This window comes from Micromys minutus, assembly GCF_963924665.1.
Source record: "Micromys minutus genome assembly, contig: SUPER_22_unloc_4, whole genome shotgun sequence".
Classification (NCBI taxonomy): domain Eukaryota; kingdom Metazoa; phylum Chordata; class Mammalia; order Rodentia; family Muridae; genus Micromys; species Micromys minutus.
Genome location: NW_027667987.1, coordinates 290 through 72,378, shown reverse-complemented (window position 1 = coordinate 72,378; position 72,089 = coordinate 290). Strand labels below are relative to the sequence as shown.

General features: G+C 43.1%; 1 protein-coding gene and 1 pseudogene across 2 annotated transcripts; one reads left to right on the top strand and one right to left on the bottom strand.

The window, feature by feature from the left end:
* Positions 1-42,157: 42,157 nt before the first annotated feature.
* Positions 42,158-42,937, top strand: LOC308435415 (cyclin-dependent kinase 4-like; annotated as a pseudogene). Its single transcript has one exon. The product of its transcript is annotated as a cyclin-dependent kinase 4-like (transcript).
* Positions 42,938-45,250: 2,313 nt separating this feature from the next.
* Positions 45,251-46,594, bottom strand: LOC308435414 (putative sperm motility kinase W; the record flags this gene model as incomplete). Its single annotated transcript, XM_080942652.1, has 1 exon — positions 45,251-46,594. A coding segment is annotated over one exon (1,344 nt), but the record flags the coding sequence as incomplete, so codon positions are not given.
* Between the last annotated feature and the right edge of the window lie 25,495 nt (positions 46,595-72,089).

Below are 72,089 nucleotides of genomic sequence, written 5' to 3'. Positions count from 1 at the left end.
ACACAATGACGGACCCTCTGTCCCTGTGTCTGTTGTCTGGGAAATATTCAGAAGTGTTGGGAACTATGGTGAGCTGTAGAAGCTTTCCCAGGATGAAGAAACATTCCTGTGTCACACATTGGGCTAGGCTAGTGAAGGTTTTGTGCTCCAATTTCATCTCTGTAAAACTGGAGTGATCATTTTATTTCTCTCACAGGGTTGTTAAGATAGTAGGCATGTAAATAGAACCTGCTACCAGTAAAGGGTGACCCGCATCCCAATCTTCCAAAACACCTACCTATCTATATTAAGAACTGAGCATACCAAGAACCAAGGGTGGCTTTTTGTTTGTTTCGATTTTAGATGTTAGGAAGTGCATCTAGGGTCTTGGGTGCACTCAACGGTATTCCACCATTAAACTATGCTGCCAGGGTTATTTCTACCTTTTATTTTGAAATATGGGCTTTCTAATTTTCCCCAGCTGGCCTTGAACATTGAGTGGTCTTGTTGCAGCTTCCTGAGAAGCTGGGTTTCCAGGGCTCAGGTTAGCAATCAACTTCCGGCAATGTTTCTGAGGCTCTTCCTTCTCCTTGAGAGTGATACTGCATCTTGGGCTATGGATGGCTTCGAGAAGACTGGAAACCTGCAGGAACAAGCCGCAGGCCCGTGCAGCAGTGCAGTCTGCGTGACTGCCTGATGTAGCCCTCAGTCTGCTCCTAGTTACGATCGGCCTCTAGGCTGCAAAGAATGTGCCTTACAATGGGCAGCCTTCCAGTGACCCGAGAAGGGAGCCTCATCCTTTCAGGACATCTCAACTACACATAAAAATCCTTCCAGTGTCCCATCTCACAGCTGGCAGGGGCCATTGCCAGTGACTGATGACTCTTGACCCTAGCGGTCAGCTGTCTGATCCAAACGATTACTTTTGGCAAAAAAGGAGTCATTAATGCTGATGGAAATTTGTAGGTTTTTTTTCCCCTGAGGAGAGAGGGTTAGATATCTTAGCAAATGCAGATCACAAGAACTATCTAGCTGACACACCAGATCCATCTGACAAAGATTTCTCCAAGCTGCTACTTCTGACCTATAAGGTGCCTCTCTGTGAATCAAGGGAACGAAGGGCCAAGTCAGATGGTTTATATTCCTCCCCATCTGGATGGCGGTAAATGTCTTTGCACACACAATAAACAACCTTTCACAACCATCTGGTTCTTCTGCCATCTATGATATCTGCTGGGACGTATGAGGAGAGGATAGATTTGACTCGGGGAGAAAAAAAAAAGACAGTCTGGTTTCAAACAGGTACATTCTGGGATCTGGGTAAGGAAGGCAGAGGGAGCTGTGCAGACAGGAGGTAAATGTGATCCTACTGTTTGTTTGCTGGCTTTGTTTTTGTATCACACACACACAAACACACACATCGTCCTATGTAACCCATAATGACTTCAGAAAGACAGTGACTTTATCTTGCTAGCTCTCTGCCAGTAGCAATGAAAGCTAGCCTTGTGGCTTTCTTGCTTTAGCAAGCTGGAGCAGAGCCTATGGGGAACAAACAGTATGATTCTCAAACTGCACTGAAATCACCGTACAGTGCTACAATACTGACAAGCTCTTACTGACCTCCTGACCCAAGGACAGGGCAGTCAACAAACAGCTCATCTACCTGTAGGGCCACAGCCATCAGGAGGTAGAGGCAGGAGGATCAAGTTCAAACCCAGCCTGGCCTACATAGGGAGTCACAGGGCAGCCAAAGCTATACATTAAAATCTTCTCTTAAAAATTAAAAACCAAATTAAAAAAGCAATAAAGGAAAAAAAAAGGCTTTTGTTGGTGAGAGAACAGAGAAAGCATTTACTAGAGTGGGAGTCCCTAAGTTCAGTGTCTGAATGCTTTGGGGGAAATTTAGTCATGAGAGCAGCTAATGCTTCTTTGTAGAGAGCTCATTAGTTACCAGGCAGCATGCTGAGGGTTTAATCTGTGGAATCCATGTCATTCTTTCATCCATTCCTCAGACTAGATCCTGATGTAATTTTGAATTTGTATATTGGGAAGCTGAGGCTTGGAATGATTCACCAGTTTGCCCAGTGTCAGTGCGAACATAGCTCAGATGAGAATCAGGAAGTGGAGACCATGAGTTAACTGAGGAACTGAACTGAGCATGTGTGAATGAACCATGTAAGACTGGATTAAGCAAATAGATGTGGGACAAGGCAGACCTGGTACAAGTCCTGGCTCACATGCTCTTTCTGGAACCTCTGTAGTCTGAGAAGAGTGACAGGAGAGACATTTATCATCTGAAATCCCCAAAAGGGGTTTGCAGATTCAGTGGGAAGATGAATGTAGATCTCTGGCACACTGGGTTACAGAGCAAACAGTAAGAACTCAACTTTAAGACTGGAATAAGACTCAGTTGGCAGAGAGCAAAGCTTAGCATGCAGAGTCCTGAGATCAATACCCTAATACCTTATAAAACAGCATGGTGGCACACAGCTGTAATTCCAACAGTCACGTGTCTTTGGCAGGAGAATCAGGAGTTCAAGGTTGGCCTTAGCTACATAGCAAGCTTGAAATCATTCTGAATTACATAGGACCCTATATCAAAAACAAATAAAGAAATGAACAGACCTCTATATTGGGATAAAGAAGGCTATTAGGGATTTTTTAAGAGTAAACTTAGGACTTAGGTGTGATACTTCAGTTAGCAAGAGCTGTCTAATAAGCATGAGGATCTGAGTTTAATCCCAACAACCCACATTAAACATCAACAAAACAGCGATGATGTGCATGCCTGTAACCCCAGTGCTAGGAGGTGTAGACAGGGAGATCTCTGGGGTCAGCAAGTCTAGCTGGTCTCTGAGAGATCTTGTCTCAACAAGTTGACCAGCACACATGGAACCAGAGCTGAGGCTGTCCTCTGATATTGTACTGGTTAGTTTTTTTATTGTCAATTTGACACAACATCAAGTTCCCACACCCATAGTGACACAGCTGCTCCAAATCGTGCCACTCCATGGCCCAAGCATGTACAAACCATCACCCTATTAATACATTACCATTGATAAAATTAACCCGGCTCCATTTGCTCTCTGGTTTTAGATGCAATGTGGCTGGTTATCGTATGCTCTCAAATCCACAGTTTATTCACTGTGATGGACTGAATCTCCCTCCTTTCCATTGTTCTGGCCAGGTATTTTGAAATAGTCATGGAAAAATTAACAGACTACAACACTAAGAATGTGTGTGGATGTGGCAGTCTCTTGGCAGAATCACTAGGAGAGTGTGTGGGTGTGTCAGGCTCTGGGCAGATTCACTAGGAGAGTGTGTGGGTGTGGCAGGCTCTGGGCAGAATCACTAGGAAAGTGTGTGGATGTGGCAGGCTCTGGGAAGAATCACTAGGAAAGTGTGGGTGTGGCAAGCTCTGGGCAGAATCACTAGGAAAGTGATTGGGTGTGGCAGGCTCTGGGCAGAATCACTAGGAAAGTGTGTGGGTGTGGCAGGCTCTCGGAAGTATCACTAGGAAAGTGTGGGTGTGGCATGCTCTAGGCAGAATCACTAGAAAAGTGTGTGGATGTGGCAGGCTCTGGGAAGAATCACTAGGAAAGTGTGGGTGTGGCAGGCTCTGGGCAGAATCACTAGGAAAGTGAGTGGCTGTGGCAGGCTCTGGGCAGAATCACTAGGAAAGTGTGGGTGTGGCAGGCTCTGGGCAGAATCACTAGGAAAGTGAGTGGGTGTGACAGGCTCTGGGCAGAAGATCTCCTGTTCTTTCCCTTCAGTTCTGTGATGTTGGAATCAGAAGCCACACTGTACTGCCTCGTGGGGCTGGCTGCTGTTTTCCTCTGTCAGGAGGGCTGGTAGACTTTGTAGCTGCTATCTGGAAACGTGGGGTGCAGGCCTGCCTGCCATTTCTTTCTAATTTCACATTGTCTTTTCCTTGCACCACTTCCCCCAGAACTGTCAAGGCTGTGAGTGAAGGGGCCTTCTTCCCCCTGAGACTTATACACTGAACCTTATAAGGAGTAGGTTTGCCACCCTCTGAACCATAAGTCCTCCCAAGGTCAGAGGTCAAGTGTGGTGTCTTATCATGCCCCCCTCACACACATACACCTGGTGCCAACTTCACTCATGTTTTCTCAGTAGTGACCCATTTGCTTTACAGAATTTTGAGACTGTCATTGATGGGAATTTCCAGCTGGTTGTAGGTTGACATCAGCTAAGGTAGGCAACTGTGCCTGGTATTGGGTCTACAGTTCAGAGAAAGTGTCTCTAACTGGGTAGTCAGGAACAACTCAACCCCATGGAGATGTAGAAAGCAGGTGGCAACTGTGCCCAGGAGTCTGTCACAGACAAGACAAGCAGTAGGCAGAACACCTGGCTGTGGGGGGGGGGTGCTGGTACATTAGTCAGGTGATAGATGGGGAAAAATGAGGACGTGATCTGTCTACCTGATCTCATGCTCTAGAAAATGGTGCAAGAAACTAAATTCCACTCCAGTATTTCTTATGCGTATCTACAGCACATCTTATAATCAGCTTATGTCTGCATATTTTGTGTTATCTTAACCCAGGAATGTCTATCCATTAGTCATCTCAGGCACAGAGATGCAGCCCTGAAGAAATCAAAGTGTCATTGAGCCTAGAGAACAGTTGGCCAGTTTTCACAAAGAAGGGAATGGGAGACAGGGAGGAGAACAAGGGTGTGAGGGGACTCAGGTTAAGAAGTGTTTAGAGAAGCATGCTAGCATGCGGAGGGACTGTGCCCTAGACAGTTGGTTATACTTCGGTTGATAGAGTGCAGGTGTTGAATGCATGGTGCCCTGGACTCTGTCTACATATTGGAAAAAAAAAGGGTGGGGGCATTTGGAATCTACACAAAGTCATAAGAGAGGCTGAGGCTCTTCTTCTGGAGCCACGGGGATCACTCTGGTCTCTCTGTTTTGCTTCATTCAGCTCTCAGGAGAAGCCTCTGTGCCTGTCGGCCTCAGACTCCAGATGGTCTCCTAGAACCTGCTGTTAGGATACACATCGATACACATCCACAACTTATACATCAGCATGAGGGCTGTTTGCTTCACGGCTATATCCTATGTTTCTAGTAGCGAATGGATGGGAGACAGAGGAGCTTATGGGCTGTAGATATATGTAGAGGAGTCACTAAGAATTCTTTCCCGCACACGTACAGGTGCCTTTACAGGGATTAGGTTTTGTGCCATACTTGCCCAGTATTCAGTGTTCCCTCAGTGAATGAATATCTAGAGTTTAAAATTCAACACTTAGGGTAAGTGTGTGTGACATAAGCAGGAGAGAGATACTGTCCATACAGTGTGTGTGCATGTGTGTGAGTGTGTGTGCCATGCAAGTTCACTCAACAATAGGCATAATCTCCATGCATCCACATGGTGGTATAGCTAAGCAAGCAGGTGCTCTGGGATGAAATGTGTCCTTTACTTTTGAGATCTCATAGCCCAGGCAAGTGAGAGACAGACAGAAAGAAAGAGATTCAGGGGAAAATTTATCCATATTCCCTTCTGTTCAAAGACATCTATCTGCCTTGTATCTTCTAGCTAGGTTCCAAGGGTGAAGCTCTCCCAAAGATTCTACAAGAGCAGGGTGGTGGTAACAATCTTTCTGTTTCCTCTCCCTCCACCTTCCTCCTTCTCTACTCACAGAGGCTGGGTAGGAAGTTGCAAAGACACCAGCCCTCGAAGACATCACGAAGAAGGGTCAGCATTTGAAAAATTCTTCAAGTCAAAGGGCTAGGGGCTTGGGTGTTACACAAGGCCTTCACTGTGTGTGCACGTTTTCTCCCTGTTAAAAGGGGCCGGGCCTGGGAAAACTGAGCTGTCTCCAGGCAACAGAACTGGTTGATGGGGAATGTCTAGGCCCCTCCCCTCTCCCTGGACACCAGGGCAGAGAGAAATGCAGGGAAGGAGGGCAGAGGTACAGGGCTAATGTCCAGCACTGAAGCCCTCCCCCAGGTGGGGTCAGGTGGGATGATTGAGTTAATAAATAAAGCAAATAGGAGGTGATACTTCTTTTATGAGACTCCCCCTCTGTTCATTTCACCAGAAGCACCTTACAGCTCTCCACATACAAGAGTTGCTTTATGCAATGGAGGGCCTTACGGTGGCAGTGGTCATGAGTTGTTCCCCAGAGCTGGGGGTCGACAGCAGAGTTATGCATCTAAGCTTTGAGCTTCTCCATTTACACTCAGGCCAGCTGATTGACTTGGAGCTCTCTCTGTAACTCAGAGTGACTGCCAGACTGCCAGGACCTAGACACCCCTCCTCCAGGGCTCCTGGAAGCTCGCCCTCCAGCACAGCCAGCTGAACTGAGAAGCATGCCAAGCAGCATCCTTCCCCCTGGCTTCCAGGGCTAGTATATTCATAATCAATTAGTAACTGCAATTAATTGATAATCACAATTACCATCCCAGGGTCTATTATGTCAGGCTGAGCCATGTACCAAGCTTGCCGAGGCCACTGTCATTGTCCTTCTGCAAAGTTAGTCTGTAGTCATGCCTTACAGAGGAAGGCTGTGAGGCTGGAAGGTTAGGCTTGACTAAGGTCTCATAATTGAAAGGGAAGTAGGGATCTACTGTCTGGCTGAGGACTGTGCTCTGGGCTTATTATATCCCTCCCTGCTGGTGAAATCAGAGAAAGCTGGGCTCTGAGGATGGGACCAATCAGGAGACCTGATCTGACTCCCCCAACATAAAGCAAGGCATCTCAGAGGCTGGTCTCTTGCTGTTTCACATATTACCTTCTTCCCTGAGGATGGGGATGGGGGAAGGAATACTAGACACTCAATGAAATTCAGATCTCAAGTGAATAGTAAACGAATGTGTAGTATATGTCCATCTCATGCCTCACTGTATATCCTTAGGCTCCTTCACTAGGTACTCACTTGATAACCCATGTTTTTATTTGGTCACTGCGACAAACCCACTTTGATGGTAATCTTTATGATCAGTTTGATGGCCTATAGAATCACCATAGGAACAAACCTCTGGGTGGCACCATCCCATGGGCTGGATTCTCAGATGGTCTACAATGGAGAAAGCCAGTGTGCACCAGCACCCATCTCATCCTGCTTCTAGATGCTGACACAATGCACCTGCCTTCCACAACTCCTGCCATACTTTCTCCACCAAGAAAGGAACTTTAAAGTCTGAGTCTGTAACTTGCTTCTGATCAGGTATCTTGTCATACAAATGAGACGAGTCACTAGCATGCCTTCCAATGGGTCACTGCCGGTGATGCCAACTCTGAGATCACACCCTTTCCCCACCCCTACCTGCTGGTGATGGAAGCAGAATATACTGGTTACCATGGGACCAATTAGGCCCACTGCAAGTCCTCAGGGAGACACTCTGAAGTGTCTTCCCGTTCAAACAGTCAGAAGCAGTCTGACCCCTCAGTAGAAGACTTAGGGAAGTCTTCTACTTTCTGTTACCACCTAGGAGGCAGCAAGGAGCCTTGGGAATACCAAGAAAGTCTCAGGGAATATTCCTAAACTCCAGAGCACCCAAGTGTCTTCTGAGAGAGCCTCCCAAAGGCACCTTCAAGTCTGACCCTTCCTACAGAAGAAACAGAGACTCTTTGGTGTCTGACTCTTCACTAATGAAATAGCCATCTCGTTCATTGGTCTTAGGGTGTGCTAGGCACCGTCCTCAAAACACTAGTTGTTAAACTGGAGAAACAGCCACAAGGTGGAGCTAATGTTGGGCACACAAGACTCAGATGTGCTAAAGAATTCATGTGAAAGAGACGAGAAAGGAACTTCTCATAATTAAACCCAAGTTTAATGAGGAGGGACAGAGATAGTACATTCACCCGCTTTACAAGCTCACAAGCAAGCTGACCAAGACACAGAGATGGTGAAAGTAAAATGTGGGCCTTAATTCTGGGCTGCCACCTACCACACTGGAATTCTCTAGAACTTAATCTTCTCTATTTCATTCTCATAGAAGTCCACATCTGACATATGTTCGTGGAAGTGACAACTGTAATATCAAATCAGCTAGAAAGAATGGAAAAGTCTCTGTCTCAGCTTCCTTGGTGCTTTAAAAAGAGGAAAAATATTCTCTGTGTGTCCAAGAACAACTCTTACCAAACGCTCACTTTGCCAGTCTGAGGTCACGAGTGTCTGGATGCCTTCGAGGACTCCCTTTCTTTACAGTCTGGTGGGGTGAGGATGCCTGGGTGGGGTAGGGCATTTCCCTCCAGGGTGAGGTCACTGGTCTTCTGTGCTTGGCCAATAGGGTGTAAATGGAGTTTTGCAACCATTCTCTCAGGTGTCAGATGCTGGATATGTGTGTATGTGTGTATGTGTGTGTGTGGTGGCTATGCCAGAGCCTACTCACATGAATCACAGGAGGTCCTGAGCTTCAGTTGCAGAGGAGGGAGTAGCAAGAACATAGTGCCACCCAGGCTTGTCCTCGAATGCCCTTGTTGAATCCCAGGATGCCAGGAACATCTGCTTTGGTTTAGGTCACAAAGCTTTCTTCTTTATAAAGTAAGAATAATATTGGTACCCACACAGTAATTAAGAGCCCTAAATTATAGAATGTGTTGGAACCACTTGGCACACTGCCTGGCAATGGGAACTGCTTGAGATTGTTAGAGTTCATTGTCACCTGGGATGTGTGCCTCTAGTCATGCCTGTGGGGGTTACCTTAATTATATGAATTGATATGAGAAGACCAGTCTTCACTGTGGGAGAGACTGGTCCCTGGGTAGGAACCCTGGTCTGTTTTAAATGGAGAATAAGCTGGGTGGCAATACACATGCTCTTTCTATGGGTTCCGGGTATGTAACCACATACCCTAAGTTCCAGCCCCCATCAGTCCCCCAGAGTAACAGGTGACAAAGTGGAGCTGTTGGCCATGAAAAATCATCTCTCCTTAGGTTGCTCTTGTCAGAGTTCTTCATCCCAGCAACAGGAAAAGACATGAAGCCCATTTATAAATCTATTCATGTAATAATGCGGACATGGTCAGTCCTTGGAGTTTGCTGACTCTTGTATGTCTCTGCTTTACTGCTCCATCCAAACTGCCCAGCATCTCCTTCATGCCCAGCATGGGAGGCTTGGGTAGGAAGGTGGCTCTTGTTCCCCTGCCCCAGCTCAGCCACTGTGGCTTCCTTGAGCAGGTACGAGGATCTTCTGCTGCTTCCTTACCTGGAAAACAGCCCCTGCTCAGTCTGCTGGGAAGTGAGCAATGCTGAGCACTGATGTCTCCTGTGACTTCTGTGTGACTGTCACCAGAGCCGATGTGATTTTTCTGTTAGGGTGAATGTGAGGGTGAGAGGAAGTGGGATTTAAGCATGCCCCCTCATTGTCACACTCACGCCTTTGCCATTGCCCATAATTTTCCAGATCATCACACTGTCTCTGTTGTCTGTGCTGCTCTATTCCCAGAGGCTCAATGGAACTATTTAGGAGTGGGAGGACCACAGGTGTGTGGGGGAGGCACAGGTTCCCATCTCAGTCTTTGTCAGTCTAGATGTGCAACAGGCACTCAGCCAGGGTTACTATTAACTGTGCCTTGCCAGGCAAATGAGGTATGAATGCCTCTAGGCTTCATGCATGGTGGCTAGGGGACACTTCAGATGAAGCACACACTTGCTGCTTGTCAAATAAACAAGGTGGGGGTAAGCAGACATAAGATAGGCCATTGTTAGATGGAACTGCATTCAATTTGAGAACAAGTTAGCTGAGAGGAGAGAGGACCACCAGGACAAAGGCTTGTGTGAACCCTCATGCCCCAGTGACCCTCTCATGCCAGAGAACCTGCAAGCAGGGTGGGTCCCCTACTCCACCTGGTTATGGTCTTTGCAATTGCTAATGAACAGAATGTTTATTATTATTATTTTGAAATTCAAAACTGGAGCTCCAGTTGGTGTGTCCACACATCTCCCTGCTTACTTTTGCATGTGTACATGTGCAAGGGGTTATTCATGTGTATGTATGGGATGTGTGCATCTCTGGATGCAGAGGTAAACCTCTGTGACATTCCTCAGTTCCTGCTCATATTATTGTTGAGACAAGATCTCTCACCGAGCCTGGAACTTGCCAAGTCAGCTAGAATGGGGATAGTCATTAAGTCCCGGGATCTCATGGTCTACAACTCCACACTGCTAGACTACAAGTGTGTGCCACCACATACAGATTTTTATGTGGTTTCTGTGGATTGATCTTAGGACCTTCTCAGCCTTTCCTTTCTCTTTTAAAAACAATCCTAACCATTCACTTTTCAGGAACTCTAGTATATTGATAAGGAGCTAAGATCTCACAGTATGGGGATCAGGACTGTGACCCCTTCGACTGTGTGTATAGCAAACCGACTACTAAGGTCAGGCAACGTGTAAGTTCATAATGCTATTCTGATTACACAGGGATATGGACAATGACATACACAGACTGTGCACTGAGTGTGTCCTGAACTCTACACAATACAAGACATGAGTGAGCAACTTGAGGAAAAGTGAGTTACCATCTGCTCTGAGATGAGCCGCAAGGCTGTGGTGAACAACGTGCGACTGTACCAGGGAGGTAGCAACCAGCACCAGAAACAAGATGTCCTCAGAAGTGGTTCCCCAGAAGTGGCAACATCTTTAACTAGTCAAGTTTGTAAGAATGCACAGAGATTGGCCAGATAAACAGGGTAGGGAAGGGTCTTCGGGGGAACAGGGAACAGAAGTTGCTAAGATGAGGTTACAATTTGGAACCACTTGTTTGCAAAGCAGGATGTAGTGCTCACAACACAGACAGAGCCGGGGGACTCTAGGCTCATGACTTTTGGGCTGGTGATACATCATCAAAGGGTGGAAGCTGATTTGTTTCCAGAGAGGATAAGATGATGCTAGGGTGGAAGGTAGCCAGACACAAGGCAACAAACCCACTGGAAGCTGGAAGCCAGGGAAACTGCTATAGGCAAGGGAACCATTTCCTGCCGGGGCAGCAAGCTGAAGAAAACTGAGCTTGGAAACCTACTCACCTGTTTACCCCTTTCTCTGGTGGTTCCCAAGACTGACTGCTTCATCCCATCCCAGAGGACAGACCTGCTACCTCGCCAGACCTCCAGTAGGGTGGCAAGAGGCTCTCTAGAGACTGGTGGCATGGCTAAGTTTACCCGCACAAGCCATGTCTCAAAGTGTTCAGCCATGAACGCCTGCAGCAAAGGTGGCCTGGGATCTCAGTTCACTCTCAGAAAATGCAAACACCGCAAACCTGATCAAAATCAAAAGCATGTGGCTGAAAAAGGCACAAGAGGAGAACACCCCAGTATTGTTTCTCCCAAAAGACCGGCTGTCAAACTGCCTCCTAAATATTTATGTTTGCACTCATGGGCTGTTCTCAGCCTGGCACAGTTTTTATCCCCTCTCCTCAGAGGATGTTGGTTAACAGAAAGATTAATGTCTGGTCCAAGAGCTGAGAATAAATGATTGAGAAACATAAATCAGGAAATGGGACATCTTATTATTCCTCATGTCAAGGCACACAGGTTTTAAGAGTGTCAGGGCAGGGAAGGTTGTCATGAAGTGATATGGCATTGTCACTGTAACCATGAGCACATAGACCTGTCCACACTGTGTCAGAGAGAGAAGAGGTGTTGCCCACAAGATCCCACCCTTTCCTAAGGAGACTGGTTGCTGTGAGGGGGTGTGTCATTTTCTCCAAGGGTGGAGCCACTTGGGACTAGTTGAGATGAAAATTAAGGGAAAAAATAAGGTCCCTTTCCTAGAGGTCTGGCCAGTACTCAGGTAGACTTGGTTGGACCCACAGGTTTGAATGCCCACCAGCTGGACTCTGAGAAGAGACGTGTGTTACCAACACACTGTTTGCAAGAAAACCTTGTGGGATAGATTGGTCCTCGACCAATAAACAAAGACAGTAGTTCTCAGGGCTGAGTCTGAGATGGGTCAGGAAGCAGAGAGCATTGTGCCCCTGGGGCTGGGAGGTAGGGTCACTCTTAGCCCAGACACTATAAACCCATTCATTATCATCTCAAAGGGGGAAGGAAAAGGCTGTGGGAGCAGCCTTCTTCTCTTTTCACATCTTCCTCTCAAGAACTTCTCACAAGGGAGGAGGAGCTGGGAAGAAGCAGGACCTGGGGACAGCTGGCTCTGCCAGGATGCACTGGACCACGGGGCTCGCCTGCCATCTGCTGGCTAAGTTCAGTAGTTGTGGCCAGGCATATTTGGAGGCTTGGAGAGGTAGGACTGAGAATCTTCTGGTGTCTGCAAGCTGTTTGTTCTGGAAACAGTCTTCCTATGTAGCAAAGGCTGGCTTTGAACTTACAGTCCTCTCAAACTCAGCCTCCTAAATGCAAGGATTATAGCTGTACCCCACCACAACCAGCAAGATCAATTCTAAGGCACCCAGGGAACATTAATTTGGAGACAGCTGGAAATGTCACTGAGCTGAGAGGTTAGAGAGGTCATAAAGATTTAAGAACAGAGTTCAAAGGAGAAGTCAATGAACCTGTGGAAGGAAGTCTCTCAGTCACAAACATTCAGTGAATATGGAGCCAACTCTCAGGTAAGAACATGAGCCTCAGTTTCTTTTTCCACACCAAAGGGCAGAAAGAATACCAGAAACCAAACACTTGTTCTTAAAACCCAATTAAAGTGTGAGCAAGTGATAGATGTTTCAACACACTGAGAGCCTGACTGCTCAAGTCAAAATTATCTCCCCTCCCAAACCCTCACAAGGGAGCAGCACCTAAGATTTATACAGATTTAATTTAAATACTTATATAAGATTTATAGGGATTTAATTAAAGTACTTGTATGGACTATGAAGCTTGATGGCCAAAGTAAAAAATGTAGATGCTACTTCACTGGGGCCACTAGCTGGATCTCAGCCCTGTTCACTGTGCCTTGTCATGGTACCACAGGCACTGTGGGCAGACACAGAGCTGTAAGATCAGCTTAGCAGGGGCTAAGCAGAAGGAATGGCAACAGGAATCCGGAAACAATGGGACGAACCCCGCCCTTTCTGCACAGTCCTGGGGATGAAGACTCAAGTCAAGAATGCCTGGAAGGTTCTGCTGTCATTATGATTGTGTTGTGTCATCAGTGACACAGAGAAACGTCCACAGTTCTCTGCCACAGTATGCGTGCAGGCGTCAATGCCCCTTTGTAGCTTCTCCATGACTTTCATAGTGACTATGTAACTGAGATTGAATTCAAACTCATGGCATAAAGCAATGGACAATAAAGAGATCACTTCTCATAAGGCCTGCCACCAAAATCAGCTGAACACATGTTAACATTGTTAGGGGAAGGATGAAGAGAGTGGAAGGCATATGGCCCATGGAGGTGCGGCAAGGCCTGGGGAAAAAGGGGATGCCTCTGAGGGGCCCATGTTAGGAATCTCTTCTCCCTGAGGGACCAGCCACGTGAGGGTATGGTACAGAATAGAGTTTATTCAAGTCATAGAAGAGTTAAGAGGGTAGTAGAGGCAGAGAGAGAGGGAGAAGAGGAGTAGAGAAGTAGAAGAGTAGAGGCGGCCATGAGCACCTGGAGAGAGGAGGGGGAAGGAAAGGGGAAGAGGAGGGGTAGGGGTGGGAGAGCAAGAGGGGCAAGAGAGCCAAGAGCAAGAGAGAGAGGAGGGGTCAAGCAGCCCCTTTTATAGTGTCAGGTCACTGGGGCAGAGCATACCTGGCTACTGGCAGGTAATTGAGGGTTAGGGTTTACCTGGCTGTTGCTAGGTAACTGAGGGGTGGGGTTTACAGAATCCCAACAAGCAATGAGACCATTAGGAATGCAGTTTGAATAAATGAGCAGCTTTGACTTCAAAGCAAAGGCTTGCCCCCCCCCCCCCCCCCGCCAACCTGTCTAATTTCCCAGGGATAAAGTGGGTGCTGACATGTGCCAGTTATTGGAGTTCTGGAGATACTTACACACGAGTCTGCCTACCAACATAAAACAACTCTGTTTTGCACAGGTTCAGCTCCTCTCTGGTCATAGCGATTCAGTGTCTCCATATTTGCATCCAATGTCCTTAACTCAGTTATTTCTTTTGAGACTTATAGTATTTGTCACCTCTCAGGATCACAACCTTGGGGTATAGACTTATTCCCCAGAGGCAGACACACTTGAGCATCTCACCTGCTCTGGCCTAGCAGCTTGTCCTTGACCTGGTCCCCTGTGATTATTCACTTGCTGAATAACTACTGTTGCAGGCCTCTGGTTTCAGAACTTACTGTCTGGAGGAGGCCAGAAAACAGCTCAACCCCTCCCAATGGACTATCAGAGGTCAAGCTCAATGGAGAAGTGTGAGGTAATTGTGGGTAATCTGTTCTCATGAGTTAGGGTAAGAATGGGCAGTATCCGATGACTGGTGTATCTTGGGATACATAAGGGTACACACACACACACACACACACACACACACACACACACACACAGAGGGTAACTTGGGAAACACTGTGAAATGTATTTCATGCTGAAGAACTTTGCTTGTTCAGAAAGGTTGTATGATTTCTCTGCTGTCTCCAGAACACTCACAGAGAGCAAGTGCTTTCTGTATCAAAAACTTTAAGACATTTATAACATATTCATGGAACTTTCCAGACTTGGGACCTCTGTTTATTTCAAGAACTGCCAGACTTGGAATTTGCAGATGTCTCTGCCAATATAAGGCCCCTAGAATACAAGAGACACAGCTTGTCTTTGATGAACTCCTCCTGCTCCCAGCTAGCCTCAGAAAATACATAAGCCCCTTTTAACATTTGCTTCTTATTCTTTCCTCTCTGAGGGAAGACAACCCCACCCAGATTCTATCCCTGAAGCTGCTTACCAGTCTGTGTGCGCATCATCTATGACCAACAAGATCCTGGGTCTCTGAACCATGGGTGTGACAGGAGTTGGTGGTTCCATCAGCTCCGAAGGAGCCTGTGGGGTCTGTATCATGGCACTGGAGAAGGAGCTGAACAGGCTGGATCCTGGAGAAGAGAAGGAGGCAGCGAGGGGCTGGGGGTGTCGCCTCTCTGTGGCTGGGGATGCTGGGGAGCTACTGGAGCTCTCTGGGTGTTGCAGGTCCGGCATGTAGCCATTGGGCAAGTTGGCCACAAAGCTGCTGTCAGACAGTCGCCTCCTGAGGAAGTTCATGGTTGAGATGGAGGGGAAGCCTCCTTCCACACAAAATCAAGCAGATGAGGTTTGAAGTGCAGGTCTCCAGCTAAAGGGAGCTGGAAAGTTGGGGTCAGAGAATCCCAGGGCTTCTGCACTGTCAGAAGTGGGCTTCACAGCACTCTGTTTACCTGTCGAAAAGAAGCCAGCAAGCACATTAGTGGAACCAACTACCTCCCATTTAAAAGCAAATACATAAAGCACACTTCCAGCCCATTGCTCGTGGCTGTGCAAACTGGAGCACTTTTAGAGAGTAATTTGGCAATATGCTTTAACAGCATACAACTTCCATTTTCAGGAATTCTATACTAAAAAAAAAAAAATCCAAGCAACAGGTAAATACTTCATGTCTAAATAGATTTAACACAATCCAATATTCAGCCACAGGATGACGCAGTCACCTGGAGAATTGTTTCTGTCCATTCAAACAGAGTTCAGATGAAGCATGTTGAGTAGCGAAGCCTCATGCTGTAATATTAGGTAAATCAAGACTGGGCTTGCTGGCACATGCTAACAACCCCAGCTCCACTGAAGGCAGAAACCTGTAACAGTTGAAGGTCTAACAGGACTCTAGTGAACCCAAGGCCACCTTGAATAACTTAGCAGAAGGCTAGAGATGCTCTCCAAATTAGGTGGATAAATGCCTAAATTTAAATTTAAATGACTGGGGCAGAAAGCTCAGCATAGAGGGGCCTATTATGCAGAAAGCTCTGATCTGGATCCCTAGCACTGAATAAAGAAAAATAATCATAATATAAAATGATATGTATGACATAAGTACAGCCATATACAAGTTACACAAAAGGAATTATAAGTAAATCACAGTAGTGAATGCATTCTGGCAACACTTATTTATTTGTTTATTTGTAATTTCCAAATTTTCTTGAATGTATAATGCTGAAGTTTGTGAAATCCGACACCCCTCTTAAGTTCAGGTGTAATGTGACCCCAGTGAGAAGAAATTTAGAGACAAGGCCTATGGGAGGTAGCTGGAGATGGGTCAGTATTGATGGAACCCTGGGATGGAGTACAGCTCTTCTTAGGACAGACACTCTCTTTACCTCGTAAGGACACAAGCAAAAGGTGACCATCTGCAAGCTAGGAGGTGGGCTTAGCCAGACCCCCATGCAATACTCTGCTGCCAGCTTCTAGACTGCATCAAATTAAATTCCTGCTGTTTAAGCCAAACATGCTGTGTCATTTTGTTATGATAACTAAAACACACACACACACACAATTTATTTTCTAAGTAAAATAAACATTTTGTGCTTTTTAAATTGCATTTATTTATTGATAGACTGTGTTCCAGTTATCACAATACACACACACTCTCACACACACTCACGTACACAAACACTCACACACACACACACTCCCATACACACACACTTACACACAGTCACCTACACTCACACACACACAAACACACACACTCACAAACACACTCACATACACTCACACACACACATTCACACACACACACACACACACACACACACACACACACACACACACACACGTACCAGTTCCCTCATTCCACTCTGTGGGGTGGAGACTGAACTCACGTTTCCAGGCATGGTGTCAGATGCCTTTAGTGGCTGAGCCTAAGCCATCTTATCAACCCAAGAATAATTTTTAAAACCTTATTATCTATTTGAGATCCAGAACAATGTCTACTTAAGTCATGGAACTGAAGTATATGTTCCACTCTATGTTTATATTTTATCCTTGTAAATTTACCTAGAGTAAAATTAAGAAAACCTTTACAATTCTTCGATTTTGCTCAATGACAAGGTGAGGTAGGTTTTTGTTGTTCTTATCACCTCTGAAAATTCTCCCATACCGCTTTCTGGTCAACCCACACCTTCCTGATATACTAGTGCACACTGCGGTGCCTGGGATTTTACCTTGGTGCCAGAGACACCAACTAAGGTCTTCATGTTCATACAGCAAGAACTTCATTGGCAAAGCCACCTGTGTAGCCCTGAGGCCAACTTCATGGTTTAATATGATCCAAATTGATGATGGTGTATTACACTTGACAAGAATACAGATGCTTAAAATTACTTTCTGTTGTTTGGAGTCTGGTTCCTCACTGTGCTGTTTCTCCCCATAGTGTCTTATGACAAGCGCCACCCTGATCAACAACTGTCAGCAAGAAGGAAAAAGAGGAACTGGTCTGAGCAAAGCCTTGGCTAATCCTCTTGAGAGAAACTTAAACATGTCTTGATGACCCTCCCCCCCACACCAGTTTATAAGCTGACTGGTTACAAATTAGACCATTACAACCAAAGCCCTCTGCATTAGTGCTGGAGTCTCTTGCTTTCTGTTTCACCAGGGTAGATGTGAAGTGACTCCCCTCCCTAATGGTGTGCTCTCCTCTGCTTTGTGTTTCTCTCTAGCAACATCATGTATTTGGATTTAAATGTTTGTCCAATATTCATGATCAGCATCTGCGAAGGGGCCTAATCCCAACAAGCTACTGGTCACTACTGAAATTGAAGTGCTCTTCTTGTACAATTTCTGGATGATAAAGTTTGTGAGATATTTGAGCTGAAGAGATTATGCAGTTTATACAAGAATCTCCTTTTTTGAGAACTCTGGTCAACATCACACTGGTAAGAATTCAACTGTTATCATTAGACTTGTCTCCTAAAAATGTTTCTGTCTGTTGCAAAGCCCTTTTTACTTTTTATTTTGAGACAGAGCTTTACTAAGTAGCTCAGGGTGACCTTGAACTTGTGTTTCTAGAGGCATGCCTCCTAATAAACTTCTGGTCATCCCCAACAATGATCAGGGGTGTTCATGCAATCCCTACTACTATGGGCCCCAGTAAGACATAGGTCTGGCAAGTCAGAGTTGGTAACAGATGAACTGGTAGCTATGACTTGAGGTATGTGCTGGTAAAAATGTCTAGGTGGCTTGTCTCAGAGTAATGTGTCTTTAAATAGGACATCTGGGAAGTTCTTCCTGAGGATGAGACCTTTTTCATAACTGGATTTTTACCTGGAAGGTGATCTGAGACTTTTTAAACATATGTTTACACTGTGGGATGATTCAATTATGTAAATAAAACTGTGTTCTGTAGTTAGCATTTTCTACGTGGTACAAACATTTAAGATCTTCTTCAGCAATTTGATAATAGGAGATATGTTATTGTTTAATATTTAACACCTGAGGTCCTTACAGTGGACGACTGAAGCTCATTCTTCTCAGTTGCAACTTTGATCCGTGTCACCGGCCTTCGCTCCACACCTTCTCTGTACTTCTAGTAGCCAGAATTGGATGTTACACTTCTGTGCTTTCTACTCTTAGATGCCCCAACTGAGGTCATGTGTCCTTCTGTACCCTGCTTATCTGCCTTAACATAGCATTCTCCAGGTTTATTCCTATTACAAGCAACAGGATTTTCGTCTTTTTAACTGTCTAATATAATTTCATCATCACCAGTCCCACAGGATCTGACAATGAAGGCAGATTGATTTAACACCTTGGGTATTGTGAATCATGCCAAAATGATCATGGGAGAGCCACTCTCTCTAGCTCATTGTCCTGATGATTTCAATTTCTTTGGATGTGTGCACAGAAGTGAGACTGCTGGACCAAATGGTAATTCCATTTCCCCTTTTCCAAAGAATCCCATACTGTTTTCTGTAACAATTATATTAATTTATATTTATATATTTTATTTATACTCCCATCGAGCAGCCTTCAGATGAAGATGTAGAATTCTTAGATCCTCCTACACCATGTCTGCCTGGATGTTGCCATGCTTCTTTCTGCCTTGATGATGAAGGACTGAGCCTTTGAACCTGTTAGCGAGCCCCAATCAGATGTCATCTCGATAAGACTTGCCTTGGTCATGGTGTCTGTTCACAGCAGTAAAACCCTAATTAAGACAGATATTCATGTGCTTTAACTTTTTCAGTGCTTTACATGGTGTGGTAAAATCTCACACTGTACTGACCCACCACATACTAGGCAATGACCACCCATTTGTCCAGGGTATGCACATTGTATATGCTACCTGCCCATCAGTCACTTATACCCCATCTTGGTCACAAGAATTCTAGTATCATAAAATAACAGTTCTTGTGTTTAAGTGATGAGTATTTTCTTTAATGGCTGCCAAGTTAAAAAGCAGTGACACTGCCACATGCATGCCACCAGAGGGCAGGAATGGCCACAGCAGATTGGAAAATAAACCTTTTGGCTGGCAGCCTTGCCACTCTGAGGTGGGAAGGAGGAGTGCTGAGAGGATGAAAACATGTCAAGTTGGCAGTAGAGCCCGAAGAGGGACAATCATAGGGTCACAGATTTTGCATCAACTTGGGAAGAGCTCTGTGGAGTGAAAAGAACCATCTCATGGTGGCATCAGCCCAGAGAAGAAGAGAGATAATATCTGCTCAGATGTCTCATTTCCTTGCTTAAGATCAGGTAGACTCACAGAACTGGGTTCCCATTCTGGGATCCATCTATAAACCGCATAGTTCGATTTCTTTTCCACCAAAGAGGATTCAAATTCCTGCTCACTTTATCTTGTCAATCGTCTTGCTTACTCTTCAGGGTGCAGCAAACAGACTCCAATGGTGGTTGTTGTTTAGAACAGGCCTCTCTCAACACACTGATTAAAGACCACACAGTGCCAACCCTCTGGTTTTGACACAGCCTGACACAACCAGTTAGCCTGAAGGTTGGTCTGATGGGCTCTGCTACATTCTGCTCACGTCTGGGCAAAACAATCTCATCTCACAGTGCTTGGGTTTCTTTGCAGAATTCAGATGATAGACTAGCATCTACCTCATGGCATTCTTATGAGTAACAAGTGACGAATTATTGTGTTGGAAACAGTGCCTGGCATTAACGAGCAATCTGTGTCCCACAAGTATAACTCCCTTTTTGACAGCAACCACTAGAAGGTCCAGCAGTGGTTCTGAAGGCACTGTGGTGGGGGCTGCAGTATTTGCATCAGAACAGCTCATCTTTAGCAATATCTAGAAACACCCAGACCTGTGGAGCTAAAGTAGATCAAAAGTAAATGGTATAAAAGCGATTTTGAAAATATTTGTCTTTTAAGTTAACAGGGAATAAAATGGACTTTCTGGCTATCTAGTTCTATGAGTGTTAATACATTCTCATAAACACTAAAACCCAGAATAGATCCATCATTCCCTACAAGATCTCTTTACCACACCCTTCTGAGGTTACTGGCACAGTGCTCTGCAAGCTGAGACCTGGGCCTCCTGCAGGGGTCATTTAGATGAGGAATAAGTGAAGCCTACCTCATTTCTTAACCAATAAGGAAAGACTGAATCACAGATTGAATCTTCCTGCTAGTGCTTGATGCACACTTGCTGTTCCCTGAACAGGGATTTCCTCTAGATGCCTTCCCAGCTCAGTCTTTCTCTCCTTTAGTTATTATAAATGCCACCCTCTTCGGGGAATGGCTCCCTTTTGGTGGCCACTGTGTGGCATTTGGGATTCCTCTAACACAACAGCATGTCTCACCTATATTCTGCCTACAATTTACTCCATGCAGTCTCTGCTTGTACCGACAAGCAAAAGCTCAGGATTAAACCCTCGAAAGTGTGCTCTAAGGGACTATGCATCTGACCATTTACCCTCTACTGCTTCTTCTGAGGCTGTGTGAGGCCACATTAATGCTTGAATATTGTGGGAACTGAAGTGCTTTTCATGAGATTGAGGCTCACCGGCTCAATACTTAAACAGTTGTTTCCCAGTTGTTAGCAATGTTTGGGGAGGCTTAGGAGGTGTGGCCTTGCTAACCATAGTCTGTCAACACATGTGGTCTTTGTGAGTTCAAGGCCTCACATGATCTCCAGTTTTCTCTCTCTAATTCGTGCTTTCAATGGAACATTGAGCTTTTAGCTTCTTTCTCTGACCATCAGGCCTGCCTACTGCCAAGTCTCCCTTGCATGGACTTCTTGCATAACAGACTTTTATTCCTCTGTAACGATGAGTCAGAATGAACTGTTTCTTCTATGAGCCACTTTTGGTTGTGGTGTTTTTGCACAGCAGCATAAAAGTTATCAATATTGGGTCCTAAAAATATTTAAAAGAGAACAAGTTTTTAGTGAAGGAAAATATCATTTTGTAAAGATCTAAATGTATCACCCTAGAGCAATTTATCAGGAACTGTGACAAAGGGACCGACCCTCTCTCCAGATGGTAATAAGGGAAAGCAAGAACACTTATACCTCTTTTTTTAATTAATAACCTCATTATGTTGAGACAAGTTGAAAAGAAAAGGTTGTTGCTAATGAGGTCACACTGGTAAATTGTGGTAAAAATATAGTTATTATGACTGATGTCTTCCAAATTCAGCTCCATATTGGTCAGAATACTTAACTGACAACATCACAAAGAATTTTAAAAAGCTAGTGCATGTGTAGTGGAGAAAGACGATCAAAGGAAGTTGCAAAATAACAGAGCTGGTCACTAGATATGTAAAGGAAAGTTATAAAGTGAAAGAGGTTCAGACCCCAAGGTTGTCTTGCTGCTTAAAGAAAAAAAGAAATTTCTGGATAGAAGACATAATCAGGGTTTGATCAGGTAGAGATTATTCTTTTTCTTTCTTTTCAAAATCAATTACTTAGATATTCTATGTATTTACATTTCAAATGTTATCCCCTTCCTCTCTCCTATTCCCCTCCCCACTCTCCTTGCTTCCATGAAGATTCTCCCATTCCCTACCAGCTACCCCACCTCATTGCCTGTTAATGACTCCTTGACATACATTTTCCAGGGCCAAGCAGGGCTCCACTTGTCTCCATGATGCTCTCCTGCTGAGCAATGTTCTGAATGTTTACAGACTAGGACAGGAAAGTATATTCCATTACTCACTATTAATACACAGTAGCTCACAGGTAAGAAACAAACAAACAAAAAAACTGCAGTGACAAAAATGGAGAAGAGACTGAGGGAAAGGTGGCCCAACACTGACCCAAATTAAGATCCATCTCAAGGGGAGGTTTCAAGGCCTGACACTATGCTGACGCTATGGTGTGCTTACAGACGGGAGCTTAGCATGGCTGCCCTCTGAGAGGCACAACTAACAGCTGACTAGTACAGAAGCTGATACTTACACACAACCAGTAGCCTGAAGTTGGGACCTCTGTGGTTGAATTAGGGAAAGGATGGAAGAAGTTGAGGAGGGAGCGACTTCACAGGAATACCAGGATTCTCAACAAAACCTAATCACTGAGATCTCTCAGACACTGAGCCACCAACCAGGCAGCATAATCTAGGCCTGTAACATATACACAGCAGAGGACTGTCTTGTCTGATCTCAGTGAGAGACTTTAGGCCCCAGGGAGTGGAGAGGCTTGGTGAGTTGTATGTGTGGGAAGGGGTGAGAATATCACTTTGGAGATGGGAGAGGAAAATTAGGATGAGGAACTGACAGAGCGCAGAACAAGGGGGATAACGAATGAACTATAAAAATATTAAATATTATATTAAATATATTATTATTATTAACTGAAAAAGGCAAGGATGGACACTAGGGACCCCGGGAAGTTAGAGAGAGAGACAGCAAAAGCCATAGCTGGGGTGTGATTCTGGAGTCAAGTGTCAAGAGATTCTGGGGTGAAGGCACTGTGTAAGGAGCTGGCTGAAGACAAGAAGAGATGTATCAGAAAGGATGATAGAAACATCTCATTCATATATGCTTGAGAAGAAAAATGACCGTTCTTTTTATTTTTTCATTTTCAAGGTCCACCAGCATTGCCAAGCTTTTGAGAAGGAAATAAAGCCACCCTTTACTTTGTTCCCCTTAAAATCGAAGACAGACTGGACTCTGCTCAGAGCCACTGTCAACCCGTGCCTCATCTACCCTCCAATGCATCTGACCTGCACAGAGGACAGCCCTGCAATCCCAAGTGAAACATGACCACTTCCTACCACTGGGCCCTCTGGAAATGTGGCCAGGGTAGTGTGCCTTTAGTTCCTTCTCCAGCTGTGGTTGAGTATATGGAAAGCCAGCAGGGTGAGCACGCAGAGCGCTGAGTGGTGTGAAGGAAAGAAAGAATGTTCAGTAGGGTCAAGCATTTATAAGCAGTAACACTGGATCAGTTGCTTGTTCCTGGGCCTCTCATGAAGTCGCAGAATGTGGTGACCGACCCTCCCCAGCCTCCATCTGACCTCAGGCACATGGTCAGCCTGGGCCAGTGACTGCAGCTGCTCCTGTAGCTCCTCCACTCAAAGTGGTGATACCTGAGCGTGCAGGGAGGCCCAGGTATCTCCGTTGTCCTCAGCCTGGCACATGGACTGCCCCAGGATGTGTAGCCTCCACACCAGGTGCACAGTAGCACACAACCACAAATGCACTTCTCGCAGGCTGGGCCCCGTGAGTGTGTGCAGGGTCTTGGGGTGGCCTGGCCACAGGGTTCCAGAACACTGCCTACAGCCACTGCCTACAGCGCAGGCGCAGCAGGGCCCAATCCCAGCGTTCATAGGGCGGCGCAGGCGCCTGGGCCCTGCACAGGCTCCTGGCAGCACAGGGTCTGGAGGCTGTGGCCATGGATACTGGATGGCATCGGACACTGGGAAGGGCCAGCACTGAGGCGGAGGCTGTGGGTGGCACCAGGTAGAAGGCACTACAACCACCTTTGCGTCAGGAGGATTTTTTGGGGCGCTGGGCTGTAGAAGAAGGGGGCGGTTGCCTTCGGGAAGGGGCAGGGTCACTGGGGAAGAGGAGGCAGGAAAACCTGACAAGGCAGTGGTAAGGGCAGGGAGGCTAAATGGAGCAGAAGGAGGTGACTCCTGGGGCAGGGGTGTCCCTGATGCCTCTAGGCTAAGAAAGGTGGCTGGGCCACTTCTGTAGTGAGGCTGCTTCCATCAGTGATAGTAATCTGTGCACTTCTCGATCTCTCCATTTCTTAATGCAAAAATAATTTCATTATACTCTCTTTCCCTTGGAGACATGATTATATTATTTATTTCTAAGATTTTTTTTATACGCAGGTTCGTCTTTTTTATTGTTTTCAGGTTGGGGCTTATCAGTGCCACCACATCTCAGTGACAGTTTTCAATTTTTTTTTCTGTCTTTGCAGGCTTCCAGGGCCAGCACATGTCTATGGCATTTATCTTCCAACTTTGTGCTTCGTCTAGCAGGCTGTCCTTGCAGGTTTCTGGGCTAGAGCTTCTCTTTGCCCTGCATCTGCTGCTCAGTCTGGGAAGGTAGACCAGGCTCTCAGAATGCCACTGCGTTGTTTTTTCTAGGGGCCAAAGCAGGCTCTTGTCACAGGCAAGTGCTGGTTTCTGTCAGGCCCGGGCATCTCAGCTCCTCTGCTGCACCAGGGAAGTGCATTAAAGCTGTAGCCAGAGAGAGAGCTTTGGTCAGCTCTGCACCCTCCAGCTCTTTTGGCTCATGAGCCTCCAGTTAGAGGAGCAGCTCTTGGGAGGTACACTGAGGGTCCAGTAGAAGAACCCTTATTTTGTCCTCTTCAGTTTATTACTATGTTTGTTTGTTTGTTTTAGAGCAGCCTTTTCCAATGCCTGTTTCTGGTTCCCTGCGTCTTTTCTAGGAAACTGACTTCTATCCAAGAGTTCTCAAGCCCTAAGGCTGGATTCTTGCTTCACATTCAGTGCTATTGGTGATTACTGCTTTTACCCAGTCTCATTGTTCCAGAATAACAACTCTTAGACTTAATAACTTAAATGTTCATCCTATAAGCACTTGCTTATTCACAGATTAGTTAATAACTCATATAACTTCTTTATTCTAGTCAATATCTGACACAGTTTTGGTTACCTGTCCTCAGTCTGATGAGTCTGACTTGCCTAGATTTCAGAGTCAAAATAGTGTTCTTGCCTCTTTTCCAGGATTCATTCATTCATCTCACTTGCTAGTGTTTCTCCCTTCAATTTCCTGCCTCAGCCAATAGAACATAAGCTGTATATTGTCAGGTGATGTGTGTACAGAGTATGCGGAGGGTCTGTCTACAAATAAGCTTTGTCAAAGCTATATTCACAGGCTTCTGAATCTGTGATCTGGAGTAAGAAAATCCATGGAATGTGGAGACCTTGGCCCTCTCTAACCTGAACCAGTAACTATTTGTTCTGGTCCAGAGTCTTGCTTCTAATGTGCATTAAAGGACCTCATTGGATTTGAAAGCTAGAAATGAAATGAGTCTTCTAGATTATCTTTGGAATGAACATACTCATCTTCGGAGAAACACTGAGGTGTCCTTGGACTCCCCTCCAGTCTCCTGTGCTGCATCTTCACCACAGGGCGTTTTGCAAAACCACTGAGTTGACCCCTTTCAGATAGGAGAATGGAGTTTTAGAACTCCCGTGTAAACTTGTGAGATGATTGCCATTAAGTCAGTTTTTCAGGGAATATGAGGATACCACCTAGAGAACTGCTTGAGCCTCTGTCCTGCATTGGGGGTTCTCCAGTTATTTCTGTCTCTTACTTTCTGAGACACTCCTCCATTTGTGGGACAGATCTCATTCTGAACCAGATATCATTCTGTCTTTGAGACAAACATAAACCAGCTCATAAGCCCTGGTGGAGACTGAGGGACCAAAATAGAACAAACACTCTATCTTGTTCCCCAACCCTGGTTCTGGTCATATTCTTCTTCAGAGACAGGACCTATCAAGCAATGGACTAGGGTGTTTAGTTGTTTCTCTCTTGCAAATCTCTTGCTTATTCTCTTAGTGTAAATGTAGTCTCTCAGGCTTACTGCCTCCTTGTGGTAACATAAACCTTGTATGAGAAGGTTGTACCCTTCATATGATCTTATCAAGGCCTAGAATATTTTTCACCTCTGAGACTTACTTTGTCATAAACTCACCCCTTCATCGTTCTCTCTGATCTCTCTAAATCTCTCAGTAAACCTGATTCCTTTTCTTTTCTAGCTATTCACTGCTCTCTATTAAGTAGTCCTCCCTTTATTCTTATGAGAATGTGTCATATCCTATTCTGTCAAATGCTTCTCTGAATCATCACTTTTTCTGCTACTCAGCTATATATAACTTTCAAGCTTAGTGCTACCTTCTACAACATTACCTTTGTCTTTTGGGATTAAAGATATGTATTAGAGGTTAATCATATCAGTACTAGGAAAATGTTTTACCAGGAAATATTACAACCTCTGATTTCAGTGTCTAATCAAATATCCTGCAAGAATTCATGGACAGAGGGAGTGCCATTCAGCTGTTTGTTTTCCTTGTTTGTACACTATGCCTGTGATCAATGACATGGCCAAAACCATGTTAGGGGAGAAATGGTTGGTTGAGTTTTAAAAGCATCACAAAACCCTACACTGAGTAAAAAGTCAAGCAGAAAGGAAGGCAAGAAACATGTAAGAAATTTTCTCATCTGCATTTTCTCTCTGGTTTCATTTAGCTTGACTTCTTATATGACCAAGAACCACTGCTTAACGTTGCTGCTACCCACAATGTTCTATAAGGACCTACCTCATCAACGGTCAGGAAAAGAGCCCATAGATATGACCAAAGGACAAAGAGTAGAGGTAATTTATTTGTTGAGTTTTTTTTCTGTCCTTTCTTCTTTTGTGACAAGTTTACAAAAACCATCTACTAGTCTTGATTTCTCTCAATGTGAGTCATTTTCTTTTTCACTAAGCAGACTGAGAAGAGCCCTTGTTCTTTAAAACAGTGGATGGGCAACAATAGCCTTCTACTTGGTGTTTGCTTGTTTGTTTGTTTGTTTGTTTTGGCAGATTTATGGTTGGTTTTCCTCGTAAATATAGAAGTATGTCGGAAAATGGTACAATGATTTCTTATTCCTTTCCAAAATGAAGACGGTTTATGATTGTGTGTTGGACAGTTCAGAAGCCTCTCTCTGAGGAAGCAGGGAAGAGAAACTATCAAAAAGAAGGGAAGTCCTGTGGGAATTGACATCAGGAAGTGCCATGGAGTCCACTGTGGGAAGATTTCCCTTTTTCCTCTACCCACTGACCAAAGGGTTTACTAAAACTCAGCTTCTGGCCATTGTTTGGGGATTTGTTCTTTTCGTGCAACCACCTGGTGGCTGTTTCCTAAAGTTCTTACAGCCACCTCACTGTCCCTGACCCTGTTCCTGGAAGTTCCTGCTTCTAGCCTGCTCTCCCATGAAAGCACCATGGGTGCCATCCTGACCACTGCCACCTTGATCTCCTTCAGAGTGTCCTTCCAGCTCTGACTGCTGAGTCACAACAGTGAGCTGACAATATCTAGAATCATGCCAGGTCTCCAGTATTTCTGCACCTGCTTCAGTGCAGACATCCAATGGGACTCAGTTTATTTTCAGGCGCGTCACCCTTATCATCAATGCTCTCCCTAGCTTCTCCTTAATTTCTTTCCAAGCATCACTAACAGGGGGCATCTCAATGGAGCACTGCAGGAACAGGGTTACATAGCACCCTTATGAGTTGATTAGGAAGCATGGTTGATAGATGTGGTCCCTGATATGTAGGCCTGAGCAGCTCCCGGGCCTCACAGCTCCCTTCTCATCAATGAGCTTCTCATCTGACTGCATGAAATGGCTAGTGGCCATGATAGGCACAGAATCCAAAAGCTTGATGGCATCTTTGCTTAGAGACATTTATGATTTCTGTTGTGGAAGGAACACCTATGTGTCCAAATTTAATTCTAGCTTTCTGCTCCACTTGTGCTAAGTCTTCCTCTACTTTATGAGATAAAAGCAGATGTTACTGCAGCTTTCCTGAACTGCAATAGGGCTGCCAAGTCCCCAGAGATGAGTCTCTAGGATGCCACATTCCCACATCAACCATAAGCCCACAGCAGGCCTTCACAGGAGAAATTTGCTGTCTGTCCAATTCTTCTCATTAGGGCCCACATTTTTTTTATTGGATATTTTATATATTTACATTTCATATGTTATCCTCATTCCTCCTTTCTTTTTCTCCAGTCCTCCTGCCACTATAAGATGTTCCCATTCCCATCCACAAACTCACACCTCATCACCCTAGTATTCCCCTACACTGGGGTATCAGCATACACAGGACCAAAGGCTTCTACTACTATGGCTGCCAGACAGGGCATCGTCTGCTGCATAAGTGGCTGAAGTCTTAAGTCCCTGCATATGTGCTCATTGTTTGGTGTTTGAGTTTCTAAAAGATTATGAGGGCCTCTGTGGTTGATTTTGTTCTTCTATGTGGTTGCAAAACCCTTTGGCTGCTTCAGTCTTTTCTCTTATTCCTATATGTGTGTCTCCATGCTCACTCCAAAGTGTGTGTTCTCAAGGTGGTCTCAGGTCAATCTTAGTACCTCTCAGGGTATGAAATCAGGATGTAGACTTAGTATGACTTTGAGGTCCTTGCTTAGCTACCTGCTGCTCTCCAACACCAGAGGAAAAGTGACTAATCATGTAATAGCCAGGAAGAATGGTTGAGTAAGAGGCATGGCACTGTTGACTCCCAGAGTATCATCCTTAATAGGACTGCTGCACTGACAGGTTTGTCTTCCAAGAGCAGAAACTCCAAGGTTAAGATATTCCCCTGACACACTATGTCCAGCTCATAGGTAGGAGAATAGATTCTTGCATGCCCTGGCTTCAAAGGGAAGAACGTGATGCTGGCAGCCAATCACAGAGCTGCCTAATGCTTGTGAATTGCAAGTGAGAGATGCAGCTGGAACCATAGGTACCAATGGAGGCTCAGTCTGCCATGCCACATTTCTGTTTAGTCTGAGCAAAAGCCCATCTATTCAGCTGTGTGGCTACATAGCTCATGCTCCCTGGCACATGATCTCAATGTGTGCCCTACACTTCTCCTGTCCTGTCAGCTCTCCTGTACACTTAACCAGTCCTGCCCCTTCCAGAGATCCCCCTGTGCCAGCCCTGTGCCACTTCCTGTGCTGGCAAGCTATCTATTCTTTGTTCTGTTATAATTTAAGAAGACAGGTAAAGGTCCTTCATGGGGCAGCCATTGACTGTACTGTCCTTGGTAACACTGTGGAACTGAACCTCTATACAGGGGCAGAAGTGCTCTTCCAAACTTGGGATATGACACCTAGGCTGCATTTGGCACACAGATCTCACCCTCACACAATCCCTCCCATTTTCCTATTGATTTCATCCTAGATGTGGTGGATGGAGTGATGCAGTATCTCCTGGACCCACTGCAGTACCCTCAATGTACTGCTCTGCTGTCATGCACTGTCATTCTCTAGATGGAGACTTTATTTGGTTGACAGAGAGCATGACAATCACAGCACTATGGGTTAAAGAGGCATTAATGTGCCTATATAAGTCTGACATGGTTCATTTTTAATGGTATCCTCTAATTTATAAATTTGGAATCTCCCAACAATTCTCTGTAAGTTTAGTATTTCTAAATCCAGGGCCTATAATTAATTCTGTAAAATTCCCTTGTCAGACAACTTGTCCTTGGATTCACTCCAGTGTGGTATCTACCCTATTTTAGGTGTGAGATTATGAAATTCATTGTGGTGAATCTTGAAAATATCACACTCTGAGCCTTGTTCCCAGTCAAGCAAGTGTGAAAAGTGTCAACAAGCTCAAAGAACAAAATGCATTTTTAATATCAACTGTGTGTACAGCCCATTTCCAGCCCCTTAAAGGGGTAAAAGAATTTCTGTCTCATGTGTCAGGTTTGATACCATCAGCACAAGACACTTCCAATGTCAGAACAGGAAAAGTACTATCAAATGAGGTATAAGAGCAGGAGTGTGGATACCTGCACACAAGAGTCCTGAAAGTAGTATCCAAAAAACACAAGTTTCACAGTTGGAGGCCTGGTTTCTACAGAATCCTCAAGAGGCTTCTTCTGTGGAGAAGAGAATTCTCCCTCTTATAGGAATTGAAGGTGTCCTCAGACCTGAGACTGTCAGCCTTTTTATACTACATGCCTGATGAGATTTTTGTCCCTGCAATTTTATCCTGTGCATAAATGCTTTTAAAATATTTCCCAAAGATATGCTTTGTTCTTATGGTCACCAGGTTTCTTGGCTGTAGTTCATCTTCTAAGCTTGGCCACATCAGCTATTACTTTGGGTTCAGTATGAAGAGGCTGAATATGCTGAACAAAATGAAGAAGCTCCTGTAAATTGAGGAAAAAATGATTTTCTTGCAGAAGATATGTTCCAGCTCTTTCCCACAAGTTTGTGCACCACTAGACTTTCTAGAACTGTACCAGTGCATAAGAAAATCCTCACTCACATCTATACTTCTCCCTCTAAGCTAATGTCTGAGCTAGTTGTAATTTCAGAATAATTAGAATATCTCTGAAGTGTTAGACAAGGAGATGCACAAGTACTGAAGGAGACTGAGATGGGAGCTTGTGGGTCATGTCTGCCCTATGTCAGTCAGGATTTTTTTGGGAAAAGTTGACTTCTTCCATAAAGCTACTCAGGAGGCAACCCAGATGACCTGCGGAAAGTGACAGAAGTTCTGGTGTTGTCTACATGCTCTTGTTCTTCACAGCCTGTAATGGGAAAGAGCATGAAATCTCCAGGCCTTTGTTTTCCTCCATACCATGGGTCTAAGATTGGAAACATCCAGACAGGGGTGTGTTCTCATGGACACACCAAAAGTCTAATGTGGTCAGACAATGACTGGGAAGCAGGTGTGGGAGAGCTTCAAGAATGGGGTAAGGAACCATAGAGAATGTGAACATCCTGACTATTTCAAGGGAGAGAGACAAACACAAGCATAGCTTCAGGGATAATATGCCGAGTTACATAAAACATCACCTGTGTACCGAACACAAGCAAAGAGACTCACATGTAGATACTTCAGAAAACCCAGAAAAAGACTGTTTTTTTTTTTTTTTTTTTTTTTTTGGAGAATCAAAAGGTAACAGGCTGGAACCCAAATATAACACATCCTGGGGTGTAGTTGATGTCCAAAGATTCTTCCTGCATTGCTGCAAAAACATACAAATTTTACTTCTGATGAGTTCCCATTGTACTGAGCACAGACAAAACTTGATACAACAGATACTTACTTTTAATGTGACTGTGTTTTTTTCCATTTCCTAGTGTCAGGGAAGCATCATGTAGAAATGGTGAGACATTGCAGATATGCCATCCTCCAGACATGTCCTGCAGACAGCTATGTTGTTAAAGACACAAGGAGGGTCTAAATGCCCCAAAAGATTTCAAGTAGATTTCTTACCTCCTTTATGCAAATGGGATGTCTAAGAACCATTAAGAACACTTACTTAATAGTGCAAGTGTGGAGAACATTTCACTACAACTTGATGAAAGTTTTCTGGAATCTACTCATCATGGACATGCAGATACTCATTGCTCCAGAGACTTACAGACCTCTACCCTCCACCATAACTGGCTTACATGGGCCTACAGTTGTCACTGCAATCCCAGAATGGTCAGGGCTTGATGGAATGTTCATTTATGATGATAAATATTGGCATGAACTCTGGAGAGATCACATGACCTGGTTATACCAAAAGCAGGGCTTAAAATGGAGACACAGCAGGGTTGATAAAACAGTATATATTGAGCTTCCTAACTTATCTACCAAGAAGTAGAGAGAAACTTATTCACTAGATTGTGCCTTTGACCAGCAAAAAACAATATGGTGCTAGTTGAAAAGATGTGAGTGTTCAATGAGGAGCAAGCAAGCTAAGTGTCAAGTTCTTATTCTTTGCTGTCTTCCATAGTAGAGCAGTGTATGGATAAAGCATGACCACTTTTTACAGATCGTGTATACATGTTCTGCCTTACTCTTCTCAGGTACCTTAAACTAAGGAAAACCCCACAACTTACTCAGCTTCTATTTTGGGGATATGCCAGCAGACCACTCATCGCAACATCATACAATCGAAATGTCCCAGATTGTTGGGGAAGGCTGGTTCTGCAAAGAACAGAGCAAGGTATAGAGTAAGAGGCAGCAAACATGCATGACAGAAAAGGAAGCTAAATGCCTAAAAGATGATAAGTTAGCTAGAAGAAAATTGTTATTCATAACATATTGTAGTAGCATCTGCTTTATCATATTTGTGGAAATTGTAGATGCTATTAGAATTTTCTTTTAGTCATTTGTAAACTGAAATCCTGAAGTGAAATTCTTTGGACACTGGAAGTCTAGCCACAAGTATAGTCTTTTGCTAAGAAAAGTCTAGGCTTCCCAGTACCAAGTGAGTTCTTCAAACTTCAAGAAAAATCTTCAGCATCACACATTTGAAGCTGTCTCATGATGTTAACTGTATATCAGACAAGACAAGGGAAACGGTCTACACAACAAGCAACTGAGAAAAATTAGAAAGCCTGTCACATAAATGCACCAGTTAAATTGTTAGAAACCAAAAGGAAACATCTCTAGGAAAGATGAACAAGATGCAAGTGAGCAAGTACAAAAAAATCAGAGCAAGTTTTAGGGATAAGGTAATTTCTCAGCAGAGCAGGGCTTGGGGTCATAATACCTTGGGGAAACAAAAATGACACTTTCCTAAATTCATGTTTTCGGTAGGGTTTTAAGTTGATCTTCATGGCTGTTCACATGAATCAAACAAATAGTAAAAGCATACAATGACAATAATAAAAGCACATGGCTCTTCAGGTGACATCCTCCACAAGAACTGTTAATAACAAGCCAGATTTACTTCCCCCTAGAGACTATGAAATCTTAGAAACACTATAGCATTTTGTGAATCTAGAGAGCATTTTTGGTGTCTGGCAAGAATATGCACTAAGTGGATGCAGTTCTGCATCATAAACAGCATCTGCCTCTAAACCAATGATCTCTCTATCTTAAATTCAGAGTATTCTAGGATTTCAAGAGAGCAGAAAGAATCAGAGAGGTGATCTACGGCTCCATGTTGGGAAAGAAGAAGTAGAATATCTTATGATTGATCATGCTCATCTCCCAGTATGAGCAGTAGTGAACCAGCTCATATCTGTGGGAAAAAGAGACCATCTCTTCCCTAAGATTTAAAAAACACAACACTCTGCTATGAGAGTATGGGTCACTGAAACTTTAGAGGAATCCCAATGCCATTGCTTCATGTTTCTAGAGGATATGGTGCTCACAAGTCTTCCAGTCGTGGTTTCCCTGTATGTGGGTCTGAATAGCTAAAATTCTATAAAGATGAACAAGGCAAGATCTTCACCTCTGAAATTCTTGAAAATGTCAGCTCTTCACATAGACCATAGAGAATTGAGTGATGGTTTAAGTTCTCTGTGTAGTTTGGGGGTGAGACATGAGGTGATAAAGATGCCCACATGGCTCACATTAAAGCCTGCTGTGACAGGCCTCATTGTGATGTTGCCTCATTATAGAGCTGCAGAAACAGTGGACATGGCCAACATCTGCCCAGGTTACACAAGAGCAAAGCCTGCTCTGACAGGTCTAAATGTGCATTAAAACAGGATTACTCAAGAATTGTTATGACACTGGACATGACTAAGACCTTTCCATGTCACACAAAGGGAGAGATTTCAATTGAATGACATTCAGATGGTGTGCCAAGGTGATGTCTGTGAGAAATACTGAGCCAGGTTTGTTGGAGTGTGAGAGTTGTTTAACAAAGAAAGCAAGGGGGGGGGGGATAGATCTTGAGTCTGTCTCATGACAAACAGGTCTTCATATGTGTGTCTTTCCTGTGAGCCTTGATGAGATTCTGTGTTGTCAAGGCAGTTGTCCTCAGGAGAGACCTTACTCTACCCGGCTTTCTTTTTTCTCAAATGACATAGTTTTATGATCTCAGTCATGTACAGAGATGGGTACATATACAAAGACACAATAAATATCCTGTCCTTCCATATATTGCCAATTTTGTATCATTGGGATGTTATTCTAGCAAGAAATCATACCTGGATGGCATTTGATAGAGATGTATGAGAAACATCCCTTACAGCAGCTTTGGTGAGAGTGGTAGGACTTGTCATGTGCATCTATGTTTCCAACCTCACTTGCTTTAGGATATGGTATGAACAAAGCTTCTGCTCTAGGTTCAGAGACCTGAGAGTTTTACAAGAAATAGACATTTTCCAAAGATGCCCTCTGAGAACAGAACCCCGGAACATCAGCTATGTGTGGTATGAGATGCAGGACTCTGCTCTACTTTGTGCCCTTACCTCTCATAGTTGTTTGCAGTCTCAATGTCTGAGCATGGAAATCTAGGTTATCTATGGTAATCCTCTTACCTGCATCTACCAGATGAAGGCTGTAATAAGTTTCCCTTCTGTATTTATGGGTATCACATATGAAGGGTAATCTAAATTTGTATTTGAGATCTGTGGTGAGCTTCTGAGTACCTCATGTCATAAGCCACGCTAACTGCAACATCTTGACTCATCTTCAGGGAGGTAGCATGGTGCTTATGTTTTAGTGATCCATAGAAGATAGATTTGGAACTATTTATTGGTAGACTTCAGTCCTATTTTCTTCTGTAGACTCACTGTCTACATGGTTTTCATCATGGCAGAGGCACATTATTCCATTAAGAGGTTGTTCTTTATCAACAGCCAATGAAGATCCCATGGAGTACAGGGCCGTTTTTCAGAGCTTCCACAGTATAATGTAGATTCTGTGATAACAGCCAGACCTTGACCTTCACTCATTTGACGTTCACTCCATCTTCCTCACTTAGTTCAGGATACTTAGGCAGGCGTGGCCTTTGGGGAGATAAGGTATATTTAATGTTGAAGGTGGAGGTGGAAGGCATAACCATGACCCATGATGGGTCAACATCCTGCACAAACGCCCTCCCCTAGCTTTCTGGATCCCCAGCTTCTGCAGAAGTTTTGTTGACACTAACTAGAAAGGAATAGAAAAGTTTCAACTGTGAAGCTAGGAACTCTGACATCAGGAACTACAATATTGTAGGGCTGTTCAAGTTTTAAGTTCATTTTCACCACTGAGTCAAGATTAAGTTTACTGGCTTGGATTTCTAGTAGTTAAATATGAGCACCTTGTGTATGGGCTCTGTGTCCCTGATGTTGGATTTCCCATTTTTAAGTGTTACAGATGAACTGTTTTACCCATAGAAAATTCTGATAAAATAAATATAGGCAGAAAGGACAGGGAAAATAAAGTAGAATGCTAAGATCCAGTAAGACTTAATGTTAGAGAACTAAGCTGAGAGTGTGGGGATTCCAAAATAAACAACCAAGACAATTATGTGGGAAATAATAGACCCCATTGTCCTGACTGGATTCCAAGGAAGAACAGCACAGGTGTGGGTGAAGGCCGAGACTCCCACAATTATTTCCCCAGCATGTAATGGCACAGTCACAGATTCTTCATTTTCTTCCCTTAGAAAAACTTTTCCAAGAATTCACAATAAGGTTCAATCCCTGTGACCTATAAAGGGTTTGAGAAATACCGCAGTAGAGTTATTGTCTGTCTTCACAGGCCACCCTGGAAATAAATAAGCTATCCCCCAATTCACACAGACATAGAGAAACACAGAGTCACACACCAAACACAAACACACAGAGAGGAAAAGATTCAGAAAGAAATAGAAACAGATAGAAATGGAGATTTTTAGTGATACAGAAAAAAAGACACACACAGACAAAAGGAATAAAAAAAGCTAAGAGACAGAAGAGAAAAAGAGAGAGTTAGAAACAAATGTAGAGATAGAAACCAAACTGAAATAACAGATAGATGTAGAAACAGAGAAACAGACAGACAGATAGACACAGTATAAAGAATAGACAATGAAAACTAAGTGAGAAAAATAAGTAAACAATTAAAATTCTTAGCAAGGTTAGATGTTCTCAGTGCCCATATAATATGTTCAGATTAGGGTAAGTTCTGTAAGCATCATACATACCTAGCAATACTGAACTGGTTCTACTCAAAGAGGCACAGACTAATAAGAAATGGCATGAAAGGCTGACCACTTTGTTACCTTTTGTGGAAGGAGGGACTCCATAATTGGAAAAGGACCTAGCAGAAAAAAATAGCAAAAGGATCAACCTTGATGCAAAGAAGCTTGATATGAAATCTTAATCTATGTATAGAAAGAATTAGTCGAGGTCATTGTAGAGACATCCCAGTGATGAGCTTTTGGCTGAATGAAAACAGAGATATGTGTAATGTGGGGAGAAACTGAGCAGGCCAAGGAGTTCACAGTTTAAGATGTTGTCTTTGTGTCTAGATAAAATCAGAATCTGATGCCTTTAGTGTTGAGTCTGATAGTTCTCAGTGTTGGGAGCTGTACTTGCCACTGGGATCACATTTTGCTCATATAACTCTCAATAGAGCAGGAGAAGTGACCTGGAGGGGGGATCTTCACAGAGAAATCCTGTAGATGAAGTTCTCTTGTGAGCATATCTATAGAGGATCTGTTTGATTATCTTATTTGATATGGGAAGAAAACAACAACTTTGCCATTGCCTTCCATAGGCTTGGGTACAGAACACATAAATGCAAAGAGCTTTAGATGAGCACAAGCCTGCAATTTTACATGCATGCATTTATCTCTCTCCGAGGTTTACTGTGGATATGACATAGGTAGCCCCTTTGTATGTATGCCTCGGTTTCACTGAGTTAATGCAGTAAAATCTGGACATGTCAAGTCACCTGGAAATTGCACTAAAAGGTTTTGTTTCAGATAGTCTCCATGATTCTAAAGCAATCCACAGACAACAGTGGAAGGCATCTGGTGGTTCACTTTTCAGTCAAAGTTATTAAAATGTGGCTCCCTAGTCATGAGGAGTGGGACCAGGTGCATATTGCCTCACTCCAATTTTCTGATTCCCACTCATAATCTAAGACTCTCCCTCAAAGAGTTCTGTCAAGCATCAGAAAAACGTCTTTCTGTGTGTGCTGTATGTCGAATTACAGCAAAGAGTAGATTTCAGAGACACTTAAAACCCATCCACTAATGACCTGCCAGGAAATACCAATCATATTGAGAGGCAAACATTGTGCCACCATTTCACTGACATAAAATTAGTGAGCAACATAATTGGTGAAACACGGGTGAAGAACAAGGAAAGAAAGCACTCAGTAACTGGTGGATACCCAGATTTCTCACATTTAAGAAATAACCAATGACATGAACCACCATAACATCTGCACATAACCCTTTTCCAAACCCCAATCTGTAGAGGAGTTCAAGGTTTACACATTGAAATAAATGGCTACTTGATACTTGATGGTGGCAACCAGATAAGGGAGAGGGCCATACTGCATTTACCAGACTTTCATGCTACAGATGTTTGGGATGTTGCAGATGAGGTTGCTTGACTCATTGATGGTGGCTTCCGGTCTGGCAGATAGGGGTATTTGTTGGCCTGCCAGGTAGCCACATTCGGCAACTTCTTGTGGGAAAGCCCCATGATCTGCAAAAGAGAAGCGAGAGAATGGAATACAATGGGATGAGAAGGACAGAGTTCCCAGTACCTTAGTCATGATTCTGCCCATTGCTTCCTGACATCCTGACACTGTACTGAGTCTCTGGAGAGAAAAAGTATATGCAGAGCAAAGGAAGTTCTCTAGCAATAACCACAGAGGTTCAGTGCTCAGAAGGAGAGGACAGCAGTGAGTTTGTGAATATGGAAGAACATTATAGGATGTTCCCATGTTTCTAGACATGTAGGTCAATTCTAGGTTAATGCCATTCAGAAAAGATTTAGAAAACTGTGGATGGAAGCCCAGAATATTCTTTCTGTGCAGATGAGTGATAATAAAATCTGAGAGAAATAGAAATGACTCTATCCTGTGGCTCCATCATGCACTGCCTCTAGGCATTAGAGAAGTCTAGCTGGTCAATGCACTGCATTAGTCAGTTTCAAGTGTGACCACACTAAACACCATCTATGGAAAAGTAAGCTGGAATCTAGAAGACAATCATAGTGAGAAAACTTTTTGTAAGTGATCTGCAAACTGACAAGTGAGCATCAAGTGTTCAAGAGAAGCATTCATCCCACATGCTGTTTGAAGAATGAAGAGAAGTAGGCCTTCACAGAAGATCCTGAAGAGTCTCCTCATGGGGCATGACACCCAGTGATCCCTCAGGACCTATCAGCACTTCAGAGGTCTAGTCATCCTAGAAATACTACTTACTTGGGCCGGGAATGAAGAAATGTTGGGACGTAGGTTAAGATGAAGCCATGGTGAGAAAGCCACATGGCACCTGTCCTTCCTCACCAGGTCTCTCCTTTCACGTGTAAACACTGTCTTCCCTGAGACAGAATGTTCCAGGTTGGAAAATGGGAAACTCATATTTTCAGACATTGAACTAGATTTTGGGGTCAACAGTATTAGCTATAAAGCCAGTTCAAATTCAGATTTCAAGTGGTTGTGACTTCACTGAGAGAGTAGGTACATACTTTCAGTTCAGACTGTCCTTGGCAGTAACAAACAGGGAAGGACATTAGTGCAGAGTATCAGCAATTTGGCTCCAGCCTGTGTTGCTTTGGTCAGGGATCCCCTTGACCCTTGAATGCTGTACTGAATGTCAGGATCTTATCTGGAGATGTCTGAAAAGATAGCATTGATAGAAGGTCTAAGCATACGTGATTTAGGCAGCTCAACCTACCTGTACCACACAGTCGCTTATTTCCATAGTTAATAAAGTCAGGGAGAGTAAGTTGTTGTGCTCAAGGGGACTGAGAGTCTGCATGGGAAATAAATAAACCAAAGGCTGATGAACAGCCAAGGTCTAGGTTTACCTCTGGTGACAGTTTTTATCTACACCCTTACCTGCTTAGAAGCTCAACATGAATATGTGAAAAAGGCGGAACCACATGCAGGAACACAGCATCCTTACATTTTCCCTCTGTCAGGATGGCCTCCTCGTCTTCTGACTTTCCCATCACCAGCACAAGAGGAGTGCACAGTTCATGCTTTTGGCTTGTTGTGACAGTAAACTCTCCCAGGGCCTGTGATCTGTGTAGAGAACACAATTTCACCAAGAGATGAAATAGAGTAAATCCCTTTAGGGTGTGCACAGTATCACAAACACTCCTCAGTTCCACGTGTTCATGATGGCTGAGTGCCACATGGTTGCTCTCAATGTCCTCAGTTTCATGCCTTCTTTCTCTGCAGGCTCAGCCAATCAGAGCTGTCTTCTCAGGGACACTGTTTCCCAACCACCAGGACTAGGATGCTAACTCCATTTTCATTACTGTTCTTACCTCTTTTGATATGGACTTACCTCACCACCTTCATCTTCCTGGATGCAATGGGCTCTGTTAATCTGTCAGCCCCTCGGACAAGGCATGTGTATCACACTGATGATCCTGGGATCTAGCACGTAGTGAAATCCTTGCACCTCACTCTGGTTATTGAATGGCAACTGACAAAAGAAGAGATCACACCACTTCAAATAGTCTAGAAGCTGGGAACACATCTCAGAGCCAGTCTTCACCCTTGCTCCTTGTGGGTAAGAATGAAGTCAGACCTGTGAAATGAAAATGGCTTCCATGGTGCTAGAGGAAGATTGGAGTAGGCACAGTCCAGGAAGTGACTCAACAGGTTGCAAGGCAAGAACTGAGAGCCTAGCTCTGGCAGACATCCCACACTTAGGAAAGAAGTGCTAGGAAATGCAGGGACAGATGTCAGGGTTTCACCCACTGACTCATCTGTAGAGGTCCTTCTCTATTGTCCAAATTTTAAAGACTGAGAAGGAGGGCTGGGTGAGTGTCAGGGAGATAACAGTCCTGTCACTAGGAAAACACCAGCTTGCAATGAAAAACTGAAGAAAAGATCAGGGGATGCACCATGTAGCTTCCAGATTGGCCTCACATTAATTTTTGCATACAGCCTTCCACTGTCACAGGTATATCATCCTTTCTGCCTCCTCAGTGCCAGGAGCTAATTGTACGGCCAAGTCTCCTCTATGGATACAAAGCAATCATTACCTGAGTTTCAATGGCAGAAAAACCTTGTCAGCGGGTACTCCACTAAGACATGGACTTCTGCGTGAGATGGTGACATCACTGCAGCTTGAAGTGAAGGGGAACATGTCCATCCACACTTTCATCTCTAGGTTCACTCATACAAGCATTAGATTTCTCAGGAGCTTCTGTTGTCTGTGGGAACCATATCCTAATACCATGTCAGCACAGGAAGGAAATGTCTTCCTCTTGATGGAAAGAACAAATGGGGGAAGGAAGAGAAACAAGGGCCAGCTTATGTGTTCTATGAGAATGAGAGTTGCTTGTTCTTGGGGTACAGGAATTGAAGGACTGTGTATCAGATGGTTTGGGCAGCTATCAAAGAGGCCCTGTTCTTGTATGTCATTTCTTATATACCTGTTGTTTTACTGTTTTAGCATGCAGAACAAAAGTGTAGAAATCCAGTCCTTTGTTTATCTATAGATGCTGGTGTCAAGGCTTGGGAGATGTTCCTCACTGGTATCACAACCACAGAGATTGGGCCCTTGGTGTTCCTCTGAACTGCAGGGAGACTTTGAGGTGGCCCATTAGAGACTTGATCATTGTTCCTCTTCCAGGCACCAGATCAACACTATAGATTCCATTTGGACACTTGTCCCTGTGTAAAACATCCTTCCTTATTTTCTGCATAACTTGCTCAGGTAGCAGAATTTCAGTTTGTATTTCCAGTTCAGTGTTGTTATTTTGAGATGTGATCCTTAGCAACAATGAACCACAGCCCTCATAGTCAGGAATCCATGACCATCCTGGACTCACATGAACAAGCTTCTGTAGCACAGCACCATCATCTGCAGAGGAGACACTGAAGGAGAGAGAGGCATTGGATGTGAGGTGACTTAAACACAGGACACATTGGACAGTGGCAGGATAATCCCTATTGAGAATATACTACTGAATGTGACTTTCCTTGGAAGATTACAACTAGGATAACTGCCAAAGGGCTCAGGAGAACAGGGAACTGGGACAAGTTCAGAGATGAGAGAAGCAATGGACCCTTTACCTTTTTCAGAATGACTAAAAACTGCACATGAGACAGCCAGTGACTACTAAAAATTGTCAAGTCCATTGACTACTGGATGTCAGCATGTTGTGTGTCTGAAACCTAAAGGAACACCCGGGACTTTAGGATGGAGAGAGGAGAGTTTAGTTGTGCCAATGGTCTTTGTCTCATGCTGACTCTGGGATATAGAGAGTCCAGACCCTCTATTCCCTGTCTGAATTTGGTTCAGGATGACTCTAATGACCACCATGTTCAGATAAAGACAGCAGCAACAAGTCCTAGAACTGAAACAAATGGAGAATAGAATTGATTGGGGGAGGGAAAGTGGCTGAGCCTCCTAATAGATGCATGAGTTAAAAGGTGAAAGGAGACAAGTTCAAGTTCTTCATTGTTCCAAGAGTGAGGAGGAGCTCACACCCTGAAGTGCCTGGCATGCATGCCAGTAAGGGACTGCCTCTGTCCCTCTGGGTTGGATACTTTCCTGACAATTTGGTCAAATTTAAGTCATACATTGTTTATTTTAAATTATGCCCTATTTATTTTCTCGACTCCACCTGATGTACATTTTCCTCATTATTTACTGAATGTAAGTGTTTAGGAAAGTATGGATTGGAGCTTAGCTGGGAGTAGGAAACAGGACACAGAAATCATAAAGAAGCCAATAGAGAGCACCCTTCACGGCCTCTATTGTTGTTTCTGTTACTAAATTTCTACCTTCAGTTACTATACTTGACTTCCCTCAGGATGGTTGTATGCATGAGTTTTAAGTTAAAAACCTTTCCCCACAGCCAAACACACCCCACTGTTCTCTCTGTTTCTTTCAGCAATGTAGAGGGAAAGGCTTTGATAAACACCTTTTGAATTGTAGCTCCAGATGAGGGCAGTCTTATCACAGAAGTCTCATGGGAGCTTCCTACATTATTAAAAAAAAAATCTCAGCTGGGTACAAAGCCTCAGGTACTGGCTCCCAGGCCCAGATAAAAGCACACCTTCATTGCCCTTGGCCAAGCTTAAGATCCCCTTCTACATGAATGGCGACCATTTGATATGTACCCATGTCTGGTGTTGGTGCTTATGGGATGGTACACTAAGCCTGAGATCCCCACAGTGGCCACTGTGTGGCCTTCAAGTATTTGAGAGTTCCTAATGGAACAGCAGCTGGGAAAGTCCTTTCTCTCAGCACCGTTCATGAGGCAGCCTTGTTAAAGATGATGAAGATCTTTGAACATCCCAGTGTTGCATGGCTGACTGATATCTGTGCTACTTCCTGAACTGATGGGGACATCAAGTTCATCCTAGCATTTGAACATATATACCAGGACATGAGGACATACCTGCACAAAGCAACGCCACTATGCTTGCCATTTGAGACCTTTAGATCTGATGCACCAGTTTCTAAGTAGCCTCCATTATATTCATGCAAACTGCATTGTTCACTTGGACCCGAAGCCAGAGAACATTCTAGTGATAAGTAATGGGACAGTCAAGATGGCTGACTTTGGCCTAGCCAGAATGTTCAGCTTCCAGATGGCCCTCGTGTCTGTGGATGTTATCCTCTGGTGCTGGGCTCATGAAGTTCTGCCGTCTACTTATGCAACACCTGTAGGCATGTGGATCATTGGCTGTATCATCAGAGAGATGTTTCAAAAGAAGCCTCTCTTCTGTGGAAATTGAAGCTGACCAGTTGGGCAAAGTCTTTGAACTTATTTGATATCCTCAAGAAGAAGACTGGCCTCCAGAGGTATCTCTTCCTCAAGGATCCTTTGCCCTGAGAGAGCCTTGTCCAGAACAGTCAGGGGTGCCAGACATGGAGGAATCTGGAGGACAGCTGCTGCTGGAAAAGTTGACCTTTAACCCACAGAAGCAAGTCTGTGCCTTCCGAGGCATCCCTGCAGCACCAAGACCTGCACAAGGAGGAAAGCGACTGGAGTGAGAAGAGGGGCTGCCTGCCTCAGTTTCCAGACACTTCCGTGGGAGGACCTGGATGAAGTGGCAGGCTCTGCCTACTCCTGAGGCCGTGCAGAGTCCTCCAGCTTTTTACAGAGATCATTTTCAGCCTTAAATGACAATCCCTCACTTCTCCTTATAGGTTTACCCCCCGGTACCTCACTTTTTTCTACACTAAATGTCAAGTGTATTTGTTTTCTTCTCTTTCTGAATCATACTGGTATAGTTTTTATACAGAAAAATAAAAGCAGACAATGAAGTATGGTCTTCAAAAAACAAAACAAAACAAAACAAAACAAAGTCCCAGATGAATTGTTCTACAGAGATATGGGATAGCAGGTGAAGGAGAAAAAAATAGCCAGATCAGTATAATCATGCCCCTTTGTAGGTATGACTGGCCTCCAGAGGTATCTCAATCTCAAGGAGCCTATGTCCCCAGAAAGCCTCAGCTAGAGCAGTCAGGGGTGCCAGAGATGGAGGAACCTGGAGCACAGCTGCTGCTGGAAGAAGACTTAGTGTTAGAAAGATAGCAGTGGTTAGGATGCAAATCTTCAAGATTCTTAGGAATAGAAGCCTTTTTGGATCATTCAAAAGATTTACAGCTTCTCTGGGCAAAGTGCAAAAGATGTGCTGTGTAACTACTCCCATCAAACCCACAGGAAAGCAGGTCACAGAGGCTGAGTGATCTCCCTCATGGAACACTCTGTCTTTCTGTGTTTTCTAAACCTCAGTGTGTGGTTCTTGAGCCCAGCAACGAGACTCTTAACACTGTCAGGCAGACAGAAGCCTGGACTTTCTTTTTTTCACACCTGAAGCCCACTTTCTATGTCTGCCAATGGCACTGCTGTCAGCTACATACAATGTCCCAATCCTTCTGGGGTTGACTCTCAGGAGGATGGCTAGTTCAAATGTTGCTGCACCTTTAGAGTGATACCTAAGGCACCTGGTTATTGTGAGAAACCATGAAGGTGCATCCTAGGTGTGCACATGTGTAGGAATCTGAATAGATGCCACTTTGAGTGTGGTGTGGCCTGCAGAGTAGCTGCCTGAGACAGCACATTTACTGAATGCTTAGGTAAGCCAGCAACAATGCTGCTGTGTCGGGAGGCTTCACATTTCTGTGTTCTGGAGCAGGCATTTGTTGTGCTCATGGGGAGCACATTTCTTCTTGTTGGTATCAGGGCAAGTGATGGGAGGAAAGGACAGTGTAGAATGTGAGAGGTGAGTGTGCTGGGAGAGTCAGTTTGAAGTTCTGTTGCCTTCAGCCTGTTGGCTGTGAAGATCCTCTGGAAGCTCGTCAGCCCTGGTTTCAAGATGGTTTGAAAGACTAGAATGCTGCTGTATGCCTAGGCTATGAATGCCACAGCGGAGAATAAGGTGACATTGTAACCATTTCATCTCTGAGGAATGTAATACACATAAGAACTTGGAATCCACATCTGATACCCAATGTAAGAAACATAGCAGCAATGTGAGAATTCACAGGGCTTAGTACACTGTGCTTGTCCAATTGAATTATAGAAAGACATTGATATGGCCACCTTGTACCTCAACCATTGTCACTATTTCAAGCACTAGGACTCCGAGCATTATCTCTTCCTGTATATTTTCCCCACAGACAACAGGTATACATGCCCCCTTTCACCCTGGCTGTACCCACAGACACTTGATGGTTACTGCTAGTTCAGTTGCCTTAGATCCCACCTAGGCATTCTCCAAAAAGGTTTTTTCCTCAGATGTTAAGGATCAGGGTTTAATCCAGCTGGGATAGAAATAATTTCTGAAAATAAGCTTATAACACCCTCTAAGAGTGTGGTAAACCTCTAGACACTAAAGCATTAATAATTCAAGAGCTAAGAATGCAGCCTTGTGGCAATCCTTGGTATTTAAAAATCATTATGTTTAATCTTTACATATCAAGAAAACTTCGACATTTCCATATTACATTTATTTTATATGTATTTTATGCTCATCATAACTAGTAAATTTAGAGTACTATCAAACCTATAAAAATCAATTAAGTACTGAAAAAATATTTTCATATAGTTTTATGCACAAATGCTTTGAAAATCTGTATATTTATCTTTTTTTTAAAAAAAATAAGTTTGTTTATTTTTTAAAAGACCTGAAAATCAATTGCAAATAAAAAAGAGAAAGAAAGAAATCTTGTCATCCCGACAGACTCCAAAAAATACATCTTTTTGATTTTTTTCCAATAAGAAGACATGAATAAAACAGAGACAATAAAATTCAGAGCTGAGATGCATCCCCACCTGGCAAACATGCTTACCTTCTCATCGGGTTTTTCTCACTACCTCTTCCAGGGGAGCCATTTTTTTGGAGAATGGATGTTGTCATTTTTTCCTTCGTGCACAGGGAAAGCAGCAGATGTTGGAGAAGCGATTCCATATCCACCTACGAAATTTCTTCAGTCGCCCAATCTTCTGACAGGGAGATGTTATTTTAATTTCAGAGTCTTGTGAAGTAGTCGGGAGTGTTTCGATTTCTAATACGTTGTTACACACACATGGGCCAGCCACTGCTCTTGAATGTGGGACACTGCTAGAAGCTCTGCTCTGCTTACAGGGGTAATGCAGAGCAATGGGAGGCAGGGACACACTCCTGGCCAACTTGTGTCCCGATGGTTTCAGTGGAACAGGCCCCTGCTCTCCTGAGGGCCTGATGTGGAGGAGGCCAAAGTTTGGCTCACTGGCCCTTCTCTTTAGGGGAAGAGTATGTGTTGGGGATGCGGATGGTGTAGGACAGGGATCCACAGCCTTGGCTGAAGAGGGAGATCCATGCTTATGCCCTAGGTCTACATGTGCTTTTAATGTTAGATATGCACCCATTGGTGCATCGTATTTCTTTTTGTGCAGGGAATTCAAAATCTGGATGGCATTGTATCCCATGTCACACAGCATATCAATGATTTTGAAGTCTGGGTCTATCTTGGTCGAGATGGTTATTTCGCACTTCCTCACCCATGGATGGTTTTCAATTTCTTCGATGGAAGGCCTCATCTCTGGGGGAACCGTGAGGACTTGGTGGATCAGGTTCTCCAGTTGTCTAGAGAGTAAACGTGGAACAGCATAGGTCCCTGTTAAAATATTTTTACTGATCTCTTTGATGGTCTCTCCTCTAAACGGGAAGAACCCTGCTGTAATAAAAAAGAGCAGCACGCCCAAACTCCACACATCCGCCTTCTTTCCCTCGTAGGGCTCCCTTAATATAAGCTCTGGGGCAAAATATATTCTGGCTCCACGTGGCACTTTCATTAATCTCCCAGGTCTGCATCTCCTGGCTAGGCCAAAGTCTATTATTTTGATATTACCTTTGGCATCTCTTACTATGTTATCCGGCTTGATATCTCCGTGTACAATATCTCGTTGGTGGCAGAATTTTATTCCCGAAACTATCTGTCCAAATGTTTTTTTTGCCTCCTCCTCCGACAGTTGGCCTTGGTCTCTTACTATTTCAAATAAGTTTCCTCCTGGGACATATTCCAATATAAAATGTATGTTACTTGCTGTTTCTAAGACTTGGAAAAGGCGAATGATGTAAGGATGTTGTAGTGTCTCCAATATTGCTCTTTCTGTCTGGATCCACCTGATGTTCTTCTCGCTAATCTGTACCGTTTTGATGGCAACCAGAGCCTTGGTTTTCAGGTGCCAGGCCAATTTCACAGTGCCAAATGAACCCTGGCCAAGTAAGAAACCCACATTATACTGACTTCTCAAAGTCTCTGTTTTTAAATTGCTGTCCATGAGGCTGTTCCCTGTGCTCTGGTGCACAGAGGTTGTGAGATAATACAACCTGAAAATGAACAATCTAGTCAACTCTGAACGAGTCCCACAGGTCACCCAAATCAGCTTCCTGCTCTATCTGGACAAAACTCACAGGCTAGTCCACAGTCTTATACTGAGGACATTCATTCTTCTATCACAGTGGTTCTTTGTGAGGTCAGAGCATGAACTTCACCATGGAGATAGGGTTATCCTGCAGTGTGGCTGTTTCCACTCTGAGCCACAGGGTTATTTCCACTTTCATGAAAATGAGACTATCCTCTATCATCTTCTTCAGCAGATCAAAAGACAGATATTTACTTGTTTAGAAGTTACAGGCTGCAGAGGGCATCTGCTGCACCAGGGAAGTGTTTTAAAGCTGCAGCCAGAGAGAGAGCTTTGGTCAGCTCTGCACCCTCCAGCTTTTTAGGCTCTTGAGCCTCCAGTTAGAGGAGCAGCACCTGGGAGGTGCACTGAAGGTCCAATAAGAGAGCCCTTGTTTAGTCCTCTTCAGGATATTTATTGATTAATTTATTTATTCCTATCACTTTCCAAAATAAAGACAGTTTATGATGAGTGCTTGGACAGTTCAGAAGCCTCCCTCTGCAAATAAGGAGGCCCAATCAAAGTGCAATGATCAAACAGGAAGGAAGCACTGGGACTCAGAGCAGGAAGGGCCCTGGGCTCCCCAGTGGGAACCGTTTCTTCTTGCCTCTACTACTTTACTAAAACTCTTCTTCTTGCCTTTGTTCTGGGATCTGTTTCTTTTGTTGCAACCTCCCATTCTTCCTCTGAACTTTGTCTGAAGTTCCTCCTCCTCTTCACTGTTCCTGCCTGTGTTTCTGATAGTTCCTGCATCCACAATGCTGTCCCCTGAAAGCACCATGGCTGCCATCCTGCTTACCTCTGCCATCTAGATATTCTTCCAGAGTTCCTTCCCAATGATGGGTTCCTGGTCCCTGGATCAGGCAGGGCAGGGGCGCACTTTCTGTGTGCTCTCTGCAGAGATTTCTCTGCCCCCTGGCTAGTCAGAACCCCTTCTCCTCAGGCTTGTATCTCTGGGTCTCCACTGGTCCTCGTCAAGACTCCACATTCTTTGATGAACAGCTCTGAACCACCATGTCTACCTTAGGCAGTACCAGTGGTTGCCACCAAGACTCGAAAATTGCCATTAAAACACCCTTCAGTGTGATTTCCTTTGGCTTCTTTGTAATGTAGCCATGTACAGACTGGACATCGTGCTTTATGAATGTGTTAGGCAACAGCTCCTTGACCTCCTCCTTTTTATCAGAGAAGATGGGTGTGTGCCATAGATGACCACTGTGCACTCAGATCACATCCCCAATCCCCACTGCCCTCTCTGTCCTGTGACACTTAATCTCCAGGTGTCCACAGTTATGGCTGCTTCCTGAGTCTTCATCCCTATCAGGTCCAGCTGTTTGTGTGCACATTTTGTGTATTTCTTCAAAACATTAAAATCCCATGAGGTCAAGTTTCAGAGAAAAGGCAGTGTTTGGGGGTTGTCTTCAAAAGCTTTCTTATTTGCCACACATAAAATTTCGTCCACTTGATTAGCAAAACCCATATCCAAATAGTATTACCACAACCTGGGGTTCCGAACAGAAATCACCCCCACTATGCACTCCTTCAAAATGACCACCTTAGGTAGTTCCAACCGAAGAACAAATTACTGATAGCTTTTTGCTGATGTCACTGTAGTCACTGGTCATTTGATTTGCTAGTTCTCTTCTAGGTCCAGGAATAGAAGTTTTTTTTTTTTTTTTGTAAGTTGTTTTTCTATACTATCATATCATTGGCAAATAGTGATACCCTGACTACTTATTTGACAAGTTGTATCCCCTTGATTCCATTTTGTTGTCTTATTGCTCTAGGTAGAAGATTGAGGCCTTTTTGGATAGATACAGGAGAGTGGGTCTTGTTGACTTCTCATTCATCTTATTGGGATTGCTTCATGTATCTCTCCATGTTATTTGATCTTGCCTGTTGCTTTGCTCTATGTTGCTTTTATTATGTTTCAGTTTGTGCTTTCAATTCTCGGTCTTTCTAGTACTTTTAACATGAATGCCTGCAGTATTTTGTCAAATGCATTTTCAGCATCTAGGGAGAGAACCATGTAATTTTTTTCCTTTGGTTCATGTATGTAGTGGGATAATTTAATATATTTTCATATATTGAATGACTCTTACATCCCTAGGATTAGGGCTAATTGATCGATTATGGTAAATGGTGCTTGAGATGTTTTCTTGGATTGAGTTTGTAAGAATAGTAATGTGTATTATTGGAACAACATTCATAATCAGAATTGGTCTGAAGTTTTCTTCCTTTGTTGGGTCTTTGTGTGGTTTAGGTATCAGAGTAATCATGCTTTCATAGAATGAATTAGGTATTGTTCCTTCTAATTCTACTTTAAGGAATGATTCTATTTTCTGGAATTCTATTTTATGGAACACATGGAGTGTTGATGTTAGGTCTTTCTTGTAGGACTGGTAGAATTCTGCTCTAAAGCCATCTCTGTTGGGCTTTTTGAGTTGGGATGTTTTTAATACCTTCTTCTATTCCTTAGGGGATATGGGACTGTTTATATAGCTTATCTGCTCTTGATTTAACTTTGGAACTTGCAGTCGTAAAAATAATATATTTCATCTAGATTTTCCAATTTTGTTTAGTACAGACTTTTGTTGTAGGATCTGATGATGTATTTGAATTTTCTGGGTTTCTTGTGTTACTCTTTTCATTTCTGATTTTGTTAATTTGGATACCTTCTTTGGGTCCTTAAGTTAGGCTAGGGATTTATCTCTCTTGTTGTTCTCAAAGAAACAGATTTTGGTTTTGTTGATTCTTTGTTTCATTCTCTTTGTTGCTATTTGGTTGGTTCTGGCCCTGTGTTTGACTATTTCCTGGCATCTACTACTCTTGTGTGTGTTAGCTTCCTTTTGTTCAAGAGTTTTCAGATGTGCTGTTAAATTGCTAGCTTAAGATCTCTCTGATTTCTTTACCAAGGTACATAGTTCTATTAATTTTCCTCTTAGCCCTGTTTTCATTATGTCCCATAAGTGTAGGTATGCCGGGTCATCAGTTTCATTAAATTTCAGTAAGTCTATAATTTCTTTCATTATTTTTTCTCTGGCCAATTTACCACAGAGTAGAGAGTTGTTCCGTTTCCATAGATATGTGGGTTTTTCTGGTATTTTCATTATTGTTGATATCTAGTATTTGTCTGTGGTGATCTCATAGGATGCACTGGACTGTTTCAATAAACTTGTATTGTTTGAGGCTTGTTTTGTGACCAATCATATGGTCAATTTTTAAACAGAAACCATGGCCAGATAAGAGGGAGATATTTCTTTTGGTTTTAGGTTGAAATGTTCTGTAGACACTTGTTAAATCTATTCGGTTCATGACCTCTCTTAGTTTCATGGTATCTCTGTTTAATTTCTGTATCAAAGTCCTGGACATTAATGAGAGTGAGGTATTTAAGTCTCCCAGTATTATTGTGTGAGATTCAATGTGTGTTTTGACCTTCAGTAAAGTTTCTTTTATGAGTGTGGAATACTTTGTTTTGGGGCATCAATGTTCAGGGAGTGTTTTTTTCTTTCTTTTTTTCTCTTTTTTTTTTTAATGTCTCTCTCCAGCCTCCCATGCTAAAGATGTACGAAGTATGTAGTCAGAGCCTAAATAGTTATTTTTGTGAAGAAGTTCCTGACACAACTCTCTCCACAGTATAGTGCTGTTCATCAATAGATTCTCTTGAAGCAGGGTAGGACCATCTAGAGAAAGGGCTCCTGGAAAGATCATTTCTGTTAGTGGAGATGATCTTATTTTGGTTTCCAGATCTCCTGTCCCAGGATTAATCATCACTGGTCATTCCAGCTTTAGGATGACCTACTGCCCTCCACTGGTTGTCATTCTTGCCTGCACTTTCATGAATAGCTTAAAAAAGAGTCATAGACACAGCCAGAGAGAGACAGAAAGAGAACGAGAGGGAGAACTAAATATAATGTTTTGGAAACAAAGGAATAGACATTTAGTGTAAAGTTCTGTAAATAAGCACTTTATATATTTTTAATTTTATGCCAATCTGTGTGGCATGGTGACAAATCACACTGTCCCATGAGATTCTATGGAGCAAACTAGGTAAAAGACCCTCATCTAGAGGACCTTTACCTGAGGAGACCCCAGGACCCAAGAACCAGCTGAGACCACTGGATGCAAGTCACAAGAGGGTTTATTGCTCTCACATGGGTGTCCGTGTGCGACAGCCTATCGGAGGACTGGTGCGCCGGACAAAGGGACAGTTTTCTTTTCATAGGGCTTGTGAGGCAGATGTGAGGTACAGAAGCAGAAGCATAGTTACAGCGTTCTAATTTTTTAGTTTAAGTGTGGTCAAGGAGTGAGTCTAAGGACACGGTTCCAAAGACACTGCTCCTGGTGTCAGCTGGGGCTGCAGTTTTTCTGAGAATAGCTGCTTTGTGCTTCTCTGAGAGCAGTTGCCTTATAGGGCTTATTTGGGGGCTTTCTGTTCTCTGTCTGTTGCAAGCTGGCTGCCCATCAGTATCTTGTTTGGCCACCTGGGTCCATGACCTGGCCCGCCCTGTGTGCACAGCCTTGAAGAAATGGCGTTATTGTTGCTAAGCGGGGGTCTTTCATAGGGGCTACATTTCATCCACTGAACAAGCATTTGTCCATGCAGGAAGAATATATTTAATCAAAATGGACAAAGATAACCGATAAGTTAATCTTGAATTTCAATTTATTCCTATAAGATGATATGGGTGTGCTAGCAAGACAATGCAGTTGAAAGACAGGACGCTCTTTCACAGGACTCACATGGTGGTTCCAGGCCCTACATTGTGGCTAACAACATCTTTAATCTCCAGGTCCAGTGGATGAACACATTCCTCTATTGTCCTCACATACCAAGGGCTGGAATGGCCTGCCGTCATTTAGGCAAGAAAAACACTCATTGATGCCAAGTGAAAATTTAAAAAAAAAATTAAAAAGTAAAGAAAAAACATAAGTTCCTGCCTTAATGGGCAGGAATAAAAGAAACATTGACTACTAGAAAGCAAACAGGTTAAGAGGAGGACATGTCAGTCCTATGGCTTTTTCCTGGGTACTCCCCTTCTTGTCCACATTACCTCTCACCTACAGAAAAATCTAACAAAGATCAATTAGTGCTTGTAGAACTCTTGACCTCAAGACCTGCTTTAGTGCCAGTCCTGACTTCCTTTGGTGATGAACAGTGATATGGAAGTGTAAGCTGAATAAACCTCCTTCCTCCCCAACTTGCTTCTTGGTCATGATGTTTGTGCAGGTGATAAACCCTGACTAAGACAATATGTTCAAAGGAGCCAATCATAGGTCTTCCACAAGAGCAATGAGAGCTCTTAACCACATAGTCATTTCCCCAACCCTGTTTTCTTTCTTTTTTTCTTTGAAAATATATGCACATGTATATATGGTGAGTTTTTTCCTTCTGTAACTGACTCTCTTCTTTATTATGAACATATTTTCTGTTCTTTTACAACTTTATTTTACAAATCAAAGACAAATGTACAGATTTTAAGCATTTATGCATAAAAGTATGAGAATACATTTTTGTCTGTACTTGATTTTTTTTAAAGATTTGATAGGATGCATTACAATCTTAGTAATTACAATGAGCATAAAGTACCTGTAAAACCAGATGTAACCTGGAAATAGTCAAAGTTTTCCCGGTGTGTAAAGATTAAGCATAAAAGTTTTTCCTCTTCTTTTTTTTTTCCTTGAATTTCATATATTCTGTGGGTTTTTTCTGGGGTGTTCAGAGCTTTCTGGGGTTAGTATCTAATTATCAATGACTGCATATTATGTTACTTCTTTTGTGACTGGGTTACCTCATTCAGGATGATGTTCTCTAGATGCATCCATTTTCATAAGAATTTCACATTTTCAAACCATTGATCCCGATTTTCTTCATAGACAATTTTATTGGATATTTTATGTCTTTACAGTACAAATGTTATCCCCTTTCCCTGTTCTCTTATCCTGTCCCCTGGAGGCTCATTGTAACCCCCTCACATGCTTCTGTAAAAGTGCTCCCACTCCCAATCACACAATCCCACCTCAACCACACTGGCGAAAAGGTGCCTTCACAGACAGGACCATGGGCTTCTTCTTCTATTGGTGCCAGTCAATGCCATCTTATGCTAAATATGTCACTTGATCCATGGATCCCTCCATGTGTACTCATTCGTTAGTTGTTTGGTACATGGGAGCTCTGGGGGTGGGTCTAGTTAGTTGATACTGTTTTTTTTTTTTTTTTTTTTTTTTTTTTTTTTTTTTTTTTTTTTTTAATGGGGCTGTAAATCGCTTCAGCTACTTCAGTCCTTTCTCTAACCTTTCTCTAATTCCTCCATTGGGTCTCCTTGTACAATTCAATGATTAACTGCAATCATCCTTATCCCTGGAGACATACCTATCAGGCTTCTATCATCAAGCATGTCTTGACTTCAACAATAGTGACTGATTTTGGTGGCTGCATATGGGATAGATCTCGAGATGGGGCAGTCTCAGTGTGACCTTTCCTTCAGGCCCTGCTCCCCTTTTGGTCAATGTCATTCCTCCTGTGAGTATTTCTTCTCTCTTCTGAAAGGGACTGATGGATCCACATTTTGGTCTTTCTTCTTCTTGAGCTTCATATGGTATGGGAATTGTTTCTTGGGTATCCCAAGCTTTTGAACTAATATTTATTAATTGGTGAGTACATACCATGGATGTTCATTTGTGAATGGGGTACCTCACTCAGGATGATGTTTTCTAGTTCCATCCATTTTCCTAAGAATTTCATGTAGTCATAGTTTTTAAGAGCTGAGTAGTATTCCATTGTGCAAATGTACCATATTTTCTGTCTTTATTCCTGTTGAATAACATCTGGGTTCTTTCCACCTTCTGGTTATTATAAATAAGGCTTCTGTGATTGTAGTGGAGATCATAATCTTGTTAAACGTTTCTGCATCTTTTGGGTATATTTCTAGGAGTGGTATAGTTGGATCCTCATGTAGTACTATGGCCAATTTTCTGAGGAACCACCAGAGGGATTTCCAGAGTGCTTGTAGTAGCTTCAAATTTCACCAGCAATTATGGAGTATTCATCTTTCTCCATATCATTGCTAGCATCTGCTGTCACCTGATTTTTTTTTCATCTTAATTATTCTGACTGGAGTGAAGTAGAATCTCAGTGTTGTTTTCATTTGCATTTCCCTGATGACTAGGAATGTTGAATCATCCTTAGGTGCTTCTCAGCCATTTTATATTCCTCAGTTGAAAATTTTTTGTTTACCTCTGCATCCCATTTCTACTAGGATTATTTTGTTCCCTGAAATCTAATTTCTTGAGTTCTTTGTATATATTAGATATTAGCCTCGATTGGGTGAAGGATTGGTGAAGACCCTTTCCCAATCTGTTGATTGCTGTTTTGTTTTATTGACATTCTTTGCCTTACAGAAGTGATGCAATTTTATGAGGTCCAATTTCTTAATTCTTGACTTTATAGGATAAGCCATTGGTATTCAGTTAATGGAATCCTCCCCCATGTTCATGTGTTTCAGGGTCTTGCCCAATTTCTTTTTATCAGTTTTAGTGTATCTTCTTTATGTGTAAGTCTTCTACCCACTTGAACTTGAAATTTGGATGAGGATAGTTGCATTCTTCTACATGCTGACCTTCAGTTAAACAGCACCATTTACTGAAAATGCTTTCCTTTGGATGATTTTAACTCCTTTTTCTAAAATCCACTGACTATATGTATGTGGATTCATTTCTGGACCTTCAACACTATTCCACGGATCTTCCTGCCTCTTTGTGTATCAAGATCATGCACTTTTTATTATGTGGATCCTTTCAGTCCATGAGCATGGAAGATCTTTTCATCTTCTGAGATCTTCGTCAATTTCTTTCTTCAGACACTTGAAGTTCTTGTCATACAGATCTTTCCTTGCTTGGTTAGAGCCACAACAAAGTACTTTATACTAATAGGGACAAATGTACAGGGCAAGTTTCTGATTTCCTCTTCCCACTCATGTGTTGGAGATCTTCCTAGCTTATTTCTTTTCTGAGCTATAGTAAACAGTGCAGCAATGAGCCTGTATGACTGAGTATCCCTGCTTCATATTGATGGATCAAACAGCAGTCCCATTTTACTTATTCTGATGAAGTTTCCTCTTTTACACGGGAGTCACTGATGATTGTGAGTCACTACTTGTGTGCTGATACTGCAACCCAGGTCGTTGGCATGAGCAGACAGTATTTTTCACTCTTGAGGTGTCTCTCAAATTCTTACAATGTAGGGTTCATGGATGGCCTGATGCATGACTTGGATCTTTAGTCAACATTTGGGTAGGAGCTGAACTCAGGTATTTTATTAGAACAATGATAGCTCTTAAAAACTTAACCATTTCTTTTGCGCACAAATGTTCAGAAAAGGTTTTGCACATGAATATTGTGGAGTATATTTCTTTTTTACCTCACTCACCTCCCTTTGTCACCCACTTCCCATCACATTGGTTCCATTGTCTACATATTACACAAGATTACGTCACCTTTATGTATGTATGATGACTTAATATGTTCATATAGAATTCAGGACTGTGGCTAGTTTGATATACTTAATGTGATTTTCCATGACTGCTTCCATTGTCCAGATAATGACTTCTACTAATCCCATCTTGTATGTGTACTATATTTCATTTGTCCACAGCTCTGGAGATGGGTGTCTGGTTTCAATTGTTTGGTGTCATACTTCCTAGTGTAGTGAGCAATGATATGCAATACCTACCTCTGTGCTATGTTGGCATCCATTATATACCATAGAGTAGTACAGCTAGGTCATATTGACAATCTGTGTGTTCTGAGAAACCTGCATCCTGATTCACACAGTCACTTGACCAGCTCACATTAGCATTACCAGTGTCTAAGGCCCTGTTGTCTACCACATTACCAGCATTCATTGTTCTGTTTTCTTAGTAAACAATAATTTGGTTAATATTTAAAAGTTCAAAGGGCATGTCTCAAACATATTCATCTCCCCTTCTTCCAAGTGTTACCAAAAATGCATTGGCATTCCTACCCAACATCCTCTGTTTTGTGACATAACCAGAGGGGGTTATTGAATTCCAGTCCCAGCATGACAAATATGTTTCTGGTGGGCTGTGCCTTTACTAATTTCTCCTCTCTTGTTAAATCCTTACATTCCATTCTTTAGTTTAGCAACCAATTCCATTAGCTTATTTCACTCTGTCTTCTTTCTGAGGCTCCTACCCAGGTCCAGTTATCATAGAATTGAACTTCAGCAATCAGAATCCGCTTTTAACTCACCTATTTGCCATGCCCAGTAACAACAATCCAGTGTATTCTACCCATTGTAACCTTTTCCTGTTGAAAATCTGAGATATTGATTATTTGCTGTTGTGCCTGAGTGAGTCAGAAATTAGCCACTTTAAATCAACAGTGAAAAACATGTGTGTTTAAGTGTGCATTTGTGGTCTCAGTTTAATCCTCTTCCTGTAGTGAGCATTCTCTATTCCTCCTGTGTGTTGTTCCCTTCAAAACATTCCCTGTGAATAAGCAAAACATAAATCTACCCACTGCATATAGGAAACAAAGAACATAGTATAGATACCACAAAGCCTAGCTTTGTGATACAATGACAATTATTCCAAGGAATATGGAGTGGAAGGTGACTCAATGGAAGAGAGAATCAAAGACAGAATCATCATCAAAGCTAGTCCCTGAATGGGTTACAAGCTTACTAAAGCTGGGAACTTGGAGCACACTTCACAGTCTGAGAGTAGCTTAATAGGTAGATGAGTACCTGTTACAAGTAGCAGTTTGTTTAAACTTTTTCCAGGCAGCATGGCAAGAGGTGGTCTGGTTTCAGTTGTCTTTGTTCCTTGTTTTGTGTGAGAGAGACTCTGAGGGCTTTGGGTTGATTACATCCTGAAAAGAAGAGATCTAAAGAATCTGGTCAGTTTCAGGAACTTCCTGGAGCTATTTGGCATTGTTTCCCTTCCAGGTTAATTCACTGCAGAAAAGAATGTTTCAATCTCTCAGGCAAAGGATACAGAAGACACATACCTGATACCACTCAACTCTGACAAGTTGTTTGGTCTTCCTCTTCAGCACCCTTTCCTATACTTCTCCTCTTCATATTCATATTCTTCCTCTCCCTCACCTTCCTGTTAGTTCCTCCTCATGCTCCTTTCCTCATTCCTTACCTCCTCATCGTGTTTCTTCTTGTCTTTCTCTCAGGTCCATATTTTATTACCCAATGAACCTAAGTCATGAAGTCTGGGTTGGGGATCATTGCCCTCTCAGGGATTGCATCAAAGAAAAGACTTTCCCTTTCCTATCCCCTGTCAAGTGCCAGCCATTTCTCACCTTGTAATTGGATTTCTTGTCCAAGTCCTCAGTTCCCTATTCATGAGATTCTTCCTGGTGAGCTTGCTTAGCTCTCATGCATGCTGTAACCATCACTGTGTGTTTCTACTTCTAACAACTTGGTGGTGTCCTTGATGTTAACTACAACTGTGGCATTTACAGTCTTTCTAGCTCTCATCCCAAAGATCTCTGAGCTTTATCCTGGTTGACATTATAATATTTTGGTGTATGTCTCTCTCTCTCTTTGTGTGTGTGTGTGTGTGTGTGTGTGTGTGTGTGTGTGTGTGTGTGTGTGTGTTTGCATGTGTGTGAGTGTGTGAGTGAGTGAGTGAGTGAATGTCCCTCCACATGCCACAATCCTCCTATCTTCCATTCCTCCCTGGCCCATTCTTCTCCCTCGCCCACGTTCCCCAATCTCAGGTTCAGTATTTTTCTGTGGAAGCTGTAGTATGTCACCATTTGCTCCACACATTTTTGCCTGCACATTTTCATTATGATGCCTGTTTGGCATTGTATGCTATTTCAGCTACACTGTCAACACTGGAATTTCAATGGGACTCTTCTCTGGTATCTTATTGTCATGGAGATTATCTATATTATATAAATCCTGGAGTTCTGGACGTGTAGAACTGGCCACTTCATGTACTACAGTAGTTCACCAATGATCTAGATATTGGTGTGGGACAATTCAAATGCCTGGATCTGTGCATGAGAATTATCTGAGTTTGTCATGTTGTGAGCTCTAGCCCCCTTCAATGGCAGTGCCTATGCAGTATTCCTTGCAAAGAGGGAGAGCTCTACCCTACTGCCTAGGTGAGGTGCCAGTCCCAGTGTTCCAAGTATTGCAGTTAAGGAGGACATGGATGTTCCTTGACAGTGACCACAGGGCCATCTCTCCTGCCTGCCATAGATGTCAGTGAATGAATGAGCAGAGAGGGGTCTCTCCCTCATCTTTACTATTGCATAGTATACAAGAAGCAAGACCCTTGGGGGCTGCTCATACACAATCTTTATGTACAGGGCTAGCTCTGATGAACTTCCCGAGCACGATCTGGGGCCTGAACTCCCCAGTGTTGTAGTAAGTGAGTGGCAGGGGCAGCTCTCTTGCTCTAGTCACACCAGAATCAAGTCTTGTCCTTGCCATAGGTGGTGAGGTACAAGGACTGAGCAGGGTGTCTATTTCTTTACCACAGCACTAGATTGGCAACAGGTGGCAACGCCACCTCTCCCACACTTTCTCTGACTGAGGGCACACACTCTCTCCAACTGTGAATATGGTTTATCATTGGAGCTCTTGCAGATGGCTATAAAGAATGCCACAAGGCACTCTTGTGCAGTACCTGACATACCCCATGGGGAGTTTTCCTGGACAGCATGCATATGATGATTCTTTTTAGCAGGAAAATCTCCAGACCTTGTTTGAAACAGATTGGCCTTGTTTTGCAGTCAGATACCCCACTGATGATTTTGAACCTTATGACTAGGCTAAACCAGCTATACTGACCAGTTTTTCTCTTTTGAAGAGTAGCTTTCTTGTGCAAGACCACTCATACTTGCCCAGAACACAGCTAACTAAAACTTGCCCTTTTTCTCAGGGGTCTTACTAACTTTGGATAGTCATATCGCTCAGGAAAAAACAAAACTTGTACCTGGTTTTAGCCCCACTTGGTAACACTGACATTCCTCCCTCCTGCATGGTGAGTTCTGCTTCCCAACTATGACTTTTTGGTATTTGTCTTGTTTTAAACCAGAGAGTGAAGCCGCAAAAAAAGAGTGTATTTTCACCATTCCCCAGGCTTGTCTTTAACCTGGCTTTATGCCCAATACTTATCAGGATTATGAGGCCCCGGAAAATGTTTGTCCAGATCAAAATAGAATTTTTGGGGGGCTCAAAATGTTGCTTTTATTGTGAGGTTGGCCTCAGATCTTGGGAATGAATCTTCAAAGGTTTAAACAGTTTGAGCATCTAAGTAGGTCCTGAAAACTGGAGATTGTTCAAAAGGTTTAAAACAACCATGAGTGTGAAAGAGAAAAGCAAAGAAATAATAAAATAGACCTCAGATTGAGAAGCCATAGATACTGGTCCTATGACACTGACACTACAGAGGGTGTAATTGCTTGTTGAGTGGGCCTTTCTCTGTAGCAACAGCGATGGATTTACATAGCTCAAATAATCAGGCACTTTTTTTGGAATAGCAGCATATCTAGTACTGTTAACTTTGGCCTAGCCAGCCTGCTGCCAGACATTAACTTGACAGAGCCTCTTTGAGAGGACAGAGGAACTGTGGCCATCAAATTCCCTCAACCTAGATGGGGAGACATAAGGCAGTGTCTTTGTGATGCTGCACTGGGTGCAGACAAGTTGTCTAGCCATGAAGCATTCTGGGGGAAAGATACATTCTACCTTCTTCCCCAGGGCATGTCACTTAAGTTCTAGCTGCTCGACCTTGTAGCTCAGCTCATCCAGATGGGAATAGCAGTTTGTTTTCAGCTTGTATTGGAGCCATGGTACCTCTTAGTGAATATCTCTTTAGCTGCTGCAGGTGGAAAAGACAAGCCCCATTATTTGAACATCATGCAACATGAGACCTGGAAGGATGGAGTGCTTCTTCTCCTAGGTATATGTGCACAAGACTGGAAGGCTGACATGTTTGTCAAGGAGAAGGTCTGTGGGCCTCTGAATATTGACGTGGACAGTGCACCTGGTAGCTTTCGCTATGGTTCCTCCCCTTGTTGACTTGGCATGGAAAGAATTCTCACAGATCCTCTATCTACCAAATGTCGCTCACTGACCAGGGGATTCTCTATAGCTTCCCAAATAATGCTTAATATTAAGGCTTTGCCAAAAACATCTGAGGTATAAAACCTAGTTATTAGAATTCTTTTACTGGGATACCAGACTTTTACCACAGATATTCTAACTCCCAAGACAGGAAGTCACGTAGAGTAGGTACTGATAAGATATTTCAAGTATGAAATGGATGTGAGGCTGGAACCTGAGATTACCTGTGTCTGTCAGTTTGTGAACAGTTGTATGACTCACAGTTTTGGCTCAGGGCTCTTTATGTTGTTTATCCCAAATAATGCTTCACTTGTTCAGAAAAACATCTGAGAGGGGTCTTGGCTCTAATCTGTGTTTGAACAGAAAATGAGTGAAAGGATCACATTCTCTGATGATGAACTGGACTATAGGTTTTCTATCCTATTGTCTGCTGGCCTGGGGAAACTGGGTTTGGCATCTAATGCATGGTATAAGGTCAGTAACCATATGGAATATTTTGGGCCTGTAAGATTTGGGTGGATTATTTGAAATCCCTCTTTATATGTCTCTGTATAGAGAGAAATAGGAAATTATTGCTTACTCTCCTGATCTTGAGCATGGTTGGATCTCGGAGCTCAAACAACTCTACCAAGTAGTACATCAATATCAATATCCAGAGTGCCATAAAACCTCTAGATGGATGGAACACGGATTAGTGGGTAGGAATGTATTTTCAGGAAGTAAGAGGATGACTCATACCCATGATTCTCACAATCATGCCGGGCTTGGGTTCCAATTTCTGTGTGGCTTCAAAAGGCTTTACCAAAAGGCAGCTTTGTGCCTTTTCTGAGATTAGACCCACCTGCCTTTTCTGGAGCCATTTTGTCTGCTTTTGTGAAAGTTTCCCTATAAGGCAGAGTCAAGTCAGGCCAGATTTATACTGGCAGATTTCCTAGTTTACTGAGGCATGGAAAGATAAGAGGGGATACACTTGAAGCTTATGTCCAGGAAATCAATTTTTTAATCTTGGAGGACAGAACAGGGAGAATAAAAAGGCCACCAGATGCTTAGAGATGTTGAATATATGTCGGCCATTTTCTCTGCTAGCTTGGGACTTCATTTCCCATGATACTTTTAAGTATATTTAGTCTCTGGGAGCACTGGGTCATCTGGTCAGCTGATGTTGTTCTTCCTTCCATTGCAATCCCCTTTCCTGCTCTAGTCCTACTGATAGCTTCCCCACCGGTGTCCCTGATTTCAGTCTGAAGGTTAGCTTCAAGCATCTACATCTAAATTGCTTTCCAGACCTTCCAAGGAACAGCCCAACCAGTCACTGTCAGAAAACACCTCTAGTTAAAGGCAACAGCATCACGTTAATGTCTGCAGACAGGATGGATTCACAGGTATGAAAGACCCTGGATGGCCCTTCCTATAGTTTCTGCTCCATTTTTTGTCCTTACGCTTTCTTTGGATAGGAATATTTCTGGGTTAAAATATTTGAGATGGGTGGCCCATCCCTTGATTGGGGGCCATGTCTATCTACTGCAGGAGTTCTCTAAAGGTCCTATCTCCATAATCTCTGCACATTTCGGCTAAAATCCTTCCCACTGAGTCCTAGGAGCCTCTCATTTTCCTGTTGTCTGAGGCCCTCCAATGGCTATTTCCAATTCCTCAACACTCCCCCTCCCTAGCTACATATTATTTGATGTTCTGATGTTCTACACCTTTCTCCCATCTCCTCCAGGACCTCATTCTAACCCCTCATTTCCTTTGCCTCCTCTCTTTCCAAGGTCCTCCTCTCCCTTCACCTCCTATGATAATCCTATTACTCTCAATGCAGGACTGAAACATCCAAGGGAAAACACAAGGTGAACTGCAGGACAACATCCTCACAGGGATCCACAAAGTTCAATGTCCCATCTCTTATGAACTAAAATCCCTCATGTACTGAATTTTACAGCTGCCCCAGAGTTGGCACCTGCTAAAAGATATTCAGAAACACCATCATTCACCAAATATGAATGAGAAAAATTCACAGACTATTTCAAGTGAGACTTCTACAGGCCATACCATATTGGCCTTCTATGTCCTATGAATTTGGTATGACAACTATATATTCTGTGCCTCTATTCAGAAGTGAGAGGATATAGGCCTGGCGATATTGCACTGTGAGTGACCTTGGTGCTGAGAGGGCTGGGCAGAGCTCACAAAGGACTTGCCCCTGCAGCCCACAGTAGGGCCATACCCCTGACAGCAGATACTGGAAAGGATGATGGTGAAAGAGTAACACTCTTCCACTGTTGGTGGGGTTGTAAGCTGAAACAACCTGTCTGGAAATCAGTCTGTTGGTTCCTCAGAAAATTGGTCATAGTCCTACCTGAAGACCCAGTTATTCCACTACTGGGCATATATCCCAGAGACGCTCCAACATACAGTCAGGACACATGCTCCACCATGTTCATAGCAGCCTGTTTATAATAGCCAGAAGGTAGAAAGTACCCAGATGTCCTTCACTAGATGAATGGATAAAAAGTTGTGGTATATTTACACAATGGCATACCACTCAGCTATTAGAAACAATGTCTTCACGAAACTCCTAGGAAAATGGATTCATCTAGAGAATATTATCCTGAGGTAACCCAGTTCAAAAAAGAACAGACATAACATGCAGTCACTAATAATTAGATACTAGCCCAGAAAGTTCTGAATACCCCAGAAACAAGTCACAGACCATATGAATTTCAACAAACAAACAAAAAAGAAAAAAAAAAAAAAAAAAAAAAAAAAAAAAAAACAACAACCATAGGCCATAATTGAAATCCTCATTCCTTCTTAGGAAAAAAAAATTGGTGTAAAGCACCTTTTAAGATGAGGTATACCAGGACCTTAAAACATTAATAATTCAAGAGCTAAAAGTTTAGCTTTGTAACAATTTTTGATTTAAGAATCATTATGTTTAATCTATATACAGCTAGAAAACTCTGCTGCTCCCATGTTATGTTCTGTTCTACATGTGTTTAATGCTTATGGTAACTAGTAAGATTTCAATGCATACTATCAAACTTCTAAAAGAATTAAGTACTGACAAAAAAGTATTCATATTAGTTATGTCAAAATGCTTTTAAAATCTGTACATTTATCTCTGATTTAAAATAAATTTTTTTAATTAAAATAATAAAAATACAAAAAAGAATAATAAGGAAGTGCATCTTGATGAAGAGCTATGTACCTTGTGTTGGTTTCATAGGTTCAAAAACCCAAACCATTCCTGTCCTGCCCAGGTTCTTCTTCCCACCAATACACACACACAAACACACACACATACACATGCACACACACATGCACACTCACACATACACAGACACACACACATGCACACACACACACACACACACACACACACACACTACAGTGCCTGGTGATCAACCTCAAGGAACTCCTAGGAGTTGTATATCTGACAGAAAACCCCTCATTTTGTTGAGAAGCCATGGAGAATCCAGGAAGTTAAACAAGGTAACAGAGGCTTCTTAACCCAGTGTTTCTTCTGCATTGCACCTATTTAAAACTTTTTCAGGTTCCTGAGAGTAAATATTTCATTGTCATGTTTAATTAAGAAAATCCATGAGAATGGCGCCTTGATTATTTGAATAATACTTTAATTATATCAATAAAATTGACATAATTTCATAACAACACAAGTCTAAAGAATAAAGCTAATCACTTTTGAACCCACCTATGCAAATACACAAATAGAAAGTTCCTCCTTGCTTTACTTGAAGATAGGAATTTGTAGCAGTTTCTTGTACATGTTTTAATTTAGCATATACAGTTCAAGATGAACCAATTCTTATTAGTACATGTGAATCATCCACATATTTTTCAGTTTTTATAATATTTCCCATGCATGGAGATGCCATTGCTTACTCATCCATTCTACCAGTCATGAACAGACATGGTTTAAAACAGTGCTACAAGAGAAGCCTTCACCTCAGTCACCCATTCTTCATGACATCATGGAACATGCCAGATAATGAGATTCCTAAAGACAAATAGATGGATCATGAGATACAAGCATTTCCCAGGAGGCCATGGGCCCAAATTTTACTTGGTGCTTAAAAATTTCTTGGTAGGTTCTCATGCCAAATGTGTCTTTACCAAATTGGATACCAAGAAAATATTTTCTTTATTAAATGATGCCACATGCCCCAAAACAGATGGATATTGAAAATCATGACAGAACTGCCATAGCTTGTGTTCAAAAAAAAAATATTTGCATGCTGCCCATAGTCCTAACCCAAAACATAACCCCTAAGTCTACAACAGGATGTGTGAGCTCCCATGAGCATAACACTGCTTTGATAAAAAGTTCCAGAACTATACAGAAAATGTCTATGAGGTGGACATGTTCAGCTTCAGAAGAGAAACACAGAAAGAAAAGGATCACAGAGAGAAAATGTTAGTCTACACTGAGAAGGAAAGAATCACAGGATATGAAAAACAGACTCACCACCAAACGGCAAGAAATAGGCAGTGGATCTTTGCCAGGGAGAGACTACACATTACAGGGGTTGATCCAGAGCATAACTGACAGAGGGCATGATACTTAAGGGTGTGGAATGATGTGCTGATGGGTCTGGTCATTTACTCAAAAGTTGTGTCACCTTAAACAATGTGTAAGTCTCTTCAGGCCTCTTGTTCTACAATCTGAGGCAGGGGAATAAGCACCACTCAGGGCAGCTGAGAAAATGTGAAGGTCACATGGCTATAGAGATGGTTAACATGTGCCTTGTGTGTAGAAATTTTGATGTGATTTGAACAACGGTTCCGTGTTGCTAGTGTGAGATGCTGCTAGGGAAACTTATCATCAGGGAAACACAAGGTCCCTTCTTGATTTTATTGTTGTCCATGGTTTGCCTAAGCTGCTCAAGTTGCCTAAATGTCAAATAGCAGAACAGAGATGCCATGAAGATGGGATGGTTTCAGTGCTGCAATGACATTGCACCTCTGGGGCTCAGTGCAGATGAGGAAGAAATGCCCATTTTCACTCATGACAGATGTTCCTCTGGCAACTGAGCTAGGTTGAAATGATAGATAACCCTATGGAGAGCATCCTACACAGACTCAATTATATGTGTGTTTTAGGATGGAAGGCAGACATATGAGCAAGATAACCTGTTTGCTGTGTCTTTCTGCCAAAGAACCTGAGAAGCTAAACTGTGTAAGAGAAAAGTTAAAATAGATTCAACAGAAAATATTACATCTAGGGACCTGACTCAAGGTTAGTTCTAATTAAAACACACCTAATACAAAGAACCTGAACCTGACAGGCACTTCACAGTAAGTTGGATGTCTGTCCTACTGACTTCTCCATTGCTGTGGTAAGATCTCTTGGCAAAAGACACATGGGAGACAAAGGGTTTGTTTTAACTAACAATTCTAGCTTGAAGTCTATCATTGTGGCAAAGTCTCAGTAGCAAGGCCTTGAGACATTTGGTGAGGCCGCATCCACAACCATGAACAGATAAATGAATGTGTGTAGGCTCAGTGGCTTCTCTGATTGTTTGTGCTCAGTTCAACTTCTCCACTTACATAGTTCATTACCCTGTGTATATAGAAAGTTGGTACCGTCAGTGAGATGAATCTTCCTACAGAATTAATTTAATTAAAATAATCCCCTTTAGTCATGCTTACAGGCACAACCAATGTAGTCAGTCCCTTACCGATATGATGCTCTTTTTTGGTGATTCTGGGTTGTGTCCAATTGACAAGGCTAATTACTCACCATGATGACATTATTTTGTAGGTGAAGGATACAAAGCCTGGAGAAATAATGGGTTTTAGGCCAAGACTGCACAGGGAGCCCTCATGCTATGAATATAAACCCTCTTGCTCAGGGATTATCAACATTGTTTTTATAATACTGGTTGTGGTAGATGGAATGAGAATGGCTTCTGTTACCTCACATGTTTGAATTCTTAATTAACTGTCAGTGGTACTATATAGGAAGGATTAGGAGGTATGGCCTCGACTGAGACAGGATTACTCCCGGGGATTGTCTTTTTAGGTTCAGAAAGACCATGCCATTCCCAGTGACCACTGGCTGCCTCCCAATAGTTTAAGCCCTCAGCTCCTGCTCTAGCACCATCACTGTCTGATTTCCTGATCTGATGCTTCCCACCATGAGGGCCCTGGACTATAATCCTATGGCACTGGATCCCAGATAACTCTTCCTTCTGTAAGTTTCATCGGTTGTGATGTCTCCACAGCAACAGAAAAGTGATTAACTATGATGCAGTATCTAGCTGCTGACATCCTGGCTACTCCCCTGTCTGCTTATTTAGTTGGTTGAACGGAATTGAGGAATCCATGCATCTTGAATTTTAATCGGGAAGGTGCTTAGAATGTACAGCCAACCATGGGATTGTGTTCCTGTCAAAGTGTTTTCATCTCCTGACCCACAGGATGGGGCCCTCCCCTATTTACCTTGCTGGAGCTGATTCTGGCTGAGACCTGGAGAAAAATTTATTAGGCCGTGAGTGTGACACGATCATCTGAAGCTTCCATGCACCATAATGATGAGCAACGCCCTCTGTCATCTGCCTCCTCTGAGGAAGAATGCAAGAACTCATAAACTTATTTTACTGGTTGCCATGGGAAATTTTTGCAGTGTCAGCAGAAATGCTCCACAATACACAAAGCTAGCAAAAAGCTCCCCCAAGTCTCTAGCTCAGAATCCCCCTCAGCCCTAGACTGAAGCACAGTATTGCAGAGCCTTTACTCTGTTATTCAAGAAACAAAACATACACTATGAGATTCTTTGCTATCACTCACCTTACTAGGGTTCAGAGGGGAAATAAATTGCAACCACCTGTCCAAGTGGAACAGGCATGGGAGTAGATGGAACTGAAAATTATTTCCCCGCTGACCATCTTTGATAGTCTCCAAAGCTCTTTGTTTCTTTATCTCTCCAACTGCTAAAGTAGCACTAATCCCTCAGAATGTGGATGATGCCTGTTCTCAACAGCATTGTATTCCATGCTTAGAAATTTGACTGTTTTTAATTATGTGTAACTGTGTGAGCACATATTACTATGAGCATGTTATAGATGACATGTGGAGTTCACAGGATAACTCGGATGCTGGTTCATCTTCTCCTTCTACATTGTTTGACCCAGGTCTTTGTTTTCTTCTGGTGCACAAAGGCTAGTTTCTGGATATTCTTCAGAATTTACCTTTTATCCTGCCTTTCAAGCCCGAGAGTTACAGGTGTGATACCAAACCTGAACTTTTACATTAATTCTGAGGATGCAGATATAATACCTCATCCTGGTACCATTAATCCATTTTGCCATGTTATAGTGCATCTTCAATCATGTAGAGCTATTAAAGAAATTTTGAAAAATTAAGCCTTCCAATCATCTAAAAAATCTTGCTATGTATAGAAAACGTAACAGTTCTACCGTTGCTGACAAGGAAAGCTGAGATATACCCAAGGAATTCCTGACCTGTAGCGAGTTAGAAACCAGGCTTTATCCGCATCTTGATCAGTAGCAAACTATACATATCGAATGTGAAATACTTGCAATATCTAAACTTTACAGTAAAGAGGTTTTTCTCTAGAATAGTTCGTTATACAAAGAGCTAGCTCACTTCTTTTTAGTCCTGCTAAGAACAGTATATCTAGGTTCTTTTCAAATACAAATATAATTTTCAAATGCTAATACTACCACCATCTTTGGGCGTCATATTTTTGGAATGATGAAGGAGTGTACACACATCTGTTATCATGTGTAACAGATCCGTGTTCTGCACTGTTCACTTGCTGTTGTATGAGGCAATCTTTTCTCCTGAATCCATCAAGGTCTTGGTACAAAGCAACAGAAATGGTTGGGTGACTAATACAAGACAGTGGATGCAAGCAGAGATGGAGATTCACTACAGAAAATGGTAGGGTGTGGTACAGGGGTAACCAGAAGGATGAGCCTTGACATATTGGCAAAAACCATGGGAGCCATGGATCTGACCCCCATGAGTCAGAAGTACACCTTTTAGTCTTTTATAATGCCACAGCTGTCACTGTCACACAGAGCAACCTCCTGTCGAAATTATACTTCTTGTGCTACTTAGACTAGCATTTTGTGCTGAGACTAGAGGTAAATGGTAGATGGGGAAACTATGGAGAGTTCTGACCTGGGGAGTTGCCAAGACGTTACTCCTTGAAATTTTACCCCCATGAAGATGCTGAGGTACAGGGACTGGAGATATGGTCCAGGGCTTGAGTGTGTTGTCCTTCTATAACAGAGGCCTGAGCTCAGTTCCATGCACCCAATATGCAGGTTCACAACAGCCTATAACCCAACTCCAGGGAATTCTCTTCCTCTGGTCTCTGCAGGAACTCATGTTCACAAGCCTACACACACATAACTAAAAATAAGGAAATCTCTTTTTAAAAATATGTGGAAGGAAAAGTAATTGACATTTCTAGAAAGCTATCTTTTACGTGGTCCTCATTAGACTGCTGACAAAGTTTCAGAATCAATAAATTGGCATGGTTCACCTCACAAGATCTTGTACAACTTACAAGACCAAAGCCAGTGATTTATGAAGTCTTCCACATTTTCTCCATATTTAAACACCCTTTGAGGTGAGAACAGTAGGAGAAAAGGGATTGCTTTTTCTTGGTGTGATGACTGTTGCAGACCCTTTTATTATTCAGATTTAGTAGATGAAGATTAAAGTGCTAGGTGACACTGAACTCCGTGCATGGCAGATGAATATCATGAATGCAAACTTTTTGATGATGTATACTGAACACTGGCCACCATACACTGATGTTTCCATGGAAACCACTACAGCTCCTGCATCTAACCTCTACCTTTTCTTATTTATCGTGCAATAAAACATGAATACTTGGGCCGTAATTTGCTTGGCTTATCATCTAAAGCTCTGTCCCACTCCTTCTTTCGTCATAAATGTAAGGTTCATAAAGTCATTGTCTTTAATAGCTGAGTAGTAATCCCTTGTGTAAATGTACCACACTTTCTGTGTCCATTCCTCTGTTGAAGGACATCTGGGTTCTTTCCAGGTTCTGGCTTTTATAAATATGACTGCTATAAACATGGGGGAGCATGTGTCCTTGTTAAATATCAGAGCTACTTTGGGTATATGCCAAGGGGTGGTATAGCTGAGTCGAAAAAATTACTATGTCCAGTTTTCTGAGGAACCAGCAAACTGATTTCCAGAGTGGTTGTACCAGGTTACAACCCCCCAACAGTGGAGGAGTGTTCCTCTTTCTCTACATCCTCGCCAGCATCTGCTGTCATCTGAATTTTTGATCTTAGCCATTCTTACTGGTGTGAGGTAGAATTTCAGGATTGTTTTAATTTGCGTTTCCCTGATAACTAGGGATGTTGAGCATTTCTTTGGATGCTTCTCAGCCATTTTGTATTACTTCACGAAATTCCTAAGCAAATGTGATTTATCATGTGAGTGAGCTAACCCAGTCAAAAAAGTACACACATAAAATGCAGACTGATAATTGGATACTAGCCCCAGAAAGCTCTGAGTACCCAAGAAACAATATACAGACCTTATGAAGCTCAAAAAGAAGGAAGGCCAAAATGTGGAAGCCTCAGTCCTTCTTAGAAAGGAGAAAAAAACACTCACAGGAAGAGATACAGGATCAAATGGAAGAGCTAAAAGGATCTTTCAGGGGCTGCCTTACTTGAAGATGCACCCCATGTGCAGCCTCCAGGCCCAAGCACTGTAGCTCATGTTGGGCGATGCTTGCTTACAGAATCCAGATAGGGGTGCATTCTCAGGGTCTCTGCCAGAGTCATGCAGCTGAGTATGCTTACAGCTAACCATCAAACTGAGCACGGGGACCCGAGTGAGGTTCTTCGGGGGGGGGGGGGGGGAGATAAATGAGAGGGCTGTGCCCTCAAGGGAAGAACAAGATTGTTGACCAACCAAATTCTTCACAGCTCCAAATGGACTAGAACACCAACCACTGAGCATGCGCTGAGAGGCCCAAGGCTCCAGTTGCATATTAAGGGCACATTTTCCAAATGTAGAAGAAAGCCAAGGCACTGAGGAGAAGAGGGTGCTTGGGAGCTAGTGTGCCTTTGTGAGGACATGTAGAGGAGGGAGGGGAGCAGGGTGGGCAAAGGGGATAACATTTCAAAAGTAAATACAGAGACTATCTAATAATTTTTTTTAATTTAAGGTTCTTTAGAATTGTCTGTCCTGGCAAGAATTCTGCTTCCTTTTATCCCGAGCATTTTTATTTATTTTGAACACCAGTAGTGTTTTTTAAAGTAACTATATTTATAGGTTTAGATGTTGAAGTTAGAGGTGGAATGGTGGCACATGCCTTTTAAATCAGCATTCAAAAGACAGAAGCAGGAGGATCTCTATGAATTTGAGTCCAGCCTGGTCTACATAAGAAATTTAGGCCAGGCAGAGCTACATAGAAAAACCCTCTCTCATAAAAAACAAACAAACAACCGTAGAAGACAAGAGCTTTGATGGAGATCTGCTTTGACCTTCTGAATGTCCCTGAGGCATAGAATATAACAAGAGACAAGGACCTGCCATGTGTCCCCCCTGTCTGTTCTGGTTAAGCTTCTAGGTTGCCTTGTTCTCCAATCTGGATGTCCTTTAACCTTGCTGTCTTAATTCACATCTCACAAATCTCTTCTGTAGAGAGTCCTGGCATAGTCGTGGCATCCCTTTTGTCGTCTTACTCCACAGCCCTCTCAGCTTACAGCAGGCTGACATTATCTTTGTATGTGTACTTGTATGTAATCAAGTCCTGCACCATCCCCACGCCAGGAGCTTAGCTCCTTGTTGCTTCTTGTGCTTGTAGTCCTGTGACATTTGCTGACAGCAGGCTCACTGGTCTCTCAGAATCTCCTACTAAGGACCAGGGAAGTCAGGTGAGTTTCTTTGGATTATTTCTTTCCAGGATACTGAGCTTGATTATTGACACTCCCTGAGGGACATCTCACCCTCCTGGAATGGAGAAAGATCACTCTTTTGGCCACTTGAGGGCAGCAAGAGCAAAGCATGCCTGCTATAGCAACTTTCCCTTGCTGGAGAGGGAAAGCCTACCCAGTGAGGTAGGAGGGGCTGGAGGGGCGGGTCTAGGTGTGGGGCCCTTTTTGCCCCAGTCAATGGGCTTTCCCGCTTGGGGAACCAGGCTGCCCAGTGGAGGTGCCCTCTCACTGTGCAGAGCAGCAACAGGGCTCTGAGGTTGCAGCACTTCCGCAGATCCCATAATTGGCGGTGCCAGTCCGAGGTACACATGGGCCACCTTAGCTGGCATGGTTGGTAAGCCACATCAAAGTGAACTAGGTGGGTTTTCTGGCCATAGGTAGCACTTACCCCGAATCCGAGCTGCTGGTTCGTCCTCCCACAGTGATACATCCTCATAAGCTCCTTCTCTTTTGTTAGCAGAATGTTGATGCTGCATGGCTGTGGGATGCAGGTGCTCTGTGGGCCTGGAGTGCCACCCTCTGGTCCCAGGCTGCTGTTAGTCCCTGCAGAGCTACGGAGCGCCTAGGCTTTCATAGCTTTGACTTCTGAGTCATTTAATGCAACATCCAGAAGTGTCCAGGGAAGAGCATCCTTGGGAAGCTGAGACCACAGCAGGTGCTGGTGCTCTGCACTGAATCCCAGCACCTGCTTCATGCAGGACCCTCCGGACCTGTTGTTGCCCTGGGTCTGTGGCTCAGATCTCTTGTGTAGTCTTCTATTTCCAGCTATCCAGTGGTGAAGAAAGAAACCTTGAAGGGTTTGTTTCCCGGACCAGACAAGGAACAGGGACTAACACAGATGGAGCACCCTGGTTATTTATTCATGACTTCCTGGGCTGGATGCCAGACACTGCTCAGCTCTAGTGGCTTAAAGGGGAGCTCAGGAGTTCCTGGGGCCCAACAAGGATGACAGGATAGGAGGGATTGCAGTGTGGTGTAGAGCAAACTGCAGAAGTGGGTGGTTCATGATGCAGCCTGGACGCCTGGGTGGTCTCTATTCAATGCAGACAGCAGAAACTGGAGAGTTTGCCAGCCTGAAAACTGGGGAGGCAGGGCCATCGGTGACAGAAGAATTTCAGGTAGATTTCTTTAAGTGCAGATGAAAGAAGTAAAGAAGCCAGAATCTCAGTTGATAATTAAACAGCAGACTACGAAGTATGACCAGGACTTTCAGTAG